This window comes from Coloeus monedula (assembly GCF_965178545.1).
Source record: "Coloeus monedula genome assembly, chromosome: 4".
In the NCBI taxonomy this organism is placed as follows: domain Eukaryota; kingdom Metazoa; phylum Chordata; class Aves; order Passeriformes; family Corvidae; genus Coloeus; species Coloeus monedula.
Genome location: NC_138784.1, coordinates 38899753 through 38971841, shown reverse-complemented (window position 1 = coordinate 38971841; position 72089 = coordinate 38899753). Strand labels below are relative to the sequence as shown.

The 72089-nt window shown below is 42.6% G+C and overlaps 2 protein-coding genes across 3 annotated transcripts; both read right to left on the bottom strand.

Annotated features, from left to right (window-relative positions):
* Nucleotides 1-35118: 35118 nt before the first annotated feature.
* PHLDA1 (pleckstrin homology like domain family A member 1) lies at nucleotides 35119-35538 on the bottom strand (the record flags this gene model as incomplete). Its single annotated transcript, XM_082280354.1, has 1 exon — nucleotides 35119-35538. The coding sequence occupies one exon, from the start codon at nucleotides 35536-35538 to the stop codon at nucleotides 35119-35121; it is 420 nt and encodes a 139-aa protein (XP_082136480.1).
* A 5764-nt stretch (nucleotides 35539-41302) lies between these two features.
* NAP1L1 (nucleosome assembly protein 1 like 1) lies at nucleotides 41303-70498 on the bottom strand. 2 transcript variants are annotated; one of them, XM_082280577.1, is made up of 15 exons: nucleotides 70415-70498; nucleotides 56264-56298; nucleotides 55472-55560; nucleotides 54271-54373; nucleotides 53093-53234; nucleotides 52549-52629; nucleotides 52176-52304; nucleotides 51606-51677; nucleotides 50847-50986; nucleotides 48970-49115; nucleotides 48865-48884; nucleotides 47586-47708; nucleotides 46308-46340; nucleotides 45828-45878; nucleotides 41303-44091 (listed from the first exon to the last, which is right to left on the bottom strand). In XM_082280577.1, exons 2-15 carry the CDS (start codon nucleotides 56278-56280, stop codon nucleotides 44056-44058), a joined length of 1182 nt encoding a protein of 393 aa, XP_082136703.1. In that variant the 5' UTR covers nucleotides 56281-56298; nucleotides 70415-70498; the 3' UTR covers nucleotides 41303-44055. The 2 variants fall into 2 exon arrangements, with proteins under 2 accessions (XP_082136703.1, XP_082136704.1); XM_082280578.1 differs by having other exon boundaries at nucleotides 52176-52301.
* Nucleotides 70499-72089: the final 1591 nt, after the last annotated feature.

The window sequence follows — 72089 nt, the reverse complement described above, 5'->3', positions numbered from 1 at the left end:
AGGTATCCGGTGCCTGAGGGAATTGGCTGTGCTGGAGATAATTTTCTCAGAAGATGAGAGATTTCCGAAGAGCCCAGATGGTGTCCAGTGCACATCACAGATGTGGTTGAGGTTCGCACGCCTTGGACCAGAGATATACTCCCGTTACCTGGCAACGCTGCAATGGAGGGAAGGTGAGGACAGGGTGGGTGTCTTGGTGAACAAACTGAGGATTTACGAGGACACCGTCACAGCCCCATTTCGCACTCATGTCTCATCTGTGGAAACAAGGCTGGCTGAGCAAGTCCGGAGCTTGATCGAAGAAGGCCATCAGAAACTGAAAAAGGAACTTAAGGAAGAGATTTACCCGATCTCGCCAGAACCAACAAGAGTCTCTGCCATTAGGAGCCGGCGTCCCCCAACCAGGGAGAGAGGATACACCCCACGAGGTAACCTCTGGTTTTTCCTTCAGGAACATGGAGAAGACATGAGTAAGTGGGATGGAAAACCCACCTCCTCCTTAGCAGCTCGGGTACGTGAACTAAAAAGAGGGACAACTACCACAAGAAGCGCATCTAGAGTCAATATTGCTCCGGTCTCTCGCACACAGAACTCCAGACGGTACCGGAATGATAATATGACCGATCCTCTTGAAGGGACCTCAGGAACGTATTCACCGGAAGGGAGCAACATGCAACATGACCAGGAATAGAGGGGCCCTGCCTCTAGCCAGGTAGAGGAAAGGGAGAATCGGGTCTTTTGGACTGTGTGGGTCCGATGGCCTGGCACATCTGACCCACAAAAATACACGGCTTTGGTTGACACCGGTGCTCAATGTACTCTGATGCCATCAAGGTATGTGGGAGCAGAACCCATTTCTATTTCCGGAGTGACAGGAGGATCCCAGCAGCTGACTGTACTGGAAGCTGAAGTGAGTTTAACTGGGAACGAGTGGCAGAAACACCCCATCGTGACTGGCCCGGAGGCCCCGTGCATTCTTGGCATAGACTATCTCAGAAATGGGTATTTCAAGGACCCAAAAGGACATCGTTGGGCTTTTGGGATAGCCGCTGTGGAGACAGAAGATATCAGACAACTGAGTACACTGCCTGGCCTCTCAGATGACCCCTCTGCTGTGGGACTGCTGAGAGTTGAAGAACAACAGGTGCCAATCGCCACAGCAACAGTGCACCGTCGGCAATACCGCACCGACAGAGACTCTGTGGTTCCCATCCATGAGATGATTCGCAAACTGGAGAGCCAAGGGGTGGTCAGCAAGGCCCATTCACCTTTCAACAGCCCTATATGGCCAGTGCGTAAGTCCAGTGGAGAATGGAGGCTGACGGTGGACTACCGTGGCCTGAATGAGGTCACGCCACCATTGAGCGCCGCTGTGCCGGACATGTTGGAACTTCAGTACGAGCTGGAGTCCAAAGCAGCGAAGTGGTACTCTACTATTGACATTGCCAATGCCTTCTTCTCCATTCCTTTGGCAGCAGAATGCAGGCCCCAGTTTGCTTTTACCTGGAAGGGTGTGCAATACACCTGGAATCGACTGCCCCAGGGGTGGAAGCACAGTCCCACCATTTGCCACGGACTGATCCAGACTGCATTGGAAAAGGGTGAGGCTCCAGAACATCTGCAATACATCGATGACATCATTGTGTGGGGAAACACAGCAAAGGAAGTGTTTGAGAAAGGAGAGAAAATCATCCAGATTCTCCTGGAAGCTGGCTTTGCCATCAAAAGGAGCAAAGTCAAGGGACCTGCTCAAGAGATCCAGTTCCTGGGAGTAAAGTGGCAAGATGGACGGCGTCAGATTCCCACTGAGGTCATCAATAAGATCACAGCAATGTCTCCACCGACCAACAAGAAGGAAACACAAGCTTTCCTAGGCGCCATAGGTTTCTGGAGGATGCACATTCCCGAGTACAGCCAGATCGTGAGTCCTCTCTACCTGGTTACCCGCAAGAAGAACGATTTCCACTGGGGCCCTGAACAGCAGCAAGCCTTCGCCCAGATCAAGCAGGAAATCGCTCATGCGGTAGCCCTTGGCCCAGTCAGAACAGGACCAGAGGTGAAGAACGTGCTCTACTCTGCAGCCGGGAACAATGGTCTGTCCTGGAGCCTCTGGCAGAAGGTGCCTGGTGAGACTCGTGGCCGACCACTGGGATTCTGGAGCCGAAGCTACAGAGGGTCTGAAGCCAACTACACTCCCACAGAGAAGGAAATCTTGGCAGCCTATGAAGGAGTCCAAGCTGCCTCTGAGGTAATTGGCACTGAAGCACAGTTGCTTCTGGCACCCCGACTACCGGTGCTGGGTTGGATGTTCAAGGGAAAGGTTCCTTCCACGCATCACGCCACCGACACCACATGGAGCAAATGGATCGCCCTCATCACACAGCGTGCCCGTATTGGAAACCCGAATCGCCCTGGGATTCTAGAAATTATAACAAACTGGCCTGAAGGTGAGACTTTTGGATTATCTTCTGAAGAAGAGGAAGAGCAAGTGACTCGTGCTGAGGAAGCCCCACCATATAATGAGCTACCGGAGACTGAAAGACGTTATGCCCTCTTCACTGATGGTTCCTGCCGAATTGTAGGCGCTAACCGAAAGTGGAAAGCTGCAGTATGGAGCCCCACACGACGAGTTGCACAAGCTACCGAGGGACAAGGTGGATCGAGTCAGGTTGCAGAGCTTAAAGCCGTCCAGCTGGCTTTGGATATTGCTGAACGAGAGAAGTGGCCGAGGCTCTATCTCTACACCGACTCGTGGATGGTAGCTAATGCTCTGTGGGGATGGCTGGATCGCTGGAGAAAGGCCAACTGGCAGCGCAGAGGGAAACCCATCTGGGCCGCTGAGATTTGGCAGGACATCGCCACCCGAGTAGAGAAGCTGACCGTGAAGGTTCGACACGTGGATGCGCACGTACCCAAGAGTCGGGCTAATGAAGAGCATCGCAACAACGAGCAGGTGGACCGAGCTGCTAAGGTGAAAGTATCTCAGGTGGATCTGGACTGGCAGCACAAGGGAGAATTATTCCTAGCTCGTTGGGCCCATGATGCCTCTGGTCATCAGGGGAGAGATGCAACATACCGATGGGCCCGTGACCGAGGGGTGGACCTTTCCATGGACAGCATCTCACAGGTCATCCACAGTTGTGAGACCTGTGCTGCAATCAAACAGGCCAAGCGGGTGAAGCCTCTGTGGTACGGTGGACGATGGTCAAAGTACAGGTATGGGGAAGCCTGGCAGGTTGATTACATCACCCTTCCCCAAACCCGCCAAGGCAAGCGCTACGTGTTGACCATGGTTGAAGCGACAACTGGATGGTTGGAGACCTACCCTGTGCCTCATGCTACAGCCCGGAACACCATCCTGGGCCTGGAAAAGCAAGTCCTGTGGAGACATGGCACCCCTGACAGGATCGAGTCGGACAACGGGACTCATTTTAAGAACAGCCTCATCAACACCTGGGCCAGAGAACACGGTATTGAATGGATATATCATATTCCTTATCATGCACCAGCTGCCGGAAAAGTTGAACGCTGCAATGGACTACTTAAAACCACCCTAAAGGCACTTGGTGGGGGGACCTTCAAAAATTGGGAAGTGAACTTAGCAAAGGCCACCTGGATGGTCAATACCCGAGGGTCCATCAATCGAGCTGGTCCCGCCGAGTCTGAACCCTTGCACACAGTGGATGGAGATAGAGTCCCTGCGGTACACCTGAGGGGTATTTTAGGAAAGACTGTTTGGATCAATCCCACCTCAGGCAAAGGCAAACCCATCCGTGGGATTGTCTTTGCTCAAGGACCTGGTTGCACTTGGTGGGTAATGCAAAAAGATGGGGAAACCCATTGTGTACCGCAAGGAGACCTAATCTTAGGTGAGAACGGTGCGTAGGGTTTCATTGTGTGTGTATATATATATATATATATATATATATATATACATATGTATGTGTAGAGTTTAAAGAAGGTATTGATTTGGGATGATGTAGATGGTAATAGAATAAGGGGTGGATAATGTCCTGGGTTGCAGTGTATTCTATTACCATCCCCATCAGCCGTTGAAATCAGGTGGGGCAGTGTTTCCTTGCCTCCTCCCCCCAGACTATCTTGCTGTTAATGGCCCATCATTGTCCTGCCGCATGACTCAGAGATAACTCCCTCTGGACTATCATCTGTTAATGAGCCCAATCAACACCTGGCCTTATGACTCATTACCCCATTGTGAGATGCTCCACCCAGAGGGAGGAACCAAGCATCCCAGCATGGATATAAGCTGAGGTTGAAAACCAGAGAGGAGACCTTTCCACTGGATTTCCAGAGGACAGGAGCTACACAGTCACCATTGGACCTTCTGAGGAGGAGCAGACCCTTCCTTTTCCTACAGGATTGCCACTTCGGGAGGACTGCAGCCACCATTCTACCAGACCACCACCACCACCCTGACTAACAGGGTGCCAGGTTGTATCTTAACTCTGTCAGTTTAACCCAGTGTTATCCGCTTCTATTGGGTTTTTTTGTTTTTCTTTCCCCCTCCTTTTATTTCCCTATTAAATTGTTATTCTGACTTGGTGTCTCCCACTAGTTTGTTTTCAAACTAGTACAAATGGCTAACTAATTAATCAAACTGGCTCATTTCCAACAGCTTTCATTTGGTCAGTTGTACTGCAGATCTACTCTTATAGAAACAGTCAACCAAAGAGAAAAAGCTACTTCAATGGAAAGTGCTTTAAGAAAGTGCTTTAAGAAATCACAACAGAGAGTGCATTTTTTCCATTGCTCTAACTAATATGATTCAGAAATTTAAAAAAATAAAGTGTAAATATCTTATTTCCAGGTATCAAGGAAAGATGATGGATGAAGGGCACTGACACAGCACACCCTATAATGAATATACACAGCAGCTGTCCTATTTGCCAAGTATCATCCTCCATAGATAAAGAGACAGCATGAAATACTCTAAATCTTAAGACTTAGGAAGCTGCATTGTATTAAGCACTTGTGGCACTGAGTTTGTAGAAGATACCTGAAGAACAGCTATTGCTAGGTGAGTAAGGACTTAAAGCTATGGAAAAATGTTGTGGGATTTTCCTAGCAGTTTCACTTAGTAAGATTCCTGCCAGAGTCTCAAAGACATTATTGGTGTAGTCCTGTGCCTAGCAAGCAAGTGACCAGCTCTGTGGGGGACTTCACAGACTAAGGTTAAGAGTAACTGCTCACACGTAACCTAGGAGAAGAGTTTCACATCTCAAAACGGCATCCTGAGCACACACCATGTAGCTACCTGAGAAGATGCTAAAAGGCAAGGGATGGCTCCTGCAGCTTTCTCAGACATAGCACCTCCTGAGGCACTGAGCCACAGCAACACTTCCCTTCTGAAGATGAGCATGTTGTCCCCTGGGACATGGAGGGCCACTTCTTCATTTTCTCTGTACCCAGACAGCACCATAAGCAGTCTTGTTGAACCCAGGTTGATTTAAAGAATGCTAGAAACACAAAGAGGATGATAATGTAATAAAATCAGCAGTTTTTCAACAAGGTTCCTAACACAGTTTATACAGTATATTTTGTCTGTTAACAAAGGCATGGCTAAGGAAATTAAATGTAGGATCAAACAGCTAACAAAAAACCCCTGCTGCCTCAGAGAGCAATGTCAAAAGATGTGGTAACCCCTAGCTTTTGGCCTTGGATATAGGATACTCATAGAGAGACCCTATGGGGAAAACACTCCTTCCCATCCCTTCCTGTGAGGCCAGAGCTCTGGGCAGATGGGTCTGGGAAGGTGATGAGGCAAGGCAGAAACTAAGCTAGAAAATAACTTGGCTCTGTAAAGTGAGAACCACTGTATGTAGAACATAAAGAAGACAGTCCTTGCAAACAGAGTCATAGATACGCAAGTCCTTTCATGAACATAAGATTTTTCTCCTACTGAATCCAAGAAGATTCAGACAGTTAGCCTACCAAGGTGCTTTGGAAACTCACTGAATAGCATATGTGCATATTGACTTGTCTACCAGCTTGAGAAATTGGACCCTGACTGTTCACAGCATGACAGCCTGGGTTGCAAGAAGGTGACACTCTCTTCTGCGTACAGAATCAGTTAATCCCCATCTGCTAGTGTGCCTACAATTCTAGTCATCTCCTGAAAAGAGACCAAAAGCCAGGCAGATAATTGAAACACAAGATGTTTTAAAATGCAAAATTTTTCACTTAGGCAAGCAGCTGAAATATATTTTTCCGTTATGTCTCCTTTTGTCTCCTCTTCCCCAAACATTTGGTGAATTTGTTTTCTGACAGGGATATTCACTAGTCATTCATATTCTATGAAACTCTCACAGAATATCTATAAAAAGCAGGTCTCGATTATGCCACCACCGATGTTGGCATATGCAGCCTACACCTTGCCAGTCAGGAGTCACTGTGTGTCACACATACTCACCGATGAAGTGGAACACAGCTGAGATGCCCAGGGATAAAGAGTAACATCACCAATTTGAATGGGTACAAAAAGCTTTCCAGGAAGACCGATACATTCCATAACTTGAACATGTCCATTTGGCCAGGTGACATCATAAGCCTAATCAGCGAGCAGGATCTTCAATGAATATTTAGTTGGAGAAATGCCTAGGATGAGAAAAGCCAGCACAGGCCAGACTCTCCAGCAAGACCCTGGCCCAGCAATGGATAGCCCTTCTCCCCAGCTGCTCCAGGGAGCAGCACCAGCTGCTGTTACACAAGGACACCAGAAGCCTCAGTGGCTCCAGCGCAGGATCATGCTGGTATAGCTGGGTGAGCCAAGGGTCAGAGCTGGCTTGGGTCCAGCTGCCAGGGACATGTCACTATTGGCACACGTCCAAGCAGGTACTCTACTGAGGGTCTTGATTTTAGTCACATTTAAGACCACTTAGCCTTTTAGCAAGGGGTTTGCAAAATTGCATTTTTCAGCTGATGTTCCTACAGTGGTACTGGGATGGTTCCTGTTCATTTATCTGCCTATGGCCTAATTATTTGGGAAAATGTTCCTTGCAACATTACAAAGAGCGAACTTCATTCTTTGAGCACTTAACACATGGCTAAATTTGACTAAAGCCCCTTCCAAACTCCATAGTCCTTAAAGGCCTTGGAATTTGAACCATCATAGCAACTAATTACTTAATATCTGTGGCCCAATTTGAAGTAATTAATGTAGTTTCACCTTCATTTATTCAAATTAGCGTTCATCCTGAGTACAGGCTACGTAAAACATGAGAGACTTACAAAGATGAACTGGGTTACAAATGATCCCTGGACAATTAATTTTTGTTCAAATGCTTACTGAATTACACATGTATGCCACATAATAAATTCAATAATGTCAGAAATTTCATCTCCGTGGTAAAAGTGTCCTGACATAAGGATTGTTCATGTTCCCCAAATGCATCCATTTGCTCACAAAAGAAATCTCCAGTTACAGCTTCCCTTAAAAGCCCTTATCCAGGACAAGAGAATTAAAATCTTTTCATTTCCTAGTGAGAAGGTTTCATGACAAGGAAATCAGGGGAAAAAAGGAAAAGCTCTTCTATATTGTTGATTTTTTTTGCTTTCAAAATCTAATAGTTACTACATAGTAACTACCATATGAGCATTTGGAAATGGAAATACTGTTCTTTTGTTCCTCTTTTTTACAAGGCTGCTTTCCCACATGAGATTGATGTACGCAGACAACCATTCACAGCGTCCACAGGAGACCTGGTCCATGACTGAGGACATCAGGGTGAATGGGACAAGTCACCTGTGATCACTAGAGTCCTGCTCTAAGTAAAACATCCCAAAATATGAACCCAGGCTTGACTCCTGTTGCGTCAAGGGCAAAGTTCCTTTACCTCTCTCTGCCTCTGCATTCCTGCCACACTGGGTCTCACAACATGATGATCAAATTGATTATTTGATTTGTTGATCAAAGGGTTGAACACCTCCCTTATGAGGACAGGCTGAGAGAGCTGGGGCTGTTCAGCCTGGAGAAAAGAAGGTTTTGAGGAGATCTTATTGCACCTTCCAGAACCTGAAGGGTGCTACAGAGAGTTGAAGAGGGACTTTTTGCAAGGGCCTGTAATGAGAGAGGACAAGGGGGATGGCCTTAAATTGAAAGTGGGCAGATTAGATTAGATAGATTAGATATAAGGAAGAAATTTTTTTTATATGAGAGTGGTGAGACACCAGAACAGGTTGCCCAGAGTAGGTGTGGATGCCCCATCTCTGGAAGTGTTCAAGGCCAGGTTGGATGGGTCTCTGAGCAACCTGGTCCAGTAGAAAGTGTCCTTGCACTTTATGGCAGAGGGGCTGGAACTTAAGGTCTTTAAGGTCCCTTCCAACCCAAACCATTCTATGATGATTCAATGGATATCATTAAGGTCCACCCTTTTCCTAGTGGAATTATCAGGACTCCCCTCGTGAGAGCAGGACAAAGTCCTTTGTTAATATAATCTTTTGACATCTAAGTGATGAGCTTTCTGAAGTAAGTGGCTTGGAGGGGTATTCTCCAAATCTGTGGGAACTTGATTCAGAGGAATCTTCATCACTTAATGGTCCCTTACATCTCTTCCTCACACCCATTCATGGGGATCTGATTTCCAGTGGGCACTGTCCTCTGTGGAGAGATTCAAAATGGAGATTGAGGCAGGCAAGGAAAGCAGTGCTCACAAGCTCCTGGCAATATTGCTACGATCTGCAGGAAACTCGGTAGACCTGTGAAAGGAGAGTGGGAATCAGAAAGCTCCTTGCCTGCAAGACAGGCAACCCAGAGGTCCTGTGAGGGTGAGGATAATATGCAGGAGGGAACACGGTGAGAGAATACAGATGGGTGTTGTGAAACTGTGCTCTGCTATTTAACAAACACTGCTAAACAATACGTGTTTAAAATGTCCTGAAACTGGAAACTGTCTACCAAATGTAGCCTGAGGGCAGCTCTCCAGTTTGCCTTGTAACACTAATCTGCTATCAAGACAAGGAAAACAAATAAACCAGATCTTACAATTAAGCAGGTAACAGCTCCCCCAGCCTCCTGTTCAAATGGGAAAACTAGGTAAGAGACATATTGGTGGGCCCAGGCAGATGCTCCAGGCTGGACCAGGTTTCCCTCTCAGTGCTGTGGGGTAGGACATGTGCCCAACAGCAACTCTGACACAGGAGAGGGGCACATCCTGGCCTCCTGACCCACGAGGGGGTAAGCCTCCAGGGCAGCCAGGTTTCAGCATTCAGACATGTGAGGAGGAGCACAAAGAAGCCCTTTATGCTGCTGCAATTGCAACATTAGATTTCAGTTTTATTCCCAAACATGAGCTGAGCTCTCAGTCATAGACGGGCTTTTTAATCAGCTCTGGCAGAGATGAAAAGCCCGAGAAAGAGAGGCAGTGTCTGTGCAAGAACAGCTCATTTACATTAAAAAATTATCCTGAAGGAGAGAAACAGCAAGGGAGTTAATTTTTTTTAATTATAAAGAAATAATTGCAGTCTGGAGGAGGATACAGAGTCCTAGCTTTCCCTGAAAGTTACCTATTTGCAGTAAAACCCAAACAGTAGGTTTGAGAGATAAGAAATACATGTTTATTATTATTTTGAAAACAGAGTATTGTATGAGAAGAAAGACGGGGAATTACTTCTGCATTCCCAAAAGGCTGATGCTTTTATAATGTCTCCTCTTCACAGCGGGATAGAAAATCAGTATCACAAACATAAATGCTAAAAATACAAGAGCTGACACAGAAACACATTCTGTAATCTGTTAGGAATGACTCTGTCGATGAATGTCTGTGTGTGTGTGTGTATGAGAGAGCAGTACGGCGTTCTCGTACAGGGGTATCTGCCTGCGGCACAAACTGCTTGTGCAACCTGCTACGTGCTTCCTCTTCTTTGATATTGCTTATTTAGTAACAAAGAGAAGGGATTCAACTCCAATATTTCCCCATAAAAATTACTTTTGTGCTGAGATGAATAATAATAATACCAAGTTCCCAAATTAGGAAATTTTTTTTAATTGCCAGGAATTTATGATAGGGGCTGCAGTCTCTTCTGTGCATTTTGTATCACTTCCCTGGATGGAGCTGAAGTCCTGAGCCTCCTGGAACATAGCACAAGAGCACAGTTTTTTGGAACGTGAGCATTCCACTGCAGGCTCTATTGCTTCCACCGAGGAAAGTGCCAAAACCTGTGAGATCCTGCCTGTTCCTCCTGCAGAATCAGGGCAGTGCTCAGCAATTCACTACTGCTCCTCAGCACAGGGCAGTGAGCACATTTTAGCTTTACACGGGGTAGCTCATGGGCGGGCTGGGAGATGACCAGCAGTACATTCAGTAACAACATGAAGACAGGTAGCAGGAGAGAGGGAGCTCCTGTGCTCCCTGCTGACCTGAGCAGTGGCTCTACAGTGCATCCCTGGCCATGCCATGTGCCTCAGTGCCACCAGTGCAAACTACAGGCACAGCAACCTGCAGCACCTCAGGGTGCCCTGCCCTCCTGAGCCTCGCTCCTCCCTGGGCTGTAAAAGTTACAGGTGTGCCATATTTCTGCTTTGAAGGGGTCTACCTCCTGCTTTCATCCACGGCATCCTACAGTGCTTTCTCATCCTTGGTTAAAGACTTGCTTGATAAATGCACCTCCAGCAATGGGGACAGCTTAAAATTTGAAAAATATTATTTCACTTCGAAAAGAGAGAGAAGTGCAGTCATAGGGGAATCCAGCAGAAGAGAGAGGCTGGAGAGAAAAGGCATGGCAATGGTCACTGGTGGGATAGGGCAAGGAAGGACTCCCACAGCCAGGAAGATGGGAAAAGAAACAAGGCTGGACTTCCCCCTGAGAGCACATGACAGTTGCTGCTTTGGAACTCAGCTTTGCCCTGTCACCAAGACCAAGTGATGGCGTGGTTTATCAATTCACATAGCCTGACCTAATTTTTACACTGCTAAAAAATCTGAAATATTGGTTTCTATCTGTAAGCAAAAGCAGGCTGTGAGCTGACAGTTAGATACCATCTTCCTGTGATGATCAAAATGGTTGCTGCTGAGATCACAGCAAATGTAATTAATACAGGGCTTTCATGTTTCATAGGAGAGCAGAAAAATATGTAGAAAAATAACAATTCATGAAATTATGGAATAAAATTAACCACATTAATTCCTTCATATGTCAATTCTAAAATTTTCCTGTTGTCTTAAATTCCCAGTAAATCTCCTTTTCAGGCCCTGCAAGCTATTGTGTTAGAAAATTTAAAGGCTTACAATAGGAGATACACAAATCAGACCGTAGTGTTCATCTATACAAATGTCACTGGGACGTGACCATCAGGAGCACTGATTTACATTTACAGCTCTAGAAAAAGGATTAGGTGTCATGGACTGTGTCAAGTACCCAAGACAGCATAGCAAAAGTTAATGTGCATAATACATTAAGCTAATGGGATTCAGTCAAGGGTGAATATGTCTCTTTGGGCTGAGAAAACATCAAGTCTGCTCACGTCTTCTGAATGCTCTGCAGCCTGCTGAGTGCTTCTGCTATGGGCATAAATGTGAAACCAGAGGAAGAGAGGAAAAGAAGCAGGGTGTATCTGAGAGAACAGGGATGAAAAGATGTCAAGAAACACTAAAAAAGACCGATTCTCTAGAGAGAAAGAAAGAAAGAAAGAAAACCCATAAGTTTCCTTTATATACCTACTTTGAACCAAACCCAGCCTTGAAAGGTTGACCACACTGCCTTGAAAGAACATGGTCAGAATGGCCTTGTTTAAGGTGAAGAGAATTTAAAACAGCAAACTTATTTTTGATAAACATGGGTGAAAAAATACTTCCCTCTACTCCTTCAGACAGATAACTTCCTCCCACCTCTACTGTGCCATGAAAATTAATAGGGAAGTAAATTCAAAGAAAAGACTGAAAATTTAATCTGAAAAGTAAAGACCATTGATTTAAAGGATTCTATTTTAACCTCAATTCATACTATTTCCACAGACTAATAGAAACAGCACTACCAGCACCACCACCTCCACAACCCTTAGCCAAGGCTTCAAACAGGCTCTTCCTTGGCTTTGTCCTCTTCCTATAAGGAAGCAAGGAAGGAGGAACTTACTTACAGGCAGCAGATGAGACAGGTTCCTGAACACACAGAACAGCCCAGAGCACAGCCAAGAGTTTCTCCTGCAAACTCTCTGCTAGCAAGGATTGAGTCAGCACTTGTCTTCAAACATCTACACATCATTTTTTAGGTCAGCTCTTAACACTAGAGCTTCTCAGCTGTTTTATATGTCAATATAGAATTATGTTTCCTCTATGGCTTGGCTCAAACCTTCTTTTACAGCAATGCATTTTATTTCAAGACTTTCTATCAAGAATTTTCTATCATTCTTAAAGAAATCAAATTTGAAAAGCTGAGGAAATTCTTCTTCATAAGGTGTGAGGTAAAACATGGGTAAAACGTCCAGCAGAGTGTGTTCATATAGGTGTTAGTAGGCCTCTCTATACATCTGTGTTTGTGTGCAGGTGTCTTGTTTAGTGGGCTGATAGTGTTTTCCTGAGTGCAAAAAGGCCAGAATAAATTAAAATATTATCATAACTCTAAACTAAGCACTAACTGGTCATTGGTCTGCAATGCAGTTGTATATATATATGCTTAAATATTGGTGTAAAATAGTTGTCAGAAAACTAGTTTTCTGTGGAAGATGTGACACGCAACCAGTGACCTCTTCAAGAACTCAGGAAAAGCTTAAAAGATGATAGATCTAGCTTTGTAATCTAGCAGCCAAATTCCAGTCACATTTTAAGGGAAGATAGAGATATCAGACCTGAGACAAGCTATGAAATATTCAAAATACTTGGAGGATTTAAGCAGTAAAGCTTCCTTGTCAGCAGAAGATATTAAATCATAAAGGTCCAGATTATGCTGCACAAAGTCTTGCCCTGGAAGAAGATCCACAGAAATAAATTAAAGTAACAGGACTATTCAAAGGCTTCACTATTTTTCACCAGAAGGATGTCCAAATCTGGTCTCTAATAAAGCTGATTTCATTCCTTCCCCTTATTCCTGAGATTATTTGCAAACCTTTTATCAATCACACAGTACTTAATTAAAACCCCAGTACTGAGCTAATATGAATATTGGTCATGACCTGAATGGCATCAAAATCTGAAACAAGAGAATAAATGAACTGTGGTGAATTAGACCATCCTCTGAATGAAATGTGGGCAGAAATGGTAACCCCCACTGAAAGCTGGGTGCAGGAGAGAGCACCCAGGCAGGCTGGCAGGACAAGCTAAGTTCTTGGCACCGGACTTGGTTAAGCAGCTCTGCGTTCAGAGGCTGGCTACCCATCGGCTTCGTTCAATCCCTGCTGAATCCCTGAACCAAATTCAATCCCTACTATGGGTGGTTGTGCACAAATAAAGCCCAGCTGAAAGACAGCAAGTAGCAGAAGATCATTCCTGGAAACAAATAACACACTATTTTAGTGGGCCATTGTTGAGACTAATGCCTGATGTACAAGGAAATGAGCATGAGATAACATTTTCAAAATAGACCGTGACACTTTTGCCGCATCGGGTCCATGGTATTCTGATGAGTAATGTCCGTCCTTATCAAGGCGCCGTGTGATTCATGCCCAGGAGCCACGCAGGGCCCAAATGCCAGCCAGCGGAGCCGTGCCCGCCCCATTACATGGAGCAGCACTGGCAGCCCTTCATGGCCCCCCCAGCACCAGAGCTGTGTCCCCCCTCCAGAGGGCTGTATCCTCACAGCACAGCTATTGCTGGTACCAGCACTGAACCCAGGAGGGCATTCTTGTGCTAATTTAAAATCCTCTTCCTCTGGAGACATACCAGCTCTTCCACATTTCCAGGCTGGCCAAGCACATAGTACGAATTGCTGCAGAGAGAGAAGTCACAGACCAGAGGCCCGTGGAGAAGAGGAGCGCTGCTGGAAGGGTGGAAGCCATATGCAGCAGGATTTTGTTGCCCTTGCACTGATAAACTGCCTGAAAGGTCTGGCACCAAATCCAGCTGGCCTCACATGAAATGTGTCTTCATGGAAGGCAGAGTGATGCTCAAATACTCATAGTAACCCACATCCCATGCCACGAGTGGAAAGAAAATAATTCAAGATATGAGAAAAATCATGGCATCTTCTGATTAGAAAGACAGTTCCACAGTATACATGTTCTTATTGTCAAAGTTTACAGTACCAATAGTAAAATTTTTGGCACAAAAAAAAAAATTAATAGTTTACATCAAAATAGTTATTTATTTTCTTATTAATTTCTCTGGATTGATAATACACATCAGGCAAAACATCAACACCTTTTTTCTAAAAACACCAATTTTTTCCTCACCCAATCCTAGCCTTTTCTTCTCCCATTTCCCTCTCATTCCCCTGCCCTCATAATAAAAAAAAAAGTGGAAAGTAAGGAAAATCAGATAACACATCTAAATAGATGGAGAACTGCTCAGACTCATTCACAGCCCAGTCAGGATTTTGGAGTAGGGTGGAAGAGGATGGAAGTAGCTCAGCCCAGGTTACTTGTGTCACATTATGCTCAGGAATTATTATTTCCTACTTGAAAACAGTTACTAGGTAAAAGGAATTTCAGGGTATACCCACAGCCTTTACAACCATATACTGTTCTTCATGAATCATTTCCTCTGAGGTTAAGGAAATGAGGTACACAATCGTATCATTGCACACGCTTGTATAAAAGGTACAAAAGGCCTTTTCTTTTAAAGTTAATGGCAGGAGAATGAAATAATCTCTTCTTTTTTTACAAGAGAATAGTTTCATTGTTCTGCCCACATACTTTATTTGTTGATCTGACATCTGTAATAGTGAAGTGGAAGAGGAAAGGGAAGCGGATGAGAGAAATAAGTGAATTAAAATATTTGGGATAAGCTTTTGGAGAACACTATACGACTATGCTTGAGTCAACTTGACGTGATCTAAGTAATAGCACAAATAATCAAACACTGAAGGAAAAAGTCCACTCTGATCTGGTTGCAAGCATTGACCTCTCTCATACCATCACCCTTCCTACAGTGTTATTCTAATTTGCTTCTAAGGCTGTTCCCTGAAGACCTAATTCTCCTTTGTGCGTAGACAAAATTTCCACTGCTGCCTCTGAGAGTTGGTTTTTACTATAATGTGTTTATTTCTGACAGCAGCTCCTTGTGCTGAGTTAACTCTTTCAACTTAGATTTGGTTCCTTGGTTTTAGATGCCCCATGGGGTTCACACCATACTGCTGTGGACGCTGCTGAAAATATCAACTCCTTAGCAGGGCTGGGGAGTCTTGTCCTTATCTCCAACCCAGAGTCCAGGTGAGGAGCAGCCCCATGGCTTCGCAAGGTATGAACCAAAATGTGGGTGGAGAGAGCCTTTACCTCTCACTTCTGCCAGAGAACACCAGCTCTGGCATCTCCAGGCCACCACTGCCGGGGCTTGAGCAACCTCCTCAGGGGAATAACTCACACAGAACGGGGCTGCCTGGAGGGCTAGCAGCCACCTGACTTTGTGGCCCTACTGCTGTCACCAGGCAGTGGTGGAGAGGAGGAGGAGACTGAACTGCAATGAAAAAAACATACCCCAAGATTTGCAAAGTTCTGCTGATGAAGGCAACAGTCCTTGTATTCCTTCCTTGTGCTTGTTGCTGAACCAACAAGACTTAGGACCTTGAATAAAAAGTTAGAAGAATTTGGCACTGTGCAAGGAAGCCCCTCAAATTTTGCCAGTATTCCTCAGCAATGTCTCTGCTTGTTAAATATTTTCTGGGTGTAATGAGAGGGATAGGTTAATTAGCACAAACATTTTTATGTGGACCAGCTGTCTACTCTGTCTGCTGTCAGACATGAAAAGTCCTCTGGGAATCCCTATGAGAAAACACACTTTGTATTCTAGGAATAGAATGGCTTTCTTTTAATATCCCCTTCAACTGTAACTCATTTAGCTTATAAATCTTGACAACAGATTCTGGCCACTCATGTACTGTTTTCTTATCCTAAGCCTTTTTTTTCTCTCCTTCCTCCTTGGATACCTTATACTCTGTTTTTAATGTGAGACACAGCTGTCTCTGCCAGCAGGAGTTCACATTCTAAAAATCACCAAGATTTATGCAACAGGTGTTCTACCAACCCACTGTGATAACATTTTCTCCATGCAATGAAACAATATACTGAGGTGGGATAAAAAAATAAATCAAAATAAAAGAAGAAAAGATTTGCTGATTGGAAACTAGACTTGGCGCAACTTCAGCCTAAGAGCTGGACTTTTATTTTTGTCTTACAGGAAAACTAAATAGCTTCCATATAAGTGGATGGGTGAAATTAAGCAGGTAGAATATAAGTAAAGGCTTGACAACCCTGGGACAAGGCTTAGTAGCAGGAGGATAACTGGGAAGAATCTTGTTTTAAATATATACATATCTGTTGCCCCAATGCCATTTCACTGAACAGTCCAGGTACACTTACCAAGCAACAGAAACAAGACCACAGACCACTGCATTTCCACCTCTTGCAACTTTCAGTCCCATTGAGATTTTTCCGGTCCATGATATGTAGAGCCCTGGGTAGAAGTTTTGAAGTCTAGTGGCTTTTGCTTTTTTCTTGTAGTCCCATTTTGAAGATCCTTCAGTTACCCACAGACCACGAGTTTAAGATCATTGCTTGAATCAAACAAGCCTCATGGCTGATAGAAACTCCTCACATCCCCAAAATGATGAAAACATCTACTAATAGTTTAAAATATATGCTGTGTGTATACAGTATATGTATATATATGGAGTCTATATATAACAAAGAATGTCATTATATTTAGATATGTGATACATAATATTATAGCAAAAATGCCCTTGCTGCCAGGCGGTTGCAGAGACAGGAACATTTCAAGTGTTTTATTCAGTGCTGTAAAAAAGCCTTCAAAATTTCATTCAGTATGTATGTAAGAGGCAGAATGACACTTGGTACTCAAGCTTTCGAATGGATCAGATTAACTGTCTCTCAGGAGACAGAGTTATGAGCTCAGGAAATGCTTGAGCACTTATCTGCATGCTTTCTTCTGACAATGTGTTGGGAGGCAGAAAGTGGGGACAGCAAGAAAAGCAACCATTCCACAGGGGAAATACACAGTACGGAAAATGGTAGCCGAGTTCTGGGAGTGGGATCCTCCTCTTCACATCTAAAAGAAAGATTTGATAGCTCAAAACTCTTTGCAAAGAGGACTTTCAGTCTGGGCACATCTACCCATCTCCTGCCTCTCCCCCAAGGTCAGTGCCAAGCGCTTGAATGGCCTTAATTCACACTCAGGAGTAAGACCACACACCCCTGAGAGCTGTGTGGTTTTAAAGACAGGTGGAGCATGTCATCCTGCCTCCTCTAAATAGGTTTATGACAAGAGAATTCAAGCAAAGAAAGAAGATAAGCCAAAAAGGAAAGCTGAAAAAAAACCCTGTCACTGGCTTACACACAGTTGATCCAGAACAGTGATGATACAGAATAGACACAACAGCGCTGATCATGACCATAAACGTGTCTCCTCAATGTTAGTAACATATTTGAAGTACAAAGTCTTGAGTATTTTGTTTAAATCAGAGGATTCACTATTGAGGCATGTAAAGAAAAATGAGCCAAATAGTTGTGACTAGAGAAAAAATGAAGGAAGGATTTTTGAAGTACAGGCGCTTCATGTTACTGTCTTGTGGATACCCAGGGGAAGACTGTAGTGCCAAGAAACTGAGCACAGTCCAACCTGGAAAAGCACTGTGCAACTTTAAAATTATCTCATATCCCTTTCTCGATTACTGCTGGTCACTCAGCAAGACAAACCCATTGCCTTTCAGTAGGCACAAAGGAAGCAAAAACCTCCAAGGGTTACTGTGCACCTGAACAACAGTATCAGTAAACTCCTGAGGGAAATAAAAAGAGCTAGCCAAATGTTGACTATGAGGATTTAAAACTCTGCTGAAACATGTGTTTCACATTCAGGCTTTTCCTGTGAATTAGCTAGCTGTTCTGAGGGTACTGAAGATATATGAGAAAGACTTCAAGTCCTAAACTGAATGGAGCGATTATATTTGTTAATACTGTTCCACAGTGCTCTGAATCCCTGAGGATGAACAATACCTCCATGCATATGTGACAATCACTGCTGCGATTTGGGGTGCCTCTTCGCTAATCACAGTGCAGCCATCCATCAGCACTAAAAGCATTCAGCACTGGATGTTGCAATATTAAGACAACCTTTGTGTTTCTGTGGTGATCAGAGGTGGCTATGGATTGCTTTCAGAGGAAATGATCGGGCCTTTCAGGTGTGTGGAATGCTGAGACTTCATGCTGCCAGTGTCAGTCACAACCAGCATGGTGGCAGCAAGACCAGCTCAGCTGCCCAAGCCACAGTGTCATTGCTTGCAGGAGGTCACAGGTGGGTACTTCATTTTGTGCTTTCTGTTCTTAAATAAAGCCTGCTTTCCTACTACGTGGTCATACTCTCTGGAGGCTGCCACAGGCAGGGTTTCAGTGCCAACAGCCCATCACCCAGCCAAGACTGCCAGCAGCCACGCTCCTCCTGTGGCCATGCTGGGTCAGTGGGCACTGTCCTGCCCAGGGATGTGCTGCAGAAGATGCCCAGCCAAACCCTGCTGCAGTGGGAAGGCTGTAATGCATAAGCACAAGTCTTTCCCGGCAGCCTCCAGCACTGCTGGCTGACAAGGCAGGTGGGATGCCCAGGCACGCTCAGCTCATGGCATCCCATTGGTAGCAGTACAGACCCTCAGCTGCCAGGGTTGTCCCCCTGCCTGAGAGCCCTCAAGGTCACTGTAAATGGAAGCTCTTTGGCCAAAGATAAGTTATTCCTGCAAGGAATGTATTCCTGCACAGTGCAAGGGCAGCTAGAGGTGCCAGAGGTTTCCCTTAGTGCAGCAAGCACTTGAAGCATCTTGGTCTGAGCTTCCCAACCCTTCCATGCCTCACAGTGAGCCCTCCCCTTCCCTGCCTTCCCTGCCTATGGAGAGGGAGCACACCATATGTTATCCCCTTGTAGCTCATCTCCCTTTTAATTAGCTTTCCTGTTTTCAGCTAACAATTAGTGCTGTAGGGCCATGGCCTTATGGTGGCAGTGTGAAAGCCCCATGTGGCTCCAGGATGATGTTCAGGTGGATGCCCTGTCAGAGAAACAGCTGGGAATATTATTTGGAAGTGGCTCACCCAAGAACCACCACCAGCTGACATGCTCCCCTTCTACTTTTAGCCCCTCAAACCTCTGCCCTCTGACTGGACAAACAGGGAGATATTGACTCCAGCTTCTGCAGGAGCACTCCCACACCAGGGTGGGGATGGGATGGGAAAGCTTCCCTCTCAGACGTCCGACAGCCAAGAGGGACCATCTGCAGCAGGGCCAGTTCTAGGACTGGTCAGGCTCTGTTCCACCAAATGTGTCTGGATGCTGCCAAACACTGGAGAAAACTCAGCCCTGCTCTCTCCACCTGTCCTGGCACTGCCAGGCTAACACGTGACAAGACAAAAGGCTGGAAAACTCTAAATGATCCGGTGAAGAAGGAGCCTGACTCACCACTGCAGCTCCTTATGGTCCTAATGGCAGCAATAGAGAGCATGGGGGAAAGAGGGCAGCGAAAATAAATAGCTCTACTCTGGAGGAAGTTCTGAACATTTTAGAGCTTGCAGCTGGGCAGCTCTTCTGGAAAACATTTTAATACAGGGAACTAAATGTTTCCCCTGGAAGTCTGCACTAAAACTGGATCTCTTGAGTGAGAGGATGCATCCTTTGGGCAGATGCTTTTTTTTGCTTGATTATGGAAATTTTTTTTTTTAATTTTCTGATGCTACTTCAAAAGTGTTGAGGTGGATCATATACAACTTCTCTCAGCATCTCAGTCATTTTAGTTTTTATGCTCTGCATTGTGGAGATGGGCTTGTTCCAAGTTTTTGCAGCTCATAACACAGCAGTACTACACTGGCTTCTCAGTGTTAATACAAAGACAAAACCCTGCAGCAGAATCACTTCTGTACTAACATGGAAACTTCATTCCAAGGGGTAATCAATCCAGCCTCAACTACTCTGTTTTATCAGGTCACTTCCCTTTGGGAAACCTCTCCTCCTCCATAACAAATAGGTATTTCAAACACAAGTCCATCTTCATAACAGAGGAAGGCATGATAGGTTTCCCTCCGTCCTTTTGCCATGTGATAATTGATTTGCCATCGGGCAGTCGTATATTTGAGTCCTTGCAATACTTCTAGAAGAAGCAAGATTTCTCACAGACATGTATATGATACCTACAGAGCCTACAATTTTAAGTAACTGAAGACATTTGTGACTGGGGATGTGAAATGATGATGGTAACTTGGCTGCAATGTCCAAGGGTCACTAAGGACCTGAAGGTCTTTTGCTCGGACATCGTTGCCTCTCCAGGCTGCTCTTCCATGACTCACTCCGCAAATCAACCTCATTGCCACAGCCAGGAGGAAATGATTCATAAATACTGACCTTTCCCCTTGCCACCCCTGCAAAATGAGGTCTGTGTATAAGCACTCACAGAGCTGGAGCCATGGGAATTACAACTAGATAAACCATCCACTGACGGCAACATCACGCAACCACTTCCTTGCCTGTGCTAATGGTGGAGATGTTTGCTGTGAGCCAGGCACACTCATAGGAGAACATAACTGGGGCAAAACCGATGAATTAGGCAAGGAGGGGGTGACTCAGGGGAGGTTGAAAGGGAAGGGTCAGAGTTGGATGAAATCCCTTGGTCTCCTCTTTGCAGATACGTTAAGTCAATGTCTCATAAAAAAATAGACAGAGTTAATAAAACCAATATCCTCCATGCCACACACAGTCTGTGGGATTCACAGTGTCAGGTCAGCAGTCATTAAAGAATAATATTGCTTTGGTATCATTTGCAACTTCCTCAGGACATAGGATGCCCAGCCTTAGGTTTGCAGCCTGTCATCAACATGCTGCACAGGTAAGAGGTGATGAGGGGTTGGGACCCAAAGCTCTGTCTCAGGAGTGGGTACAGCAGATGGTAGGCAAATGCAAGAGGGAAGGATGGATTCCTCTTTGTCTCCCTTGTGAACCATCCTCATGACCTAGGAGGTCCTCCCCACTTCTAGGCAGATCTCTCATTGAAACTTCCCAGTTTAAGCATCCCAGAATTTGTTTCAGTCCAAATACAAAGACAACCAAAAGGACCAACGCTTTTCATTTCTTTATCACACAATTTTGGGCTTCAACTTTGTTCAGCAGAGCAGTATTCCCAAGTCTTGCAGCATGCCTCATACAGCTATCACCAGAAATGCCTAAACTAGCAGGAATGTCACCAGGACCTGGCAAAAGAGACTTGCTCCTTAGTTTTAACTCCATACTTCTGTGAGGAGTTGCCACAGAGGAAGACAGAATGGCAAACGGTTCACTCTCCTTTAGTGAGAGTTGCCTCTAGGTACAAGTTGCTCTTCATGTACCAGATATAGCAGAACCTCCACCTTTGGACACAGTGAACATGGATGGAGGGTACAACAGCCAACGTGTACTCGCAGGGAAAGCATAAGTCTTTAGAGGTGGGAATTTTCCTCAAGTTGAAACATAGGGGTGGCCCCAGCTGCAGCACATAGCTGTGGCCAGCCTGCAGTGGGTTGGGCAGGCAGTCCCCAGTGTGGCAGGCTGCCATGGGCACTGCTGTGCTGGAGTTTGGGGCGGCAGCCCCTCAGAATTGCCCTGGCTTGCGCCCAGGCAGATGGCTGCCTGACCAACCAGTCCTACAGATGACAGCATGAGGACATGGACTTGCAGCCAGGGTAGGGCATGTAGGACCATGCAAAGGCAGATTAAGCACCTGCTCCTGCTCCCAGTGCCCTGTGATGAATTTGGACTTCCACTTTTTTCCTCCCAGCAGTGACAGTGTTTCTGCGAAGGAGGCAGCAGCTGTGAATCCAAATGTGGGGTGCACAGGGTTCCAGCTGCCCAGGAGAAGGCAGCTGTCTGGCAGAGCATCCTCGGGGCAGCCATGCAGGTGGGACACTGCCACCTCCTCCTTGGCCCTCCTCCGTGGGAAGCACCCACCACCCTGCACAGCTCTCCTTGCAGGCTGCATGGTACAGCGTGTCAGGGCTTGCAGGCAGGCTCAGCGACAGCATAAATACAACTGTGGTTGCAAGGGCTGGCTCAGAGGCAGGGTGAGCAACAGAGGACAGGACAGCTCAGTAATTATTTATGCTGCACAGAGAAAAGAATTATTAGGCAGCTGTTGGCAAGCAGGCAGAGGTACCAAGATGAGCCAGGCTTCGTGGTTTAAGAGTTCTGGGGAACCAGTGACCAAGAGCAGCATTTCAGGTGCTTGGTGCCATATAGACCCATCCCTGCCAGTATGACAGAGGTTTACCTTCCTCTCTGTTGTCCTCAAAGCACGTTCCCAACTGCAGCATCGTGCAGAGAAATGTAAGTAAAGAGAAAGATAGCAAAATTCCATCATTAATGAACAATACCTATTTTGTTACCACTGACAAATTTTGAATTCCCAGAGACAATTCGGAAAGTGGAACTGTGTTGAAATGGCTGCTACAGACTTGGACCCATGTCAGTTGTCCCTTCAAAGGTGCACAACTGGGCACCATGTGCCAATGAAGCTCTTTCTTTATCATCTAAGCAATCACTGGAGCTTCTCCTGGGACCAACAGGAGTAGTTTCTCAGAAATCACCCTATCAGAGGGTGAATACCTGAATATCTGGTACTTTTTCCTTTTGGTGCCTATCTCTCCTCCCAATAACTGGGTAGCTAAAGCAAATTATGACAAATGCAACTGATTTTGTTTCTTAATGTCTTTTTCATATTGAATATAAATTGAATATGAATCCCAATATGGATATGGATCCCAAGCTTCCCATTTTGATCACAGACTTCCTAAAGCGGCAAGCCCTTCACTGAAGTCAGTGAAATTCTGTCACAGATTTCAGCAGTGCCATAATTACACCTCTAGAGCTTTATTCTTTATTTTCCTGAATGCCCCATTCACTTTAGCTGTTCTAAATTTCTGGAAAGGTTTAATCAGTGCTGTTAGCATGGCAAAGGTGGCTGCACCAGAAACATGTTCACCTGGGGGTCGAAGGGGTCTTCATGGGTGGTGCCTGTCTGAGGAAAGCCAGGTCTGGTCTTCGCTAAAGCTTCCACCAGCATGTTCTGAAGTCTCTTAGAAAGACTCCCTCACATATGGGCACTATCTGATTACAAGGCCAGGGAGGGGCAGGGAGAGGCCTTGGTGTTCCATATCCTCAAGACCTTTCATGGAGCTGCTCGTTTTGAGGTCACTGTTTCTTAGGCCATTTCACCAATGTGTTGCTCCCACCAAGGGACCAAGGCTCTCCCTGGACCCTCCACTGGGTAACGCTTAGGCCGAAGGGCGAATGTTAAAGTATGGTGTGTCCTTTCCTCTGGGCCGGCCTCAGATCAAATTGCCAAGGAGACCAAGCTGTAAGTCAGAGGGAGGGGGGTGAGTTATGCAGCCCCCTCCACCATCCACTTTCCATCAACATGCCAGCAGCAAATCCAAGGCAGAATAGCCTTGCAGAGTGCCATAGACCAGAGAGGAGCAATCTAGATGTCTCTACCTGGGACTCACCTCCATTGTGGGCACCTGGGCTCTGGCTCCTGCCACGGAGCCCTCTGTGCTCCATCACTCCAATGAGCAACCCTGGGGATGTGTGCAATTCTGCTCCTGTGTATGCCTCCACGCACACTGAAGTACAGGCATTAATTTCTTCAGCAGAGTAGACCCAAGAGTTTTGAAATCATTCAGTATGAAAAATTCAAACACTCCCTATGTCCTGAGTTGCAAGATGGAGGAATATGACAGCTTGTCAAGGATGGGCAGCTACTGAACATCTCTGGCTGCTGAATATACTAATTTTTCCTCATTCCTAGCACCTCACTTGCACGTGTTCTGTGAACATGAAGGAACTGAACACCCTGAGTAGGTGGTGTGCAAACCTGGGGGCTGGAGATCTCTTTGAAACTGCTGACAAACTTAAGAGCAAGGTTTCTTGGAGAAGAGAGGTGAAGTATACAAAAAACTGAGCTTTCCTCTTCAAAAAGCCAGAAGAGGATGTAAAGGGCTGGGGAAAAGGAGACAGAGTTTATAAAAGCTGAGGATTTTTATGGGTTGAGAGAGGGCAGCAATTAATATAGTTCACTGTGGTTCTGAGCTTCTTAGCCCACTGACGCTGTAGCATCTATAGCAACACTGCTAAATAGACCAGCAATAGTAAATTTCAGATACAGCTTTCTAGTGTCATGTAGTCAACATCTGGGAGCTGAAAACAGCTGTATCCTGGTATGCCTTTGTGCACAGGAACAGGGGTGGCGCTCATGAGTGGCCCTAAATGTGGGCTAACCCAGAGAATGTTTTGCTATTAGGAGTTAGGTACCTCTATAAGAATCATACTGAACGAGACCTGGCTTGCACTGCATCACAAACCGGGAAGTCTTTGTTATAAAAGCATTTTTCTTTTCCAAGTGGTATATACAAACCTTGCCACCCTGACCTCTCCCAGGCTACAGGTCAGTGAGATGCTGGATTTTACAGCAGTTCTGTGAAATCTAGGCTGAAGAAAGGCCACACACACAGTATTGGAAGACCTGTTAAAGAGTACCACATAAATTCCCTGAGCTTTTAGACCATTCTTGCCTTTCAGTGCACCTTAACTCTTGCCTTGAGCAGAAAGACAGCAATGATGGCTGCAAAGGCAAACCAGATTTCACCTTAATCAATCACATGTGGAAAGTAATGTTAGCAGCTGTGAGAAGGGGAGCACCATCCCATCTTGATTTCTGTGAATGCTTTTCAGTGACTGCAAGAAAGGTGTGGCAATAAAAAAGACCCTCCTGAAGGACACTGGTGCAGCACTGCTATTGTAGGGCTTTGCCTACCAAGTACCCCTGGGCCAGTTCAGTGCAGACTGTGACAGCTGAATTAAGAGCAAGCTCCAGATGTGCTGGAATTTCATTTTACAAGGGCAAATCTAATAGAGGATGGCTGCATACAGACTGAGCAGAGGACGTAGCTGTGGCTGCTCCAGGGCTACCATACCTTTAGGAGACACTAACCTCATCAGTAAGGCACACAGAGTGGGTGGTGGAGCAGCTGCTGTCATCATGGGTCCCACTAAACGCTGCATGCTCAACTCAGAGATGAGAAAAAGGAAAAAAGAGGGCTGAAGAAAGACTACGCATATCCAGAGCTCAGCAAAAGTAAATTACTTCTCTCAAACTCAGCTTGATTTAAGGTTTCAACTTTGAGTGAAAAAAACTGTTAAGTGAATACTCTGGAAATTAACCATTAAATCTGCTCAGATTCAGTTAAATTAAACATTAGGAAATCAAAGGCAGCCAAATGATCTTTGTAGCCATAACAGATTTGCAAATATATATAATCTTTACTTTTTTGCAAGCTTTGCATTGTATTAGATCTCTACCATTGCCCAGGCCAAAAATGAAATACTACATTAAGATTACCTGCATAAGCACTCACGCTTTTGCACTGTGTTTCAGCAGCAAAAGAGATTGCTGAGGATTTTCTACCGCCAGGAAAATTGACGAAATTATTTAGAATTACCTTTGAGAAGAAAATACCCTTTGGTGGGTAGCTCTATAGCTGAAACCAGCAGAATTAGGGAAAAACTAGAAAGAAAGACCCCAATCCTGCAAGTGCAGGTGCCACCAAGCAAGGATGCTCCAGTCCCACTCCTGGGATGACCAGCACCAAGCCCACCGGGCAAGGGGACCTCTGTCTTCCAGGTATGTTTACCTCATGCCTTCAGCTCAGAGCACCAATTTCCACCTAGGCCATTTCAAGACAGGTCACTGGAGCTGTTTCTGAGCTAATTAGCAGCAGAACTGCAGGGTTGAAGGTGTTCTGCAGAGCCCTGTAAACCCATTCAGCTGCTCATTGCAGTGTTGGAGCTCACAGAACCCTGGTGAGGAACAGCAGTGCTGGTGAAGCTGCCAGCAAGGCAGCGGCATGACACAGCCCTGGGGGGCTACTGAGTGCCTTCAATGTCATTTACGACAAAGCTTGTCCCTCTTTCATGGTATAGAAGCCGTTGGAGTGAGTGGCCCAGGAAGAGTTCTCTGATCAGGTGTACCTAGCAGAAGGACAGAGGTGAGTGCAGAGCCCACCCATCTGGCTGCCCCGAGTCGCTCTGGGAGGCAGCTCCTGTCTGGGGAGCCCCTCCTCAGCCTCCCTCCCAGATGACTAAGGATGACGGTGAAGCTGGCAGGCAGCTGATTGCCCCATGGCTGCAGTTTCACAACTCTAGCCATCTGTGGGCCAGGACTGCAAGCTTCTCAAGCCCTCAGGAAAACACATAGGAACGCTTTCCAAATTGTTTGGGAGTGATTGTAGCAGCTTCCCTGCGGCAGCAGAAGCTAAGTGCTCCTTTGCAGCTGCTGCTCTCAACTCTCTGGGCTAAATCTTCAGCACAGGAACAGGCCCACCTGTCATCCTCCCCTTTTATGCAAGCTACTCTTTTCTCTTAATGAGGAGGAGGGGGGAGAAGGGGGAAATGGCTAGTTGTTCGTATTTATCATCATGTTATGATGTCTTACTGCCATCTCAGCCTTCAGATACCCCTCTCTCTTCTCACTCAACAACTCAGCTTGTGCCTGCAGAATCGGAGCATTCACTCTGGGCTCTGCAGATGCATAACTCTGACTCTGCCTCTGATCAGAAAGAGGTCATCCGACCACCCCTCTCCATCTTCCTCAGCTCTGGAAGGACAGCCAGTTTATTTTAGGGGCCCAACCCCCACCCCCCAAAACAGCAGCCTTTTCCCAGGCCAGCTGGGTGCCCCGGTGAGGAATGCTGACAATCTGCCGTCCTGGAGCAGAGCTGTCAGCGTTACTTCCCTACTGCTGAGCCCTCAGTCATCACTCACACAAAGGATAAGTATGCAGCCTGCTGCCTTGTGACAAGAGCTGTGACTTTGTTTAGGAGCCAAGCACTAGGAAAGAGTACCAGGGAAACGTGGCTTAGTGGAACAGGAAATATCAACAATCTGTGATAAAAATGAAAAAAGCAGCCAGTACACATCTAACTCAGCTGGAGGCACAGCTCCATGACTGGCTGCGAGTAGCAACAGCCTCCAAAAAAAACCGATAAAGAAATAGCTTTTCCAGTTCAAGGCTAACTTTCAAAAGAACAGTAATTTTTCATGTGTTCATCTGTGTACAAGAAAAGCCCCTAAGCAAAGTCATCTGTATATTGCAGCACAGGAAAGGACATGGAGCTTTCAGCTGCACAGATGGTTGAAGGAGCTGTTGTGAAAGCCCACAAAGATAGACAGCCCCATCACCCTCCAGCCGCAAGTTAGGATAAGCGGGGTTGGCTACTACAGCTTTGTGCACCAGCCAGTTTTTGGTTTTTTCTGCTAGAAAAACAAGATTGGGATAAGTGTCTTTGCCTAAAAGGATTTCTCTCAAAGCACCTTGTTTCTGAGTGAAATGGTTAAATGATAGCAGAATAGTAAAGAAAATTATTCCCCCCCTTTTATTTCTTTGTGTGTTTTAGTCAAAGTAGGTATCAGGCTGGAAAAGCTTCATTAACACTGGATTCATATCTACAGAGTCCTTTCAAGTTGTTATGGGGCTGATAACCTCTCTTCGTCCTTGTAATCCACAGTAAATAGAGGAGCTTAATCACTCAGGAAATAAGGAACAACTCGCAGATCCCTTCATTCCTAGTATACTGTTTGCACAATGCCTAGTGCTGGGAATAACTAGAAGCTGATCTAATAATCTGAAGTCCTCCAAGACTCTGCTAAATCCCAAGTGAAGCTGAGCTGTTTGTGCCTTGCTCTTGTCTGCAAGGATGAGTTTTTAAGGCTGGAAGTTAAATGGCAAGGCAGTCACTCCATCCAAGTGTCTCCATCCAAGGACCCGTGGCACGTGCAGGTGGTTGTAAGGAAGGTCTCCACAAAGCACAGAAAATGAAGCAGCCTCTGCTGTGAGAGGCAGCACTTCTCACACAGGGACAGGGACCCTGGCCATGGATGGAACGCTGCCCTCTGGCTCCCAAGGCGTGACCTTGGGCAGGCAGCAGGGGCTCTCTGGTCCCGAGTTTCCTCTTCTCCAAAAGAGAGATATGATAATCAAGTGGGCTGAGAGCCTTGCAGAGAGGTGCTATCGCTGGTACAGGGAATTATCATCCCCAGGCCCAGGTCCAAAGCACACAGCAACATGGAGAGCCATTCCCTCAAAGGACCCTGGCTCTGGCACCCAAGCCAAGAACAGGCTGTATGTGTTCTCTGAGCTGCAGGTTCACTGCTATACTTTTACATTTGTAAACGGCACTAGGTGCAAGAGATCCTAAAGGCTGAGCCTCAAAACCCAACAAAAATTACCAATAATGAAATAATCTCCTCCTAGATGGTATATAACCCAGTTCTTGAGCCTCCTGTGAGTTACAATCAAAGCCATATGTACAGTCATAAATATCAGAAATATTTACAAAACACAGACAAGATCTTAAAAACAAAAGCAGTGATTTCTTCATCTCACTGGAAGCCTTACAAAACATGGGGTAAATTGTCTCAATTGAAATATTCTGCTGACCACAGAGGGCTGTATGCTTCATTGTAATAGTTAGTCATTCTATACATATTTACTGGTTCAGTTAATCTACTACGGCTGCTCACAAACTATTGCAAGGCAAAGATTAGGAAGCAGGGTCATTAGAAATTTTGTTTATGCAAAATCCACTGTGGTCATAGCACAATACAAAACAAAAGGTAAATCAAACCCCCATTCAAACAATAATTTCCCCTGCACTGGTGGTTGGCATAGTCAGAGACATCTATGAGAAGACCAGGAAAGGCTGTAGAAGTGGCTAATTTAAAGCTCCCGTGTTGAGTCTGTGCTGGGATACATATCTCTGCTTTGATATTTTTCTAAAAGCCTAAGCAAAACCAAAAAACATCCCAAGCACTTAAGCACAGAAACCTCCCCTCTGCTTTTTCTACAAGTCTCCTAAGGAAAACTTGTAGGTGCTGCAATCCAACCAGGCTGTTGAGGCACAGCATGAGCTTCATGCAGATGCCAGCTGGCAGTACAGCCTCACTTCCCAGTGCTTCACCCAGGAGCTGATGTCCCTTTCTGCGTAAATTCAGTGTGTACCATTAGGCCAAGACTCTACAAGTAATCGTGCCCCATGCTGAGGTCCCAAGCAGCTCCCAGGTCCTTTGGGTGTCAGGACACCTTGAGGATGGTTCAGCTCTTAGCAGGCTCAAAGGCACCTTTGCTCTGCTCATCTTCAGCACAGAAGGCACAAAGCAGTGCTCTGAGAAGTGTGTACCAGGGTCCTTACCTTACACATCAAAACTCCCACACTGGAAAGACAGAAAAAAAATCTTTTCCCAAACACCCATAGTACTATTTATAACTTTTTTTTTTTTTTTAAGCTTATTTCAAATTTATAAAAGACTGAAAGTTGATGGTTGATTTTACAAAAAAAAAATATGGATAGGTGTGGAAAATAATTTGGCACTTTCTAAAAAGGACTGAGATGTTCCTGCTAGAAACAAGCAGTCAAAGGAGTAAAGGCTTTCATTTTGTTCTGGTTTGGGTTCAATTACAAAGAAAATTGTTCCGTTTCAGCTGTGTTGTGAATTCAGTGAAATTGCATTCTGGTCTACATTTCATTTGGGGAAAGGAGAACACACACATTTAGATTGGTCTTCTTTTGTATTTTGTTTTGCTCAAAAAGCATAGGCATTATTTCATCTTCCTCTTCCTCTCTCCCTCATTTAATTGGAAAATATGAAAGGCCAGAATGTCAATGTTACCCTAATCACACATCATCAATATTGGCATAGATCACAGGCAAAGGTCTTGCTTCTGGGGTTTCATTCCTGGGTTTTCTGCATCAAAAGAGAAGCAGCCATCGTTTGTGAAAAAGGTCAACATCTGTCCCAGTCGGGAAAAATTCTGGTTGATTTCAATGAACTTTGAATCAGATCCAGATTTTCTCTCTGTATCCCACATTGTACTGCAGATGAGAGAAAACTTAAGAGAAAACCCTAGTAAGACAATATTCTCCATTAGGAAAATAATGGCCCTGTTTCTAGGACCATTTCATATGTACCATAAATATACAAGCAGTCTTATTTTACATCCTCTTAATCCAAAGTTAAAGCAGAGAAGCATGTATTTGATGCACTTTTGTAAATATATCAGCATTGATGCTGGGGCAGAAACAACCATGAATTATAAAACTTTTGTTCTACTATATTTATGTCCTTTCAGAGACACCACTGTTATTAAAAGCTCATAAGAGATACCTCTAACAGCTGTAAGCAACAGTGGGTCCTTGAATAGACAATAAATTTAGAGATGCTTAATTGACTTTTCAAAGCTGCTGAGCACCAGCGCTTGTGAGAGATCAGATCTTTAAGCCATCATTTGCATATCAATATTAAGTTCAAATGCCTACATTTTGTGTGTTTACTATTGAAAAGAGAACTTGTTACAGCAAAAACCTTCTTATGGATGAGGTTACTGACATCTCCCCAGTGAAGGCAAACAGCACCAACAAGTCTAGGTCAATGCACACTGTGTCACTGAAAGTAATACGCCTTCAGGAGATGCTTGAAAATGAGGACCTGCTGCAATACAAATACATGTCAGGGGAGTTCAAGACATCTGAGCAGCTGCAGCTCTATGGAGACTCCAAAGCAGCACATTTTTCTTGTCATACCCCATTTCTTTTCCCATGAAGCTAGAAAAGAACAGGTTGGAGTTAATGCCAAATGGTGGAAGCGTTTTTTCTGGATCAATTTCAGGTTATTTGAAATTCAATCATAGTGTTTAAGATACTTGAAAAAGAGAAACAAGGCACATTTAATGCTTCAGTTTAGATTCCTAATGTCACACAGAGCAAGGCATTTACAGGTAAAGGTGATGAGCCTGAATTCTGTGTCCCAAAGACCTGCTGTACATGAACTGTGACACTGAGTATTACAGAAATCAGCTACACTTGGTGTGGGTGCTCACACATCACAAACTGCAAGAAGCAAAACTGAGGACTCCGAGTCTCATAATTGTGCTATATATATAAAGATTAATTGGAGCATCTGAGTGGGTCTTTTCTTCTACACAGGCTCAAAGTGTTCCTCTTAGGCACTTAGATCGAGCCTAAAACATTGGAAAAGTTTAGACCAGGCTTTAATCATCACGAATAGCCCACCAAACAACCATTCTTCCAACATATTGAGAGCTCTTTCAATAGATACCTCTTTATTTGAAATGGAATGTATCTTGAAAAATATGAAAAATAAATCACATCTCTCAGAAATCATTTATGAGTCATATTTACACACAAATTTTTTTGACAACACTGGTATTTCTGCTCACAAGAGGATATGCTAGAAAACATTTGGTACATCACTGCAGCTATAATTCAGAAGCTGGTATTTGCATATCATGAACCTTAAAAAAGAAGAATTACTTCAGGATGTCACAGAAACAACATCCACTTGATCTTCCTTTTCCCCCCAGTTCCTAAATTGTCTTGGTCACCACAGCTTAGATTTTCTTGCTGAATCTGCCCCTTGATTACTTTTTTTTTTTTATTACAAGTAATTTTGACCTCTTTATGAACGGACTGTCCCCACTTTTGCTATCTATACCAAGCATTTGCCTGTGTTTTACTGGCATTTTTGTTTATTCCCTAATGAATTTACTTCAGCAATATGCTGTCAAATTTCTTTTCTTTTTTTTTTCTTTTTGTTTTTCTGGAAGAGGAAGGACAACTTGACTTATTTACTTGCAAAGCTCCAATAAGATGGAGCATGATGTGCTGAACCTATTTTCATAGCCATTGCTTACAAGGCAGTAACAGACAGTATTAAATCCAGAAGTTCAAATGAAGACTATGCAGTAATAGAGGGGCAAGATAAAAAAAAACCCAGAAGTACTTTTTACAACATCAAACAACTTCTTGGTCTAAAATAGGCGAAAAAAAAACCCCCAACAAACAAAAAAAATCCAAAAAAATCCCCAAAACCAAAAATAGGCCAAAAACCAAAAAAAAAACCCCACACGCCGTGGAATTCAGAGCGTGAGAAAGTTGTCAGACTGTCCCCATCAGACAATTTAGCCTTATTTATACTGACAGGGCATGAGCCACACAGTCCAGTTGTCCCCAGGGGACCCCAGCCAATTTGTTCCCACTCGGTTTCCAGGAGACAGTTTGGAGACACAAGGGAAAGGTTTCATCCTTACACCCATCCAACCAACTCGGGCTGGAGGTATCAAGGTAGATTTTGTGATGTGACCGCCTCTCACACTAGGAGGCTGGCTGACACCACGGGTTTCAAACAGGTAACACAGCAGGCAATGACAACCAGCAAAAATTTGTTGAACTACATCAGTCCAAGAGGTTTTCAGATCATCCTTCAGAACAACTTAAAACAAGAAACATAAGATAAAAGTGGGGTATTGACCATGAACCAGTGAAAAAGAACAGCAAATTCAAAACAAAAGCTGTTTCCTCATACCTTCATGTCAATTTTCTCACTAAAATCGTAACCTTTAGCTTTCAAAGTACAAGTACTGCCAGAAGAACAGTAACATTTCAGCTTTAGACTACATCCATAGACTTTTGTGGCATTCAGAGGCTTGCATCCACTGAGGACAAGAATAACTGCCTCTCTCAGAGAAATACATGTGTCTCTGATCAAACAGGAATTAATTCTCATCAGTTACATTTATCCTTCAGTAGGCTAAAATGTATTTTAGTAGGTGAGATCAGCAATACATCTGTATACCTGAAAAGGTGGATTAGTTACTCAGTAAACTGTAATTAATCACTCTAAAGAGAGGAGCCAAATTACAAATTACAGTCTATTTTGTGAGTCTTTGACTAGTACATTAAAGAATCCCCTTGCAGCTCTAACATCCAAGCGTTAGCAGAATGATAATGGCAGATGTACAGAGACGTGGAAATTGAGTATTATGATTGCCAAGCCAGCGAACCTAATCCTGGAAGATGCAGGGCACCTTCGATTTCAATTAATTGCAAAATAATGACTTTGTTAGGACAGCTGTAATCTACCACCCCGAGCTCATCACGCAGTGTTGTCAAGGGCCAGGTGGGAGACAAGCACTCAGGAGTAACTACAGAGGATCGTCAGGGCTTTGATTCTGCACCATGACATGCTCTGCTTGTCTAGGTATGTGACCCTGACACCTGCGGGAAGGAACAAAAGAGGAGGGCTAACACAGACCTCAACTTACTCCTTACAGGACTGAGCTTAATCTTAGAGTGCAGAGGAAGGTGCCGACATACACAGTAGCGAATTCTAAAATCTTCCTTTGAGTATCACTTCAGCCTTTTGCTTTAAACACTTACAGAAATGAGCTTGCACTGAGAATATGAGGCTCTTGCTGTAAAATTACACCTCATTTACACAAAAAGAAAAGCCTTGGATATGTAGTCTTAAAAGATTTTGTTTATATTAATGTAAATTGCAAAGGGGCCAAAAGCCATTTTCCTCATCACACTAGTCAAAATAAGTATCTCCATGGCTTTGACATTTTACCTTGGACCAGAGATAATGGACCACATTACTCTGTCCCACTTGCAGCCTCCCCACTTCATTTAAACCAGAGAACCAGGGTGGTAGCAGTGCCCAACATGAAGCCACCCATCGTCAGAAGGGCCCTGTCCTAGAAAACTCACCAGCCCGTGCCCGACTCCCTCCTCTGCACTGGGCAAAGAGCTCCGACCTGCTCCCGCCAGCATCGGCAGCCAAACTCCCACTGACTTTTAAGAGGCAGAGAAACACACACCAGCTGTGCAATTAGCCCTTTGTTTTCCAACTTTATGGCTTCATCAACGTTTTTAGAGGCAAGATAGCACGCCTCTCTCAACATCTGACAGTGCTAAACACCAAAATTAATCTAGTTCATCTCAGCTAGAGAGCAACTTTCAGCTTATGAAAACTGTGACCAAAATAATCCATTTGTACACTAAGACATACATAAAATGGATTTTAAACTATGAACTGCTTTAATGCAAGGCATTTAAAAACTGCCATGAAAACGCAACACAGGTTGAGAGTCCAGATCACTTAAAAACTGGGCATGCAGAGGGAGCCCTGAACTTGGACAATAAGAAACGTTCATGAACACTTCCCAGCTCTGGCCCAGCAGCCTAGGAGCAAGCACATCACACAGAGAGCAGGAATCCAACTCAGATTCCTGTATCGCAAAAGAAGTTAGTCGGATTCCTTCCACTCATACACTAAACAGATTGGTTTTAATCTCAGAATGACAAGCCACATTGCTTTTTTGAACAGCTGAGCATGAATAACTTATCATCTTCCACCATGCTTAATATTAAAAAAAAAAAAAAAAAATTAAATCCCAGACTCTAATTGTTGTTCTCATTAGAGAAAACAGATTTCATATGCAGTATAGGTTTCAGCCAAATTTTGAAACACACATCACATTTTCCATGCTGGTGGAATATAGTGTATTTTGGGTAAAAAACGAGTAACTTTTTTGTCAAATTGCACACAGTTGAAGTACCCAGAACTTTTTAGTTCTTTTTGGGAGCTAACATGCATATCGTTTTTTCCTTTCCTTTTTTGATACGGCCTACATTCAGAAATTTCTTGCAAATAAGCCTTAAAAAAAAAAGGAAAACAAAAGAAAACAACCCTAATAAATAAAATAAAATACATTAAAATAAAGTTACAGTACATCATGTCTCCTAGAAGTCCCATCGCACCAAAGGATCTTTTCCAAGGTTCATAAATAATGGATTTGAAATGCTTCTCGGCACCGAGGGTGGCAAAGCAGCAGCAGCAGCTGGCCGAGGTTCAGGCTATTGAGCCGCTTCTCTCCGGTCTACCTGCACCTCCGGCGCTTGCCCATTTTCTGAGCCCCTGAAGCAGGTCCGCCACGAACGCGCTCTGTCCCTCTTCCCCGAAGCGCTCCGTGAGCGTAACCTGCAGTGAGACAGAGAGCACAGAGGGCGGCCCGTCAGGCGCAAGGCGGCGGCCGGGGCCGGCAGCCCCGCAGGTGCGGTGCGGCGGGCGCGGTGCCGGGTCCGTACCTGCGCTAGGCGGAGTTGGAGGCGCCGCGGAGGCGCGGGCCGTGGGGCGCCGCCAGGTGCTGCTGCTTCTGCCGGGTGGAGCGCACGGCCAGGATGGCCTGGCGGTTCTTGTACTGCACCATCTGCAGCGTGATCGCCGCGTTCCAGCCCTGCTCCTGCGCGCACCGAAAGTCGATCTCCTTCCCCTCGGCCATCACCACCGTGAAGTACACATACTTGCCCTTCCGCTCCACGCAGTCCACCGTCTTCATGTTGGAGAAGTGAAGCTCCTTGATCTTGGCGGCCGGCTCGGCCGGCGGCGCCGGCTGCTGCTGCTGTGGCGGCGGGGGGTGCTTGGGGGGAATGAGGAGCAGCCCCTCCTCGGTGAGGATACAGCGCTTCTTCTTCCAGAGCTGCAGCAGCCCGTCGCTCCTCTTCTCCAGCATGCCCTCCTTCACCGCCTTACAGCCGCTCTCCAGCATCCTTCTGGCAGGGTTAGACGGCCTCCGCCCGCAGGGGCTGGGCTCGGGGGGCAGCCGGCACCAGCCGAGCACTCTCCGCCGGGCGCCGGCTCCGAGGCGGAGGGCCGGGAGTGCCCCAGCCCGCAGGAAGCGGAGCGGCTGCCGCCCGTGCCGCGGCGTGGCGAGCGGCGGGCGCTGCCAGAGCGGGCGGCCGGGGTTGTCGGCGGGTTTTCCCTCCCCTCCGCTTTTGAACGCGCCTCTCCCACCCCAGAGTGACACCCAGCGGAAACGGCGGCTCCTCCCGCCCGCCGGCCGCGGGGAAGCCCAGCGCGGTGAGGGAGCGGAGCCGGGAGGCGCGGCGGGGCCGCCCGGCAGGCGGGGCGGGGGCTGCGCTCCCCGGCGGCAGCGGGCCCGGCCCGGCTCCCCGCCCCTCGCCCAAGGCTAGGGCAGAGCACGGCGGGGCTGCGCAAGGAAGGGCTTCCGCGCCGTAGTTAACCAGGCTAATACACCGCTCGTTTGCTTTCCTCGGGGTGTTCCCGCACTATTTAGTTGAAACACATTTCCTCAGCCTGCCTCCTTGAGCAAGAGCAGCAAAGAGCCCGCTTCTGCGTGTTTTTGATTCAAGCCCACTAAACCCGGTGCCAGTTATCAGCGACACCCTGATATTTAAGCGATCGTCGCTTCATTAAAGAAAGGAAAAGAGCCTGAAAGAACCTGGTACAAGAGCTTGATCCCTACGCTGGGCTGGGGAGAAGCAGCTTCAACTGTATATATAAAATAAATATTTACTTTCTGCAGCAGTTTGAGTAATGTCTAAAGAAAGCATGGATCTGTACCACTTCCTTAAGGAAACAGCAGAACCTCAGTACATGGAAATTGCAAAAGCAGACTAGGGGAAAAAACAAACAAACAAACAAACAAACCAACCCCAACTGGCAAACAGCTAGGAGGGTTTTTATTATTCTGCTTTGTTGCCACACATTTGCTTATTGTTTGGTTACCCCGAGGTTAGCTTTTGAATAAATTTGAGTAGAAAAGTACAGTGACCTAAGGTTAACATGAAACTATTTAATTTTTAATCCTTTGATGTATTAGATGTAAATCAAAATCCCACATAGCTGAATTTGGCTGACAAAGCCAAAGTAAACTGAATGCTGTAAGTTCCATGCTGTATCTGAGAGCACTGTTTTAAAACATGCATTTATCATGGCCATAAAAAAAACCTCCTCACATCAATCTTGGCAGCTAGGAAGCAGATCATGCTGCAGCATGTACTGTGTTCCAACAGATTCGAGAAAAAAAAAATCAACATTAATGATAGCTTCAATGGAGTTTATCTCTGATAACATTTTTTAAAGGATTTCCTCTCACAATCTTTTCCTCTTGAAGTTCAAAGTTAATTTTGATTAATTGTTGAGGGGTAAACAATTAATGCAATAAAAGCAAATAAAAATGTAGCCGGTTTACCCTTCCTGCGGTAACTGGAAAACACTCAGCAACAAAAGCAACTTGACTAGCCATAAATTAAAACAAAAAAGGAAATTAATATCCTAAAACATCCATTTATATAAAGACTAGTCCCTTCTCCCTAAGGCTGAATAGATACGCTGTAAGATGTAAGTCATTCTCACAACCATCTTACACCTATTTTAACAGAGGCACATGCTAATTTTCAAAAGATCTGAACACCATTCACAATTGCCTCAAACAGCAGTTGACTGCCATTTGAACCTAAATTTCCCAGCACAAGTATCTGCATCTCCAGCTGCTGGTGCATACACAAGGTATCTCAAAAATGGCTTGAGCAACATAAGAGAACTCCTGCCTTTTCACCTGATGTGTTTTGCACCTATTTCTTTGCTCCTTATTAAGTCTCTGTGCATGTGACATATGATTTTGAAACTCTTCTACTAAAGCAAACTGGTTAAAATACACTCTCCTATACAGAGCAGCTTAATTAAAATACTGAGTTTATGTAAGGCATAGGACACTAGACTAAACCTACAGAAGACCAGTTTCTAGCAATTCACCTGTTCAGTTTTGGTTGCTGCTCTACTGCTGTAAGCGAACAGTCATTTGATTCCAGGTAAATGCACTAACCAGTAGTGTGGAAACTTGCATTAGATTTGAGAGTGCCACATGTTACACTGCAACAGCATTCAAAAAACTCTCCCCTTCACCCCGCAACGCTGCACTGTAGCACTTAAGGACATTAACACACAACCTGTATCTGTATAATTTAATGTGAGCTTTTTTACTTGTTCTCAGTACTGACAGTAAACTGCAATTAATCAAATGAAAAAAGGGAGACTAGTGTGGAAGGCCAAATATTTCCATCAAACGTACCGGAGAAAGAGACTAAATTCATTCCACTTTGCCCTTCCGTGACAAAGCATTGAATGTGAGATTTTTAACGCAATTCCAAACACTGATGGACATACTCTGCTAATATACAGACTCACAGCACTGTTTATTCCTGGTGAAATTCACCTAAGCATGTGGTCAGAAGCAAACATGCAGAACATTTGTATTCTATAAGCCAACAAATATTAACAGCCATTTAAAATACACTGTTTGACCAAAACCACCAGATCAGTCAAAAGCTACAAGACTAGTGTAAGATGAAATCCTGACAGTTCCGTGATGAAAGAACAAAATATTGTGCAGAATTTGCCAGTAAATGATAACTTCCTTTTTCCTAGATGCAAGTCAAAACTGAACTTCTGTAATGTTTCTTACATTACTATTTTGAAAAACCACATTCAACACAGTCAGACACACTACAATATCCCACTGAGAGGTTACTTTTCTTGAAATATACATTTAAACCACTGCATTAATATTAAATGCTTCACATCAGCTACCTTTATCAAAGTTTCACTAAGTACTAGGCAGGTTCTGCAGCCATTCCTCCAGAAATAGCTGGTGTGAAGATGCCTCCTACTGTCAATCCTGAAATACTACAGTCTGAAAAAAACACTGATCCATGGACGTCTCTACTTCTCAGATACGAGTATTTCTTATTTCTTCTTTTATTGACTTTTTCCTTTTCTATGTTAGAAGTTGATACTTGCAGAAACGTCTGCTTGTTAAGTACTCTGGTCTCCTGTATCATAAACTCCATAACTTAAGATTCAAGTGGTTGAAATTTTGTATGTGCAACTTTAATTAAAGGGTAATTATAGCAAGAGTATTTAAAGTGTTCTTTTTAAGCCCTGAGGCAAGTTAAACATTATTTTGGGAAGCCATTGTGAAAAACTAAAAAGCCCATGATTTTACTAGCTCTCCCAGGTAATGAATTTACAGCCAGCAGCTTGACAATCAACTTTTAGTGTCAAAGGGATGCTAAGCCCATCCCAACTGACAACTCCTCAGCATCATTTCTTCTATTACTGAGAAGTGGCTAAAACAGAAAAAGGTTTAAGAGGGAAACTTAAATTAATTATGAGCTGGTCATTGCTAGACAGAAGGAAAATGAGGAAAAAAAATCACAGGAAATTTCATGAGAAATACATGACAAATAGATGTGTTGCAACATGTGATTAAAGCAAGTGGACAGTAAGTGGCTAAACCTTAAAGAATTTTCTTGACCATTACTATCTCCCAGTAATTTCACTGGAACTTTCTGCTGAAAGTACACTGGAGCACTGAAAATGTGACCTGGGAGCAGACTTTTCCTTTCAGGAACTCCATCTCACAGATACCTGTGTATACCCCTCAGTAAGCCAAGCATAAATAGACAAAAAATTTACCATAACCAACAACCACACTGCCCCAGGCCTTAGCATTCCTTAAAACCCATGGCAGTACCAAATAAAGAAACTGTGGGCAATCCACCAACTATTGGCACAGCAGCTTCTCCAGCCTGGCTTTTTCAAAGTCCTCTGCATTTCCATGGTAGTTTTTTTCCAAAAATATTCCAACTTAAGCACACACATTGGAGAGAAAAGCTGGGCTGTAAAGGGGCTTTTAAGCTTCTCAGATTTGACCACTGCAATAAAACATGCTATGAGTTCAGAAGTTTCTCCACTGCAGGGCAAATGTAAATCTGAACATTTCTGGCCAACACTTGAGCACACAGAAGCAAAGCTCCTAACAGCAAGCTCAGGACTTAAGCCCCTCCTGCAGCTGCAGAGCAAACTTGTGTTGTCAATCAACTCACAAGCTTTAGTTAGACACTTGTGAACACAAGAGCCCTTCTGCCATAGCCTCTTGTGCCTTGTGTGCCCATCCCTGATATACAAAAAGCAGAGGCAAATATGGAATAACTTATCTGCTTGGTGTACCCTGTCTTGTCTGCTTTACTCACTCTGATTTTCCTACAAAACCTGAGACACAGGCCACATGTGGAAGACTACCTAGCCTGAGCAAAGGTCTGACAAGAGGATTTAAAGAGCAATGAGACAAATGGCATGTGGACAAACTTCTACCTCCTCTCGCTGGTGTATAGAAGTAAGACTTAGTATTTTCAGCAAATAATTTATGTTCACTTTAGGCAAGCACTAGCAGTTAAAAGTCATCATTTCAACAGTCTTGAAAACTTGTGGGGAACCTCAAACAGGTTACTGAGCAGCTATTAAGAAATGAAAATGAAGAGATGCGGTTGCAACTTCTTTAACCTGTAAAAGAAAGTCTTGGATTGGAGAAGACCACAACTGCACAGAACAAAGGAGAAAGCGCTGTAGAGCTGAGTCTATCTACTCCAACATCCATGTAGCTCTAGCCCCAACCTAACAGACCATCAAGGCTGTTCATGCTTTCATTATCAGGCTGCCCTGTTTGTACTGAGTGGTGTAGCATTGTGCTTCCTTAAGATGCTCAGTGTCACAGCACAATCCTCTGCCCAACAGAAGGCATTTGATAAACAACTGCTGCAGAGACACCTTTGGAAATAGGAAACCTTTAGCAGAAAGGTTAATCATTCACCTCTATGTAAGTTTCCTATCAATTTCCGAATCAGGTTGGCAACAATGGGCCCCGAAACACAGGGAAAGTTTGAGTATCAGCTTGAAAACAAAGATGAACACATTCATTTTCTGCATTTTTCTATATTCTGCTGGCTTTTTCACTTAAAAAGCAAAAGAAGTCAAAATTACAGTATCTGCTATTAGTTTCAGAAACATCAATTTTAAGAACACAGAACACAATCTAACCTTATGAAGCTATGAGACGCTGGTAAGCAGTGTTGCTATGCCCAGTGTCCAAATAATCCAAGGTAACACTTCTAACTGCACCTGACATCACTCCTCTCCAAAAAGTAAACTTCAGAATGCTAAACTTAAATCTGGGCTCCTTTACTTCACGATGCTGTTAATTTTCTTTTTTTTAACATGAACAAAGTTGTGTAAGACAGGCAAGCTCTTCAGTGCTAATTTAATCTAACCTAGATTGCTAAAAGCAACTATGAAAGGATTGCAAAGGAGCCTCTCTCTCTATCAAGCATAAGCCCCAAGCACCCCTCCCTGTCATCCAAAGTCTCACTTAATTCTCTTTCCTCACCAACCTACCACTTTTCCCCAAAAAATAATTCTCCCTTCAATACAGCAACCAAAACTGGACAGAAGACACCATTTAGAGATGTTAAATTATGGTGCATTCCTGCAACTGCTGCCAAGGACATTTTATTTCAGTGACACATTTTCCTAGCCTGAACCTGTTAACAAGGTAACTTACCCTCCTCAAACACTAAATGGGATTCTCTACACCTGGTACAAATGAAAAGTGAAAAGAATGAGTCACAACACTCCAATCAATGTTGAAAGTTTAATGTTCCTGCTACATACTGCCTTTCAGAACTGCTAAACAAGAGTGTCATTGGTAACAAAACTACAGTAAGCACCAGAACAGTTTTAATTTAACCAATGCCATAAGAACTGGCACCTCATTTATATTCTTCTTCTTTTTGCTGCAGTCTGGAGAGCACAAGAACTGCTGATTTAGAACTAGCATGTCAATCTGGAGAGAAGCTTACCAAAATCCGTCAATAGGATATATTCACAACCCTGAATCTTGCAGGCTGCAGGCGTGCTTTGACATCTAACAATTCCCCTTTTCAAATATTGTATCCCACTGTATGTTATGAAGGTGTTAAATGAGAAAGTAATCAAAGAGCAAGCCAAATTTGTTAAGCAGTGAATTTTGAAACTTACAACTTTAAAAGTTCATCTTCTTTTTAAAATACAGTTACCAGATGCTCTTAGCAAAAATGGGCTAGATCTAAGTAAGGACTTCAGAGCCTTCCCGTGTCCAGAAGTATGAACTCCAAAGCCCCATCTTAATGACTTCTCAAGCTCAGAACATACCATCAGAGTTTGGTCTCTACATGTCCTGAAGTTTAAACTTAACCCTGGGAGATGTTTAGAGAAGAGACCATGTGAAACCCAAACACCTGGCAGGGTCAGTGCCTCAAAGGATAAGCATATTCTGATACCACAAAACCAACCACATCTCCTTTAACACATAGCTACTGAGAGTGGTTGTTAAACTTTTATAACTGCTTTTTCTATGCTATGATCTGTGTTACCTAAAAACCACCCAAGATCACAGCTTCAATGGTCCTGCTTTATATACAGCTACAGATAACAAGCTCCTTCTCCCAAATCCATGGATATCTGGAGAGGAGAGAGATGAAGCCTGCTGACAGGGATTCTGAAAAGAAGCACTGTGATATTTAAGCCTTCAAGGAATTAAAAAGAAAAATCAGTAACAAAACTAAAACAGTTTACTCAGAGGACACTAGACCCATCCTTCTTTTCTTGGGGGGGGGCGGCTGAGGATTCAGAAGGGCACTTGGGATAAGCTTCATTCTGTATTACTTACCCTCCAGGCAAGAGACATGCTAGAGAAACTCTTCCACCAGCCCCATCCTAATGTGGTTGTTACCTCCTGCTTGCCCTGCTCTTTTCAAATCTTTATGGCTAAGTGTATAAGCATCACAAAAAAAAAGTAGCTACTGCAGAAATAGATCCATGGCTAGCTGGATATTTCTTTTTAACACTACAAGGACCCTTCCATCCCTGAAAAAGCTACCTACTTGCTTAGAAGATCAGAACTTATACTGTTGTGTGAAAGACAAGACAGCACAGAGTACAGTAGCATGCTACTGACTGGAAAAACTCAGAATACATCAGTTCATAGTCTCTTTCAGCTGAATATGTTTAAATCCACATCTCATCAAGCACCTCCACTGCTAGGCTAGGGGCAAGGTCAGAAAGCGAAAGATCTTCTAGCCCATGTGTTTCAACTGACAAAAATATCCAATATGGACAAAGTATGAACCAGAATGCGCAAACACAAGCACAGTGAACAGACATTAGGTGAAGAAGGTGGAATTTCTTTGGGTTTGTTTCCTCATAATGCTTGATACAGTGAGGACAAACTAGAATACAGCCAAGTGTTCCAGCACTCCCTTTGGCTGCAGGGCATGTTTTGTTCAGGACCACCTAGCTTCATCTACACAGACTGAAAATCCAAGGCACTTTGCTCCAGATCTCATACTAACAGGCAATGCCTTAGAGTCAGGCACAGCAATACAGAAGTCCTTTATCAGATCTAGCCCCACTTCTAAGAACTTGTCTTCTCTAAAATGGCAGTGTGGACCAATCACTGAAACATCAAGCTCAGATTCACAAGTATCACACTGCAAGTGGAAAGTATGCATTGAACTTTCCAAACTATTGTGTTTGTTCTTCAAATGCTATATAATTTACTTTTCCGTAATTATCAGCTTTTGTTTCTAGTAAAACTGCAGCATGTAAGATATGCATTACCAGTTTATACATGCAGATACACACGTAATAAAACAAGACTAGCTTCTGAAAATACTAGGTTTTATTCACACCCCTGTGGTAAACAATAACCTTAATATGATGACTAGGTTTTTTTTGTAGATCACTATGTCACATAAAATACAAAACCCATAGCATAAACAAGCTGACAGTTATGAATGTTTAATGTGGTCTCATTGGGAAATTAAACAAGTTATACTAGTCTTCTCAAGTAGTCAAATTCAAAATGCATCATCATCTCCTAGTTAGTACAGGTCACTGCCATTTCTATAACAAAGTAATAAAGGCACAGCTAGTGCAAGCAGACTTAAACCCGTTCAGACTACTGGGCTGAAAAAATACTTTGGTTGGTTCTTTAGGAGAGAGTTTTCTCTAAACAAATATTGGTCTCAGTTAACAGTTCTGATCATCTTCACAGCTGCAGTCTAATAGCTACATGACAAAGACTTCACAAGAACCAAACTATGTAGCAATGAATTAACATTCATGCTTTAGGGGATTTACTGCATTCTACATATTGGCAGAAAATTATACTGTTAAAATGCTAGGTAGATTGAACCTACATTTTAAACTGGTTCTTAAGTGTTTGATTTCTTTTTTTAACAAATTGGTTACTTAATTCTACCAAGATACAAAACATAAGGCTGTAAGTAACTAATAGTTGTGTTTAGGCTATTACAGTGCAGGTAATCCTCAAGGCCACAGACACACTGCTTCACTGCTGCTTGCATTCTGCTGGGTTTTGATCCTTCTGTTGAGAAAAAAGGAAATACCAGTTTACAGAAATCAGTATTTTAAAAGAACTATCAATATTGCTAAGCATGCTTTCTCAAGCTGCAATATTCAAGTTCTTCCATCTTTTCCTTGCACTAATTGTCTAGCATTAGCAACACTGCTGTCTTTAGATGCAGCAACATCCACATTGCATTCATTTTGGCTTTGTCAGCCCATCAGGATACAATCCAGAACAAAAATCTGTTCAGAACTAAGTGTGGTGAAATACTCTAAAAGACACTGTAACTGGAGAAAGGAGAAGAGTGATGTGCAGTAGCAAACAACCCAGCTCAGAAAAAGCATGCAGACCCTCTTCACAGTTTGAGACAAAAGAAACTTCCTATGGGCAGTAACAAGAGCATGGCCTTATGCCAAAAGACACTGTAGAGCAAAGCAATGAAATGTCAAAACACAGTTCCTAATGCTCTGGAAACATCTTTTGCAATAAATTCCAGTTATTAAAAAATTCTAACACAGAAAATGTCTTCTGTTCTTGAAACAGACAGCCAGTAATCTGTCACAGAAATAGGGGAATTTAAGTGTTTTGGGGGGCAGAGTTCAGTTGCAGGTTTTACTCCACTACCTTCCTTGGTCTGGACAGCTATTCTAGGACCACAGTGCTTTAATACATTTAGCTGGCTTACAGCCTGAAATCAGCTTACAACACTATACTACCACTACTATCTCCAGCCCTTGAGCAGCTCATAGTCTTGCCCTTTCTCAGTTCTGTTTCACTGAGAAAAGTGAAACAGAAAAGCAATCTGAAATGGTGGGAATAAGTCCAACTTGCAGCTGTTTCATTTTGATTCCAAAGCTTTCTTGACTAGGAAGCAATTTGAATACACTATAGCAGATGAAACATCACCGAGAGGGCTGTACATTTTGATTACAAGTTTGTACCCTGTCTTTCTATGTACAATGCTAAGATTATGTAATTTTTTCAACAGTACTTTAATAGTAGCTCAAACCATTCCTACTGAAAAGCACTCATTTGAAATGACAAGCCCTTTTAACAGCAGGCATTTTGGAGCAGACCTCATGACTGCAACTTTCACCTACCACCATCAGATGCTTTCAGGTGGCCAGATGTACCTATCCCTCAGCTATTAAAAAGCTATGAATTGAGCAGCTCACGTTTGTTTTTCCAGCCTGATTAGTGATCTGCCCTTCCCATGGAGTAAGAAAGCTCCCAGTTGCTCTTGGCTGTTCACATTTTAGCACTTGGCTGTAGATGTGTTCCTGAACCTTGACTTTTGCTACCTCAAACAATAAAAAACTTGCCACTTATCTAACCTGAAAGGGCCTGTTTTGTATTTTGCTATGAAAACCTGTGCCAGAGCCAGCTTGTAGTAAGTTCCCAAAAACTGAACCTGGATTACACAGTTCTCTCCATGTCCTGACAACCATTTTGCAATTTTCATCATTAGGCAGCTGCTTGCTGCAAGACGAGTTCATAGAAAACCAAGCCTGAGTAACCTCAGTGCTCAAAGCCAAAGTTACTTTTACAAAATGACTCCTGGAGAAAGAACTTTGTAGAAGTTTCTCTACCAATACTAGTCTGTCAGAACTAGGCCTGAAACAGCCTCAAAACAAAACATGCTCACCATAGGAACTATTGATTTAATACTTAAATTAAAATCAAGATTCAACATACATAAAATTTTAAATGTCTGTTGCATACACAAACTTCAAACATTCATTTTAATTCCTTACTTTTGGGTCATAATCAGGATCATTTTCTTCATCTGCTTCTTCTTCTCCCTCCTGAAAGAAAACTTGTTAATATTTCTCTAGCTTATCCACATCCAGGTTTCTGAGCCATTTTAATGAAAATTAACATTAAATTGTACTCAGAAATACAATATTACCACTTTATGTTATACATATTGTATTAGTTTATCCTCCATAAAGTGCATCTTTCGACATGAGTTGTAGCTTAATTTTTAGGATACCTTAAGCATTGTCTTAGTTTGGTTTGGGTTGGTTTTTTTTGTTGTTGTTGTCGTCTTGCTGGTTTTTTGGATTTTTTTTTTAATTATTCACCTGAGATCCACAAAACAATGTGTTCTATCTTACTTCAGAAGTAATTCTTAAACTTAGTGTCCAGAGCACTCAAAAACTAAAGGAACTCTTATTCCAGAAAATAAACTACAACAGGTAAGCTATTTGAGTCAAAGGAATCTGTTATCTTACCTCATCATCTGCCTCTTCACCTTCTTCATCATACTAGAAAAGAAAATAAATAGTTTTGATAGCACCATAAATGCAGTCATTTATAGCTCAAGTAGATGTCGGAGAGCACTCTGTATTGTGCTCTTAAGAGACTCATAGACTGGTTTGGGTTGGAAGGGCCCTTGAGGGTCATCTAGCTCCAAGCACCCTGCCACAGGCAGGGAAACCTTCCACTAGATCAGACTGCTTGGAGTCCCATCCAACCTGGCCTTGAACATCTGCAGGGATGGGACATCCACAGTTTATCTGGTCAACCTGTTCCAGTGTCTCACAACCCTCGCAGTAAAGACTTTTTTCCTAATATCTAATCTAAACCTACGCTCTTTCAATTTGAGCCCAGAAGCTCCTGTGTCTGTCAGATTTAAAAACGCTTTTTTCATCAGCACAAGCGAGGTTCAACTTCCCCTGCCAAGCTCTGGCAGAGCAGACTGTTCCACCCTTCCATGCAGCCCGAGAGGAGCTGATTACACTGCGGTACCACTTGGGGACGGCAGGGGACAGCAGAGCCCAAGGCAACCAGACCTGTCAGTACCCTCCCTCCTCCTAAGCCGCAGGCAGCCAAGCCTTCGCAACAAGGGCCAACAGTTTGGATTCTAAGAACTCATTTTAAGACAGGACTTATCTAAGCCATTTTAACTATCAAACTGTCCTTGTTTGAGCGGAGGCAGGGGACAGAAAAATGTTTTACACCTGTATAAATTTGAGGCTTCATGGTTTGTCAATTTCAAGTTTAGTTCGGCTCTTTTAAAATACTTAAGCTTTTGCAGAACTTGCTGTGATTATCTTGGCATGCTTTGAAATGTGCTTATCTAGCTTTTTTTTAATAAGAGAGTACTTTTGAATGGAAGAGGCTTGAATCTCATGAAATTTCATAGCCCAATATCACTGCAAGCACAAAGAACAGGCTGAGCAGCTAGATACAGTTCTCATTTGTTCTCTGGCAGCTCATTACAGTTCTACAAAGTATTGGGTACACCTCTCTAGGAATGCCTTACACACAAAATGCTACTATGACATCCTCTAGATGTTCAGCTTCTACCACTGCTTTTGCCACAAAACTCTGAAGTCACTACTTCAAAGATGAATTATTTTCATGCTTTCTCGAACAATCGAGGAAGCTCTGCTGCAACTAACGTTGGTACATCCCATTCTAAAGATACCAATGTAAGAAATTACCCAAGGTCTTTAAGCAGCACTGTTTCAAGGTTTATAGTGTTCTGAATGAACTATTACACTTACGTCATCGTCATCATCTTCAATAGCTTCTCCAGTGAAGTACAATACTGACCGGGGGACTATGCGTTCACGCAAGAAATGACCTATTTCAAAGTCTGCAGCAAGGATTGCCTCGGAATCATCATCCTGTATAAAACAACATTATTTCCTGAACTATAAGATGGTAACTACTTTACACATACACACAAGTTACATGGATTTTGATGTGGCCAGATTTACACAAATCCCATTACTGATTTTTTTTGCTCCAAGACCCGCTTTACCAAACTGAAACTGAGGAGCCAAGTTTGACACTTTCAACAGCCCATCTACATTATAAAGTCAGGAGCTGCTGCTTCAGTAAGCCTAATTATATACAATTCTGGAGTTCTTTTTGTTCCAAGTAGAAAGATTATTTAGTATCTCTCATAGACTTTCAGTTCATATGCACAATGTCCTTTAAGAACTGAACAATAGCCAGGTGAGCTTATCACATTAAAGATTTTACAACCTACTTCTGATTCCTACAGCACATCTCCTTCTTGATTCCCATTAGACAGGCAACTATTGAAGCACCTGAACACCTAAAAATATTCCCTTGATCCAATCCCAAGTATTCTGCTGTCTCCCATCTGAGCAATTATTTTCAATTCAAAAGACTTCTTTTTGGGTTGGGGTTTTTTTTTTTTCTAAACATGAACGTACAGCTTTTGGTGTCCATGCCAACTAGAGTTCTAACAGCATGCTTCTGGAAGCTTTTATTTCGTATTTCTCACTCATACTGTGTAACATATTCCCTACTGTTAAGTATTTTTGGTAGTTTTTCTCCTTACAAAAACATGGCTTATTGCCATAGTGAGCACACAGAAAAGCGGGCTCTTGCAGTTTTCCATTCTTGTTTTATTACTTTCTTCACGATGTAACAGCTTGAGAAATTTTTAACAAAATAAAATACAAACTGGATACATTCAGCCATTAGATAAAATCAGCCAAAGAATGCCTGAAAGGAGAGACTTACACCACCCATTAAATCGAAGACTGACAAATGAGGATCACTACATTTCTACAACTGTTAACAATTCACAAGGTAGCTTTCAGGAGGCATAAGCTGTTAAAGTTGACTAAATGAAAGTCTACCATCCAACTCAACAAACACTCCTTCTAACGAAGAAAACTCAAATACATACTAGTCTTCATAGGTATTCTCAGTTAAAGACAGAATTTGTCTTTAAGTTGAGGCTGTTTAACAAATTCTAAAATTCCATAAACACTCCACCATCATTTTTTAAATAAGTCAACTTACCAGGTCTCCACTTTCAGGAACTGTAGAAAAAAGAACAGAAGAAACAAGTGAGTGAGGTATATTCTACATTTAAAGTTAATGCACATAAACTAGTATTCAGCTTACCTTCCGGAGGACTGAAGAAGTTGAAGAAAGAGTCATTGGAAACAGTTTTTGTCACCGTCCTAACTGTTCCACGGCCCTTATGTTTCTGCTTCTTCTTAATGGTTTTCAGAGTAACGTTCTTTCCTTTTTTCCAGTCTATTTGGCAACTAAAGAGTAAATAAAAAACAAATGACACAAAAACCCCCACAACCAGCTGCAGCTTCATACCATTCGCCTTGTTACAAGTATCTACTGAGGCTATCACAACTGCAAGAGACACAGGGAAGAGAAAATTTTAAGGTTGTATTTATTCAGTGCTATCTTTTCATTAGTTTATATGTTGAGAACAAAAGTAACGGGTTCATTTTAGGATTATTTCCATCCAGAAGTTTTTCCTTCTCCACTCAATCTCTGAAATGCTAATTTTCATTAGCTACCAAGTACTGCCTAGCTTCTTATCAACCACTAGTACTGCACCATTTTTAGAGCCACCCATCCACTATAAAGTAATGTCATATTTGGGCCTGTTAGTAATATGCCAAAGTTCACTGCATCTATCATTATAACCAGGAAGTCCTTAAAGTAATGCATCAAGCAGGCATGTATTTTTTGGCTGATTTTGAGTTGTTTGTGAGGGTTTTGTCTTCTTGTGTTTTATTCGTTTGTTTGGGTTTTATTGTTTTGGGGTTTTTTAACTCCATCCCGCTTACAGAGCAAAATCATGCCTACAGGCTTCTCTAACAGCCAAAGCATTCTGGCACCACATAAATGAAAAAGTTACATCAGTGAAACTAACTGCATTTGCAAAAGTACCTGATTAGATTCTTTTAAAGGCTCAAAAAAATGGAGTGAGTTGCTTTGGGACAAGAAGGGGCTATCTTAGCTAAAAGACACAACAAGGACTAGGAGTCAATCATTTTTACAGAAGCAGTGGCATCTCACACCAAACTCTGCCAGGATTCATGCTTTTCAAAAACAGTCCAAACTGGGGAAGACAAAACAGTTTATCAAAGCTACCCAAGCATTTAAAACTTACAGGACTTTGCAAAATATGTGAAGTGACTGGGAAATAAAGTGGTAAATAAGTCAGTATGAGCAACTGGAGATTAATGTAAGAATAAAACCAAAACTGACTATGCAGTGATAGGCCGTATCACTACATCACTACTCAGAAGAGCAGTCAGAACATTGGCGACGTGAACACCAAAGCTACTGAACAGGCCCAAGTATACTCATAAGGTAATTACGTACAACAGTTTTCTCTCATCCCTCTGTTCACAAAAAAGGGGCATGTAGAGAAAAAATTACTTAGCTAATTTAAAACAGAAGATTTCACTAAGAAAGGAGTGTGACAGCTTTTTAAAAACGAGTAACCTGGAATTAACTGATGACTATTCTCCATTTCACAAATGGATAGATATTCAGAGGCAAACAGTCAACACTCAAAAAACAAAATGGGTAATTGCAACATTAAAAGTAAATCTGTAATAAATTCCCCAAAATGCTGTGTGTCAGAAATACAAAAAGATTAAAAGAAGCAATCAAATTCTAGCAAAAGCTTTCCAGGCCTACTAAAAGATACCACCATCCACCTTTCAATTCACCTTTTGTGCTTGCAGAACAGTATTAAGAAGAAAATACAATACTGACTAAATTTTTAATTTATATGCTTATATAATATATATGATTATAACCTATGCAATATAAATCATGTGGTTTTTCTATATTGCACTGATGTTATGGATAACAACTAAAACACTCAAGTCAAACCTAGCTGTTCACAAGTTATTAGGGGAATTATCTTTTCCAGCACCTCCCCAAGATGCTGTAAAAGTCTAGTTGGATAATGCTAAGGAAGAAACTGTTATATTGCCTTAAAGCTATCTATTAGCACTTACCCTGTACAACCCATGATTTCTGGTCCATCAAAGGAGAAGGGATCAGAATCATCTGGCTCTGACCTCATTCTGTACGTCTTTGTCAACACTTCGTTTGTGAAGTAGTCATTTGGTTCGAAATGAAATTCTAATGTGAAACTCTTGAAAAAAATTGCAGAGCAGTAACTTTAGTTATTTACGAACACCTTTAACACCTAAAAGCCAAACCCAAAAAATACCCATGCAACAGAATACACCTTCTCTCCAATACATCCACAGTTTATTCTATTTGCTACCCAAGTCCTACATAAATCTTCAAATCCTTTCATTTACTTGATCTTGCACTTACTAGTTGTTATACTGCTTGCAGGAATGACAGACCTCCCAGCACACAGCTTTCCTGCTGCTGATGTATAGGGAGAACTTCTAAATTTAAAAATATTAGAACTTAGAAAACTGTCTGATTTCTGCCAGGGAAATCTAAGAAATTACATCAGTTACACAAAAAGTACCCAAAAGTATCAAAATGAGATGGTGAAACTTAAGTCACCAGATATTAAGGCCAATCTCGTCAGAAGCTGAAGGTTAAATCTAGTACATGTTTATTCACAGGGTGGTGCAAGACTACCACTAGTCCTTGTATTTCTTTCTCAGAAGCAGCAGCTGTATATTTTCTCATGACTTCCACAAGACAATTGGCAATCACAGATCATGTTGCTAAAATACAAAATAATTCTTAAGATAACACAAAAGTAATCTTGTTTAATAAGTTAAACTAACCATAGGCTGTCCAACTTCTGAAAATTTCACTTTTATATCTTTTAAATATTTCAGGATAGGTTCATCATGCTCCTGTAGAGAAAACACAGTGTATTTAATTTTCATAACATTAAATTATACACAGATTTAAGGCCTTGCAGAGATAAAAAGCCATGTTTAGAACAAGTTTTCCTCAGAACAAAAACCTTGTTAACACTGAAATACTTCCATGAACATGACCAGCAGATGGCAACAATGGCTGTGTACAGAGTCTCCAACACAGCACACAATCAAAACCCATGCAACCACCAAGTATAGTTTCTGGTAACATCTAACACATGTTTCACACACACTTTATAAGCACCAAAAATGTATTAGGATCATAGAATAGGTTCAAAAAATAAAACAGTAGGGAAGTATTTCAGTGCTTTATACTCTCACTTGGAAAGTTACCAGAGATGACATCCAACTAATGGCTCCATTATTGCTCTCCAACAGACATATCAAGCATCATAGTGTATCCACTGCTTTCTTAAAGACACAAGGATTAATTACCAATGCAACTTTAAACAAGCCTAGACCACCACCTACCTGAACCATATCACTGAGCAAGTCCACATTCTTGAATACTGTCAGCCAAAACTCAGGGATTCCTTTAGGGTCTTCTTTTTCTTCATCTTTTTTTTCTTCTTCAAGCTTAGCTTTCTCTTTCATTTCCTCCTTGAGAAAATAAAAATATTATGTTTCCTTAATTTTAAGAGTGTCCAAAAGGTTCATCAGTTCTTTGTTGATAGCAGTATGGATTAGGTTTCATGTGGATGCTTTAAGCAACCATTAAGAATTAATATTGTTATTAACAGCAAGTAATCATTACAGACCTGATTTTGTAAAAAAATTTCAGGTTATTGAATCTTGTTTCATGCTAAAGCTTGAGATATTGATGAGAACCAATTAAGATACTCACTGAAATTTCTTCATCAGCATCTGCTTTCCATTCACATTCTTCTTCTGTAGGTTCATAAATGGCATTGATGATTTCACTTCGCTGGAAGATTAAACCAAGAATATTTTCAAATTTCCTAGTCATTGCAATCAGCAATGCCCTAACCAATAAATTCCTAATCCTAAATTACACAATTAGTAATATATTAACTACTTATCAAAACTTTTTCTTTTGGCTCTAGAGGATAGATTCAGCAGTTAGGAGGTTTCCAACACACTAAAATAAACACCAAAGTCCCAGAAAAGATACAGTATCATCTGACATCTGCCCAACTAAAATGAAGGCTGATATATTGAAGTCATTTTGGTAACCATGAAACAGACTTAACCTTTTGCTCTCTTAATCTTAGTTGATATTCCCTTGAATAGCAAAATTGTATCAATTGAATTGAAGGGGCACATATGAGACCAAAGTAATTAGGAACATGAATATGTTTTCTGGTTTTTATATTCCTTTGTATTTTAGATGAAGCTTTACAGTACAAATCAGAGTAGCATTAAAATACCTTGTCAAATAAGGGCTGATAGAGAGCAGCATACTTTCTTTCCAGCTCATGAACTTCCTCATAGAACTTTGCTTCTATCTGTGCGCACTGAACTTGAAGGTTCTTGAGAGCATTCACACGTCTTTTAACAACTTTAGGCAAGCTGAAAAATTCAGTGGCAGAACTGTTACTAACACTGCATTTTAAACACATTGATCCCTCCTTAACCAGACCCCTTGCAAGTTAACCAACTCGTACAACACATTTTACACTCTGTCTCAAGATTTAGAAAGCTTAAATCAAAACTACAACCAAATTTCACCACCGAGTTTGAAATCCTTAGCACAAGCTCTTAAACTGAGGCTCAACCACAGTTACAACCAGAGTATTACAAACACCTGGGTAAATCATGAGAGAAACTTGTGCAATAAATCTTCATTCTAAAACAAGTTCTACATTATCAATGAATAACAAAGTAAATTCATAGTATTGAGTACAACTAAGAAGGAACTCACCATTACTTTGCTTGGTTTTATGAAAAAGTTCAAGACAGTTGAGTTCTTCTTTGTTAAGAAATTTAATCTTCAAAATTTGCTGCTTTGTTTCACTGAGCAAAGCACATGGTAGCACTGTCTTGAAACACACTGTACCAAAGTGAGCCAGAACTGGTTTGCTAAATGAGCCACTATTACAAATGTGTAAAAGGAAAGCAATTATTGCATTCCTCATAAATGCAGATCAACTATGGAAAATTTTGTCAAGAATTTATAGGAAGTTTTGATACATGAGAAAACCACATGAAGTGGTTTCCTCTATCAGCTAGTGGTTACACTCTAAGCGTAAAATGACTATATTAGAGACACTAGGCCTCCAAGTATCTCTCTACAGTTTAAATAACTGATGTTTCATGACTAAGGCAAAGTTAAAAAAGAGATTCCAAGGAGCAGGAAAGTGTTTTAAGTGTGCCATATTGTAACTGCAGGGGAAAAGATCAGCCACTGTAAATATTAGCATTCCTTTCCTCATAAAAACTCAACTAAAAACTCTTCAATTCTGAGATGCACTACAGACAGACTATATTAGTTTTTCTACTATCTGAGCAGCACAGTGGTTTATGACCACTAATGCCATAGACAATACTGTTCAGAAAGCAAAAGAACTACTTAAAACACTCTGCTCATGCTAAACAAATGCTGTACCTTTCTACATATCCTGCAGATGTTCCTACGAGACCATCAAGTCTTTCCTGAAGGGCTGCAAGAATCTGAGGATTTTGCATCATCTGCACAGTCAACTGCCGAGCTAATTAAAAAAGAAAATTATGTAAGCAAAAAGTGCATTTTTTGGACTAATCTTGAAAGAAAGAATTGTGTATATAAAAAAAGAAAATTAGATAAGCAAGAATTACAGATGCAGAAGAACTGCTGAAAACTGTGTCAAGTTTCCCTACTACCAAAACATGTTTCTGATTTATAAAATCCAATTTCCCTCCAGAATTCCTACAGTATAATTTCCCCTCTGATTCTCACCTATAATAGCTAGGAAATCACTGAAAATACACATTATTCATCTCTAGGTTGCTGTGGGACACTTACCATTTAATTACTGTACGCCATTTAATTACTTCAGCTAGTGAATGTGTTCCTCAAAATTTTGCAATCCAGTTTTGAAAACACTTCTTTGAATAGGTTAGCAAAGCATAACATCTTGAGCAAAATGTTCTACCTTCATGTTATTATTCTTTTCAAGCAATCACATAACATGGCACTATTAGCAGTCCAAGTAATTTTGTTGCAGTTTATTAGTTATTTCTCTTCTGGCTAATTGCTCTTTAGATTCTATCTGTGCCCCCAGACCTTAAATACAAAGCATGAGTAAGACTGTTCAGCACTGACAAAACAAGCATTATGATATGCATTCATGTTTTTTCTTGAGGGGGAAAAAAACCGATTTATTTATTTTAAGAGTGGTAACATTAAACATAATTTGTTCTGTTCACAGTCAACTCAGCAGCAAAGTACTAATCAAAAAGTAAGATACACATACACATATATGTACATTAATTTTTTATACCCAAAGCTTCAGATTTGTGAAGTTTTTAACTGTTTACAGCTTTCAAATAATCCAGTCACATATCCACAACAATCCCGTCTTTCCCAATTATACAGATAGCCAGCACTGCCTGACCTGGTATTAACCATGACTAAAATGAGTAACTGCAGACAACAAATAAAAATCTCACAATTTAAAAAAATGAAGTCCTTGCTTCAGAACTCAAAGACAATTGTACTTCTGAAATTCTTTTACCATTTCCTATTATTTTTTGCAGTAAAATCCTTTTAACACTAACTAGAAAGCACATATGCTTAGATGTTTAGAAACTCTTTGTTTCAACATTACCTTTGCTGTTGGCATCTTCACCAGTTTCTTCTTCTTCTACTTCTTCAACATCTTCCATATCCTGTTGATCAAGTTCAGACTGTTCTTTGCTATTAGAAATATTCAAAAACAGCATCAATAGGTTAATTTTATAAAACACTATAATGAGTTTAAAGACATCAAACTAGAGATTACATGGGTAGAAGCAAACCGTTGCATCTTGTGTTCTATGACAAACAAGGCTTAATAGCCAAACAAAGCCAAATTTGTCTTCATAGAAGTTTCACATTTGACAAACCCAGAACAGATTAAAGCATTAGCAACTTTCCAGAATTACAAAAAGTTTCCTTTCTGCAGAAGTCCTTCATCTCATGTTCTCATCAACAAGTCAAAGCCTCCTTCTGCTCTACATATCTTCCTTAAGATGTGCACGCCTTGAGAACTGTGGGTAGGTTCACCTAATCTATACTTCAAATGCCACAAAATAAGAGCACTCAAAGTACAGAAAAACCCTACATAGAGTGAAACAATAGGAATGGGCAATACTATCTGGTTTTCCCCTCTGGAATTCCAACTAACATAGGAAGTTGACTCGTGCCTTCTTCCACTTTTATATTACTTATAATTAAGATCACAAACCCATTTATCATGAGCAACATAAGCTTTTCTCCCACATGCTATAATCCACAGGTCTTGCCACAGTGCTCAAGGGCAGTATCTAGACCCTGCCTATCCGGTATCTGGAGAGCCCAGCCATGTAAAGTACAGCACAGGACACACTCAGAGCCTCAGTAACCTACAGATTTTACTTACTTGTCTATGTCTGCCATTCTGCTAGATTTCAAACCCTAAGGAAAGAAAAAAATCAACACGTAAGAACAGCAGCACTAGATTTCAGTTATAAACTCTGTGGTCACTTGCCACTAAAAAACAAACCATGTCAGCTTTACGAAACATGAGTGATACATCTCCTATGCACATTTTGAGCTCTCAGTCTAAAACACACAGAAATACTGAAAAACTTTGTTCTGGTTTAGAACCTATAGATCTACTCACAAATTGAAGTACCAAGTATCAGCAAAATGCCATGTTGAGTTTTGGATCTTAGGACTGTATTATTATCACTGACTGAAAACCAGTCCTAAGTACAAAATTGGAATATAACCTGAGAAAAACTGAAGCAAAAAGCGTGCTGATAACTATTTACTCATTTCCAGCATGTAATTGCAGACAGGGGATACTTAACAGCTAAATCAATTTAAGAATGAAGATGCCTTTCTGTGGCTTTACTTTTAATCCCAACTTTATAAAACCAATCCAAGTAGTTCATCAGAATATTCACAATATTGCAACATTTTACCAAAAAAATTGGTGCCAGGCTATTGAACATGACTAATTCCCATGTCCTGAATGATCATTAATTTCTTAAAATATCTCAGTATTATCATAAACATATTCCATACATAGTAAGTAGAAACATTTAATATTGAGACTATTGCAAATCTTGCATACCATGAAGCACCTATGTTCCCAAACATATTATAAAATGAGTAACATTTTCTACCAGCAAAACAGTACTTGGGAGTCTAGTTTCCAAAAAGATGTTTCAGGTAACTTGAAGTCTAAGACAATACCAAGCACAAGAAAACACTGTCCCGTTACTGCCATCTTCCAGTAATTCAGGAGGCTCCAACTACCAGGAATAATTCACTGGCTCACAAAGCATGGAAACCAATGCTTTAGAGTCTCTATTTTACCTGCTGTCCTGCAAACTTAAAAAAACTAAAAAAATTCAAGTTTCCTTCAGGAATTTCAACTTATAATGCATTCCAATGGGAATTTTAGCAAAGTATTGGAGGGATGTGGTCCAGAAAAAGTGAAAACTGCACTTGATCTGTCCAAAGTGTAACACAAAAACACAATCCCAGTAAGATCAGGATATTAACAGTCAATATGAAGAATCATGTTAGAATCTAAGCTTCAGAATTAAACACCTACATGTATGTAAATATAATCTAAAGATATTTTTCCTGCCATCATAACTACTTTCCAACAATTAAATAGAAAGAACGTATCTGATGGCCTCATTTAGGACCAAAACTTTAAAGTGCAAATTAAAGATCTAGAATGTAATCCAAAAGATTCAATTCCCTAATATGCAGAGAAATGAAAGAATCAAGTACTTGTCCATCTGTATCAGAAAAATAATATAGTATTTGCTAATAAATAGAATGGCAGCACTGCTATAAACCAAAGTACATCTGACAGTTCAGTAACAGGAACTACAACAATGCTCTTGACTCATTTTATTCAGATCACATTTGCCTGTCTTGTGATTTTAGTTTTACACATGGATGCAGGCTGTCCATGTAACAATTTCAATGGCTCTCCTTCAAATACCATTCTCAAAGATAGCATGGATTGCAGACCTACAGAAACTGAAAGCATACTACAATTACAACTCTCATATACAGGTCCCTGTTTTTCTTGAGCAACATAATTAGCATCAGTTTTGATTTACAGAACATTGTATCCATGCAAAATAGTAAACTTTTTCCTTACACACTTCCTCTTAACTTGTTTTTAGTGCAGGACCATTTCACGGAGGCTGACAGTATTGCTGTGCAAAAGAACACAAGATGATGCACAGCTCACTTGCCCTTCCCCACATTTTTCTGCAAATGGAACACAGCAATGCTCCTTGCAGCGACCAGCATTTCCTCTCTCTGTTCTCCCTATCAAATAAAGCTTCAACATCCATTAAATGAAAGGCAGTTCTTTCAACAAACGTATGACCAGTGGCAGCACAAACCCTGTGGTCTCTCCTAGCCAGTGGGCTAGATGAAACAGCAGCTGAAACACCTTCGAGGTTTTCTGAAAGAGATCGACTTCTACAGTTAAATTTTTTTTTCCTAAATGAAAATAAGGCTGTCTATGAACAAATGATGTCTAAAAACTTTAAGAAACAGCCATCCTATCTCCAACAACAGCCATTGGCCAATGCCTTGGAAAAAAGCAATGACATGGTAAGAATTCCCCCAGAAACACTTCTACCTTTCAATCCCATTCAGAAAAAACACACTGGCTCAGAAGTGCAGGTATTCGACAATGTCATAAATTTTTATTTCAGAAGGGAGTCCTCATTTTCCCCCAAACCATGCAGGTAAGCTGATGATATCGCTCAAGTTTCTGAGTTGCAATATTCAGCTCAGAACTAAGATTTTTCTACACTACGCAACTGTGTAGCAGAGGAAGTTTCACCAGCAGTCTGGTGTTACTGAATTTCTCACTGGGCCCTTGTTTTCACCCTCTGAACAACTACTTGTCATCATAAACTTTCATCCATCCTTTCACTGTTCATCCTCTTTTCAAGATCACTTCTGACCCTGCTAAAAGCATTCATCTTGCTACAGCACCCTGTGGGACTCCAGCATCTGCCTCTCTCCTCATAGCAATGGGCAGTTATCACCCTCTGCTTTCTAGCTCTTAAACCATCCATGCAAGCACTATGTTTTCAAATTATGGCCCAGTTCACTCAAAGATTTTGAAAAACGTTCTTCAAAGATTTTTTTTGAAATTAAAATAGACTGTATCAAGCAGCTGTCAACTTCAGAGCCTCCCTCTAGTGTTTCTCATATCCAATTTTTCCTATTCTCCTTGCATCAGTTTTTTTTTCATGTTCCATCCTTTAATCTTCCCTCCACTTTTTACACAACTCAGTATCAGAATGCATACAGTTGGAAGAGATCTTCTGAAAACTGAGGAGATACTAGTGTCTGTCACGACCATTATGTGCCAGCTCTAGACAACTGTTCTTGAGTAAGGAGACTATAAGGCACTGCCAAGAAAACTATGCTGGCAGACATTTAGGCTAATCTGTGCAACCCACTAGCATGGAAGAGATGTAGTTGCATTCCATTTTGTTTACTGTCATTTACTTTAACAACCATAAGCTTCTCTGCAAACACAGCTCTACTGGCTAAAAAAAGCCAAAGAGAAACAAAAACACTGCAGAAATGCACTGAGAAAATGCATTCCTTAAGAGCAAACAAACTCCACTATCATTGTGCAGTACCCAGTACAAGGTCCTGATCTAGTCTTCAGAGTTTCAAATACACTACATACCACAATCAGTAACGTTAGAATACATCACTGCAGTATTTATTTTGCACTATCTCCCCAACACTAAATATTTAAATATAGAACTCTTATCACTCCACTTTCCATAAGACACAGCTGTCCGTCCTAGTTCATTCATAGGTGCATTTAGGTTTGTAGACAGCAGCTGTACCTTGGCATGTGAGCAACAAGAACCACTTCCATCACTCCCTGAAGTAGTTCCAGGGAGATATCAGTTCACCAGTTGTCAATGCAGGATTATAACAAACTTGGCTACTCCTGGTGTATTACTTCAAGCCTCAGTGTCTAGGTGATTGTTTTGGACTGAGATACTGCTTGGAATCTAAGCCTCCTCACTGCAAGAAAAGGCTTATGAGCACAAATAAAGGGTAGTCTCCATCCCTGTATAAAGCCAGCATGCAAAAAACCTTATTAGTAAAATATTTTATTTCCCTGTTACTTGAACAGCTACAGCCACCAGCTGTTTGAATGCAGTAGACTGCATTATGGTCAAATACAAAGGTGCCCACAGGCTTTGCTTACAATGTTTTGCTGCTCATTGTAAAAATACACAGAAGAAAAGAAACAGTTACATTATCTTTGCAGCGCTTTAAAGAGAATGCGTAGGAAGTTTGTGCTACAAAAAGAAAGCAAAAGTACAGAAAAGCAAGCTACTGTGTAAGTTTCCTAAAGGTTCAAATTTAAAACCTCTTTCATACAGGTATCTTAAGCCTACCTGCCATCACAAGAAAGCATGTTCTTTATCAAAATGGAAAGGTTAGAAGACTAGCACTAGCTTACCCACAGTTTTGAGCACATCCTGCAGAATTACTAAAAATTAGAAAAATCCCCCTAAAATTTAAAACTTATCAAAACCGTATGACAATTTGCTATTTTCATTAGGCATAAAGAACACTTGATCTTGTTAATCTGCCATGTTTTTCAAGAAATGGAGTTTGATACATGCAGAATGTTCATGTATTCATCCTCAAGTTAGTCGTAAGTGAGCTTTCAGTTTTCAAGGCTTATTGTTTCTTCACTAAGTGATTTTGCACAAGTGAAGATAGAAATACAAACTAAGTGTTCAGCACTTCCTAATCTTTCCTTTATCCACACAGAAACTAATCTGAATTTGCACAGAGGCACCAGCCATGTTACAGCTAGGACACAGGCTTTGGTAAGAAACCCTTTTTTTCCAGACCAGCTTTACATGTCCCAAGTAAGCAGGCCACTATTAGATTACCCGGACATCCGCTCTTCCTCAGGAAGACAGGTCACAGCAAGGTGAACGACAAGTCAGCTGAGGCAGCAAGACATTCCTGAGACACAGTTCCTCCAGCAAAACAACAGCATTTTTGCACAAGCCCTAAGGCTGGCAGGCTCACAACACATCTCAGCTGCTCAGCATCTCTGAGCATAACATGACACAAACAGTACCCATAACCCTCCTTTTCAGGAAACACCTCTTACCCTTCTCTAGACAAACTGCTCACACAATTACCTTGGAATAGCAATTAAAAGAAATTTTTCAAGTTGTTCAAGAGTCACAAATGGGCTTTTTGAGGCCATGAGATGCCAACTACAGCCAAGCCTTGTTAAGCCACACTTTTAAAAGAAATACTCATTTTGCATAAACTGATTTCCTCAGAAGTCACTAATTCAGAGCACTACAAATACAAGTCAGCTTGTCCACAGACTAGCATATCAGCCTCTTCCTGTCCCTGGCAAGCCTTGGGCAACTGAAAGCAATACATTAACAGAAAATACCTAGAACAAAGGAGCTCTATAGGGCATTCAGAAGCTGCAATGTAACATAACAAACTAAGCAGTGGACTAAGTCAGATGCCAGTGAAGAAATGGGAGGTCCAGCTGGAGGACAGCTAGTTGTATTAAAAAAATCATCAGGATTAAGTCTGGTAAACTATTTGCAATGTGTGCAGAAACCAAAGGTGCCAGACAAATGACATCATACCAGCCAAGTTCAACTCTCACTAAAGACTGGGAAACTCAAGAGCAATACATTCACTACAAGTTACTTCAAACTGATGTTCTTGCCTAGAATTCCAGGACAACTTGTAAGATTTCTCCTTACATACTCATCATTAAATACAGAAAACAAAAATTAAAACAGTGTAGAGATCCATTAGAAAGCACTCTTTGACTGGAAATGTTCAAAATAATTGTCTGGAGTAGTTTCCTCAAAACCTCTTAACAGAGGTTTGTAACTTTGAAGAGCTCAGATGCTCTGCATAGTGATCTTAAAGGTCTTTTCCAACCTAAACAATTCTGTGAGAACTGAATGAACTGTTTAAAAAGTGTACAGTACACGGTATAGAGCTTCACACTTCAAATGTCTTGGTACTACAACCTAAAAAATGCACCTATCATTCCAAAACTGTTAGTAGAAGCTATCCCACTTCTACTATATCACTGGGTAGGGAAATCGTTACGAGAGAAAAGAAGAAACCAGGAGAACATTTAGCTCTTCTTCAAAAAGAGCCAATCAAATAATACATCAGGCTGAAAATGCCATTTTAAAAAGGGAATAAAGTAGAAGACCGAGTGTTTCCTTTATACGTGTGAGATCAAATTCATGCATCTATTACCACCAGCATGAAAACTGGTCATGAAACAAGGGGAGAGTGTATCTATTATTATCCTGAGGGGAGATCTCATCACTCTCTACTACTACCAGAAAGGAGGCTGTAGCTGAGTGGGAAGTGGTCTCCTCTCCCAGGTTAACAAGTAACAGGATGAGAGGAAATGCCCTCAAGTTATGCCAGGGCATGTTTAGATTGTATATTAGGAAAACTTTCTTCACTGAAAAGGTTGTCAGGCATTGAAACAAGCAGCCTCGGGAAGTGCTGCAATCACCATCCCTGGAAGCATTCAAAAGATATGTAATGTGGCACTTGAGGATACAGTTAAGCAGTGAACACAGCAGTGCTGGGTTAACAGCTGGACTCAATCTTAGAGGAGAGGCCTTTTTCAACCTAAACAATTCTATGTTTCTATGATTTAACATGGCAGATAAACATGTTAAACAGATTATATCATTCATCCTGGGGAAAAAATATGCCTTCTCAGGAAAGCTGAAGGTCCAAAAAAAAAAAAAAAAATCAATGTCAATTAAATGAGCAGAGCAGTGCAGTGCTACAACATCAAGATACCATATCTATGTGATGAAAGACATTATCAGCCACCAAACTCCCCAGAGACAATTCCTTTATTAGTGCATCAAAATTATTATGTTAACAAAAGATTTCTAACTGTTAATGTAGGAGCAAATTTGACAAAATTTATTTAAATTTTCAAATCTAGAGTAGATAATTAAAACTGTCTGCCCAAATACAAGCACAGAAAACAGGAGTGTGATACAATAAAGACGAGAGTACTAATATAGAAGCTATTAAGTTCTGGATAAAGAGACTAAGGAGCTAATGGTCAGTGGAAGCATCAGGTGCCTCAATACAGTAACAAGAAGGTGACACCGGACCCTTGCAGTAATTCAAATCCCTTCATTTTGACACAACTTACTGTGCTAGCACCAACTCATCCACTATGTGCAAAAGACATGCACAGTTAACAACAGAAATGCTAACTGGCATGGCAATATATGGGAATCCTTAGCAGAAGCTGAAGTAAGGTCTCCTGACCAAGCAGAAAAGGGTAAGAAATTCAGAAGAGAAGCGGCATTTTACAAAACACACTCCGAACTTCTAGCTATGTGCATGTGCTTAAATATCCAAGATGGGAAGCACTCATACCACCAAGGGCTAGATACATTCCTTTCATAAAGGGAACACCCAGTTCCTCTTCTAAACGATCTTCCAGTCTGAATGACTGTAAAGTTAAAAAACGTTTTAAGCATTTCTTTGTACAGTGTTAGACCTTCAGTCGCACAAGTAACAGCAGGTCAAGAGACAGAGGCTGCCACAAGCACGTACCTTTCATAACAACTCATGAAAAGGGTTAAGCAACTTTGAAGTTACTGTGAAACCGTACTGCCACATCTCAGCTTACGGTAATATGGCAAAATTCAGAATCTGGCTGTAGAGAACAAAAAAAAAATCACTAAAATATGATAATGCTGAACCAAGTAACACAACACAATTAACTGAAACTGTCTGCTCTCTCCCCTTCAAGTGTTTTTTCTTTGCACTCTCTAATAACTCCTGAGGTAGAGGCATCAACTTCAGCCATTTGCCAATGCAACTATTTCACTAGTGCTTACAGGCCTCTGCACAATACATGTATACATGTTACAGCATGAAAACACATTCTCCACATTTCAACTTTAAAGTGCTCTACAGTTGCATGAGAATACCAGTTACTTGATGGGAAAAAGTCAAAATCTGCAAAACAAAACAGAGGGATAATACATATAAGTAACTGTTATCAGTAACTGCAGGATTTGTTTTCATTCATGTGGAAACCCATTCTAAGCTTTCCTCGAAACAATTTTTCAATCAGGAAATGAGGATTCAATCAACAAATACTGAACTCCTATCTTTGTAGCATTTTTACTGCATTGTATATAGTGCCTGTTTCTCACCAGAAAGAACCTCCACACACTGAGAAGTAGATGGACTACAAAATTACAATTTAAAAGCAGGACTAAATTATATCTGCATGCTTGTCTATGCTACTGACCTGAGCTCCCTGATCATGTTCTAAAAATAGGGTAATTAACACACAATGTTGCCTTTGTTCTGAATGCCAAGATTCTGTAGCAGAAAACCTAACAATTTTTATTTAGAACAATCTTTCATTATTAGAAATGTAACAAGTTTCAGATTTAAACCTGGAAAAAATTAACAAGACCTTTATTTATTTTCTTTTAAAACAAACTACTCAGTATAGCTTTCTACAGGTTTTACTTTCTCTCATGAATAATGGGAAGAACAGCAGCCATCCTAGAGGGTTGAAATCAAAGTCTTTATGTATAAAGAAATATTTGAAATTTCCAAAAGAGTACTTCTTGATATGGTCCATGTTGGTATAGGTATTCAGTTCATTAAAAAGTGGCAAAGTAATAAAAAAAAATTGTGTTTTAACAAAGTTCTTCACGTAGCAAAGTGCACTCTAACAGTTTAAAAATAAAAACAACTTGTTCATGCCACAACATCAAACAATGGGAAGGAGAGCATTAGTTGGCTACCTATATTGCCACATAATCAAACACAACCATATTGGCAATTACATTGCTATCTGCAAAACTCACATGCTGCAGCATTAAAGTTTTTATCCAATTTGACTTCAAAAACATCTAAGCATCCTTATGTGAAAGGAAAGTTAAAAACCACTGAAAAATATGTACAGGTTTCAGAAGTGTGCTTTTTGCTAGAATTTGTGATGAATGCAATTTTAAATTCATTCACTAACCAAGAAACTTTAAAGAACACTATAAAGCTGAAACGTGGAAAATGTGTGAAATTCCTAAAATGTATTTCGCAACTTCTTTGTTAGCTTCCATTCAGTGTTTTTTCCATGGAAGCCAAGCTTCTAACTAAACTATCAACTTTAAAATACCCAGTTTTCAACTAACAAATTAGTGTGCACCAAAAAAAGAACACAACCACAAGTTTAACACATTTTGGAGGCTGTTGGGATGAGATGCAACAACTGGTAGTTAAGACCCAACAGAAGAATGCCCACAGTTATGGTTCCAGCAAGTCACTTTCTAATGAATACAGGTGCAGTTTAAAAAGCAACTGTAAACATGTACTAGGGCTACAGAGAACTTGAACCATGGAACTTGAGCACTGTTTACAAAGTTATCTTCAGAATAATTCTCTTGTGAATTTCACTCCATAGTGCTTCTGGTGCCACTATAGAAGTACGTGATGCCTCCAAAACACTGAAGGTGGCAAAAGAATCAAGAGGCTGCGTCATGAAGATCTCACCTGTTCAAACATAGCAAGCACGTTTCTGACGGTGCCACCCTGCACATACAAGAAACAGCATAAAGCAGTATACCAGCTCACACTTAAACATTTGAAGATTAGTAATTTCCAAAACTGTGGTATCACAAATTAACAACGGCTTAAAAGGGTGACCCAAGTGAGGCAAAATAAATAGTATTAAAATCTAAAGTAACAAATAAAAAGATGCAATTCCTACTAATTTAGAATTCAAAAGGTCAGAAACCTGCTATGCAAAAACACACACGATGGCATGCAGCCCACTGAAGACTTCTACTCAACATGCGTAAGTGGGAAGGTCTGAAATGAATGCATGGTGACTGAAACACATAACACAAAATATGATCATCGTGCATTTCAGTCATGTACCCTGAATGAAAATACTGTATTCACTGCTCAACACTGAAGAGAGGAACCAGCTCAGTTAAGGGCCTAGCAACGTGAATACCTGAGCAACAGAAGAGGTTCACATTTTAAATTAACAGTATTTGAGAGGAGAGCAACAAGAAATGACACAAAAATACCTACGTTAACAAGAAGTTCAAAAGGAACTGATTCAAACTTGGTTTCAGTATGAACAATCTTTCTTTTATGTGCCCACCCTGTGTTCCTCAACTTGACCTTTCAATGCCTGTCAAGTTTTTAACTAGGGCCTGAACTAAACCAAAACTTTCCCTCATGGGCAAGAAATCTGAAAACTGCTTCTCCTTCCTTTGAAACACTGCATATTAAACAATACCTAAATAAAGTAGTGGACTGAACTAATCACAGTGCAAATGGTCAGAAAAGATAACAAGCATTTATGATTCTAACCTGGGTCTTAGAAGTATAGGGGTTTGTCCATTCCAGATTTCCAGGCACCCACTTTGTCAAATACCTTAAGAATTTTCAATACTTGGCTAATTCTAGTATCTCTGATGTTTTGGGCAAAGGTTTCTTCATTGTTTGTTTGTTATTTGGGGGCTGGTAGTGGTAGTTTTTTTAAGAATAAATGTAAAATCATCGATTGAATACTTCAAAGCTACAGGTATATCCAAACCCCACAGTTTTTATATCTGAAATTTGCTTTCACCTTTTGAAATAAAAATCTACTACAGATAAACTGGTAGTACTTTGTTCTAAAGGCCTCAAAGACCAGGTGAAACAGTTGATGTGCAAACTGTCTATTCATTATGGCAAGTTAAGATTTAAACTGAGACATCACCACTGCAAGTCATGTCTGTGCAGATGCACATTTAAGCACACAGCCCCCAAATGCATCTGTATTTTCCAGTACTAAAATCTAAACAGCTTTCCATCTAGGAAAGACCTGCAGTTTAACCTCTGACAAATAGTTAAGATGCAGATGATGTCTTCCTTTAAGCAGATTCTGCAAATTCATTTAAAATATTCATCTTTCAGGAAAATAAAAGTTACTTCATATCTTAAGTTATTTATAAGTAACCCTACAGTATCAAAGGTAAATTAGTGAACTCTTTTTTTTCTTCTTTTGAATGCAACTGAAGTTTTAATCTGTAGTATGTGAACTCTTCTTGAAAACTTAAGATCAAAAGTTACGACTAAATACACAAGGCCACATCAGTAATTAAGATTTTTTCTTTCTGCATTAACTTTGCTGATTCAGAAAATCATAGAATCATTTAGTGTAGGAAGCCCTCAAAGCCCTCATACAAAGCTTCTAAATAGCTTAATTTTTCAGAAGGTCATCAAATAAATCCCCAAGCAACTTCTGTGATGCCTTCTGGGCATGTCTGGTTTTCTAGACAAATACATTATGACACCAGACCTACTCTCCAAATTAACAATGTTGGGTGATGAGGAAATGCACTAACCTCTGAGCTGAGTGAGACTCAGATAGATTGAATTAGCTTTAATTATAAGCACTTTTGAACACTAAGAAATTTCCAAATGAAAACTGACATATAAGCATTAAACCTACCATCACAACCCTTCTTCAGATTAGACACAATTTGTACTATGAAGTTCCACTCTATTATTTACTAGCCGCTTCCCTAAGGAGAAGCTCGATGGAATGCAGTTTCCCAGACCAGTTGAGAAGACTCCTCAGCTGTACTAAAATAAAACCACCATTAAGAAGTCTCATTTCGGTCTGCAAAGTACTGTCTTCTGCGTAAATGGCTATCAGTACCTCACAAATACCAAAGCACTCCCAGTTCATGGAAAGTCACAGAGCTGAAGTTCCACTGAATGCATATACAAATGCAGAAAAACAAACAGGCATTGAAAGAACACCTGCATCTCCATTTTCTGTAACCTGTCCAATTCCTGCAGTTTCCTTTAGAATCAGATCCTTAGTTTGAGATATGCCATGTTTGCAGCTGTTTTACAAGAACCCTAAGATGAACTGGGTTATAACTACATTAGCAAAAAGGTGAAGATACCAGAGACATGTTCATTATACCCGTTGCTCTACCGGAATAAGCTGGCTTTCACCAAAGGATTGAACCAAAATTCAAAATACAAGATTCTTGTCCTCTTCCCCTCCCAAGACTTTTCACTATTGAAATAAATATCCTCAAGCTATTTTACTCCCTAAAGGAACACAATTTCTGCCACGATGAGTCAAGCTCTTCGTGTTACAGTTGCTTCAACTTTCAGGAGCCAAGTGAATAAACAATTTTTTATCAAGTGTACAGGGTAAGCCAAAGTTTTCTCGTAGATGTGGAGCTCTGTATTAGGGGACACAGCCTCAGCCTAGAAGATCCAGGTCTCACTCAGGGTTGTGAAAACTCTGTTAACAAAGGTTCATAACACCATGCCCACAGTGCCTTGGTTTCAGTTTTGCTTATGCACACGTGCTCAAAGCTAAGAAAAAACCACACCACCCATTTCCAGGGTGCTCAGTAAGCAGGTCACCATAACAAGACCCCCACCTGCTTCCAGGAATAGTTTCTGAGTGAGGCAGGGGCTAGACGATGCACAAGGATGGCAGGAGCATTACTGTGCTGTTCATAAACAGACAGCACTGCAGCAGATCTGGCACTTCTGGCAACACTGGGCTGGCAGCACAGATGCAGCACAGTACTTCTACGTGTTTCCAACACTCACTTCCTAGTCTTGTCAAAGTCAGAGAAACACTAGGAGCTCTGAAAAACACCAATCTACCACCTGTGCACACAACCAACATTCTACAACTCTGTCCTAAGAAACCAAGAGTCTGTGATATCCGAGACTTGTGACAAAACACAGAGAAAGTGGAGGGCAGTAAGACTGCTAACATGTATCACCCTCACAGGACTAAGTGGGACACACAAACACAAGCTTAGGTATCACAGCCTGTTCTAAGCACTTATATCAATGGTTCGGGTACCCAAAGCCTGAGAGGCCTCAACTTTTGTCTGGTACAGAAGCATCCAAGTCACATAAATTTCCATGTATGTAGATTTTAAATTCTATCTTCCACTAAGGATTAATATAATTTCTGGACTTACAAGAGACTGGAAGCCACTCAGCCTGCTTCAAAGTACAGTGCTTCTCTCATTCTTTAAAGAGTACATTGTAAAACGGGCACAGCAGGAAGGCTGCTAAAAAACTATTAACATTTTTGTCAAAAACTACCTTCAGCAGCTCACAGCCTTAGGCCTTACCTCTTCTCTCAAGTTTTATTTAATGACTGCAATTAAAATTATCAGGCACTATCTCCTGCCTGATTAATGTAGGACCTACCAGCAGATGTTAAAATCCCAAGAGGGGCTGAGCAGACGACAGTATTTGTCATACCTGGCAGACACCGTGCCCACTTCTCTTGCCCTCCACAAATGAGTTAGAACATGAAATGTTAAGTTCATCTCAACAGAGCTTCAAACACGTACATAACCACAGTGAGCTTGGAGATAAACTGTGGAAGGTGCTGATGAACAATTACTATACCAGTCACTTGAAAAAAGGCTTGTGTTTTTTCCTGCAAGCAAATGAGGTAGGTTTTTTAATTCAATACTGAAAGCCTCACAAGTATTGGCAGTGTAAGGCCCTAAACATCCAATACGGAGTAGACAGAGTATGTTTTATACGCAGATAGAGCTAGATAAATGCTGAACACAAGATAATACTTCCACCTGTAGTTACTAAATCTTCCAGGTAGTTTCTCAGCCTTCCTTGGGGACACGAATTGGGCTGATACCAGCTAACAGGTACTCGGAGAAGCGACATGTTGAACTCCCGGACACCACTCCATCCTGAGGCAGGACGCGGGAGCTGCCCGTCCCCTGGCTGAATCTCTGGGTCCCCCTGCCAGCAGCCCAGCACAGCACACCCGCGCCGCGGCGCCGCGCGGGAGCGGGAACGAGGCGCGGGAGGCGGCACAAGGCCACGGCGCGGTGCCATCCGCCGCTCCCCGCTTCGCCATGTGCGCACACCCCGCGCGGGCCCCGCGCCGGACCGGCACCGAGCGCCTCCCGCGCCCTCTCCGCGCCCGACCGGACGCTCACCCGGCTCCTCCCCGCGCCGCTTTCCGGCCCCGCCGCCCTCCCGCTCCCCGGCCGCGCCAGGCGCGGCCCCGCTCGGCGCCCACGTGTTGCGGGGCCGACCCGCCTCCCCCCAGCGCCGGCCGCGCCACGGGCCCCGGCCTAGCCCGGCCCGGGCGCTCCGCGGGGCGCGGCGGAGAGACGCACAGGAGGCGGCTAGCAGCGCTGCCCGCTGTGGGCCCGGGGGCGAGCAGCAGCGGCGCTGCGCCGCCGCCCCGCGGCCGGCGCGGGGGGCAGTGGGGGGGGGGGGGGGGGTACTCGGTGTGCCACGGGCACCGCCGGCCCCCCGCGCCCCGCCAGCCGCGGGGCCCCGCTAGGCCGGGCCGGCACCCACGGCCTCCCCGCGCGGGAGCAGGGGCCCAGCGCCCCCCGCCCGCCCCCCGTGCCCCCCACGCCCCCGGCCCGGGGCGGCGGCGGCGGCCGCGCTCCGGCGGTACCTGCGCGGCCCGCGGGCGGCGGTGACTCAGGAGCAGCGAGGCGGAGGCGCCGCGCGGCCGGCGGTGAAAGGACCCGCGCTCCCGCCGCTCGCGCTCATATAGAATTAACGTCAGCACGTAACCCCCCTCCCCCGCGCCCGCGTCTCTTGGCAACGCGTGCGCGCGCCCTCGCGCCGCCCGCCCGCCCCGGGAGCGCGCGCCGGCCTTGGCCGAGGGCCGTTGGGCCCGAGCGGCGGCGCGCGCGGAGCCGCCCCGGCTGTCACCCCGGGACGCGTGGCCCTGCCACCCCCGGGACGCGTGGCCCTGTCACCCCCGGGACGCGTGGCCATGTCACCCCGGGACGCGTGGCCCTGTCACCCCGGGACGCGTGGCCCTGTCACCCCGGGACGCGTGGCCCTGCCACCCCCGGGATGCGTGGCCCTGCCACCCCCGGGATGCGTGGCCCTGCCACCCCCGGGACGCGTGGCCCTGTCACCCCGGGACGCGTGGCCCTGCCACCCCCGGGATGCGTGCCACTGCCACCCCCGGGACGTGTGGCCCTGCCACCCCCGGGATGCGTGCCACTGCCACCCCCGGGACGTGTGGCCGCTCACGTACCGCCCGCCCGCGGGCCCACGGAGCGTGCCCCACACCGCGGGGAAGCCCGCCAGCCAACCCGCCAGGTGCCGCCCCGGCAGGAGCGGGGCCAGGGCGGACCCGCCCGCCAGTCAGGGTGTGATGCTGCTCCGACTGCTTCGGTGCTGCCTTGAGCCCCGTCTCGGCGGTTTCTGAAGGCACCTGAGTATCAGTAGAAGTTACTCGGGCAGGTAAACTCTACTCACACGGGCCACAGGTACCACAAAACCACAGTCAGCACTGCTTACCTTGAAAGAACAAGATGAGCACTGCGGTGGTTCGAAAGCTCTTTCATCAGGGTTTCGACCATTTCTGCCTTGGCTGGCGTGAACAGCCAGAGGCAGCAACAGCTTCAACCCTCCCGTTTTGACTTGGCTGTACTTGCCTGCCAGGGACTTGGTTTCCTGCAAATGCCTGTTATGCCTGACTTCGAAGTCCAAACTAAGCCTTTCCTAAAACTGTTTCCATTCTAAGGTTTCTGTCCCATGCTCATGGTCTTGAATAATAGCATGGAGCACACTTGGAGAAGACATCTGTGATCTACTCTGAACTTACAGAAGTGTAAGTGTCTTTGAGACTTCTAGCTCCCGTTGGCTGGAATGAGCCAATGATTCCAAATATAGTTAGGTGGGATGGCCAGACACATGGTGTGATGGCATAAGAGCTGTTTGCTGAGGATTATATTGCCAAATACTTAATGTGTACTCTTTGGAATTTACCAAAGTCTTCCATCTACTTGTCAAAGCACTCTATAGTGTAAATGTATCTATTTAAATAATGGAAATGACAACAGAAAGCAAAAGAAGAAGAAAAAGTGGTGGATCTGCCAAGTATCTGCAACACATTCTATATTAAGAACAAGGAAACTGTAAAGGATTCTATTCCATATGGTGCCACACCAGCTTTGTTCCAGTGTTTGGCAGTAAAATCTTGGCCCCCAAAAGCAGATGTCTTTGTGGTAAATAAATCCCATCTGCAAGACAGAAGTTTATGGAGAGAACTTAAGGATGCCCTCCTATTCCCCAGCACACTGAAATTTTGAAGGGCTTCTTTATATCAT

Coding starts and splice junctions, on each gene's coding strand:
- NAP1L1 (XM_082280577.1), bottom strand. Junction 50,987..51,605: donor CAGAAGTTGGACAGCCTATG/GTTAGTTTAACT, acceptor ATTTTTTTCAAG/AGTTTCACATTAGAATTTCA. Junction 48,885..48,969: donor CTTCTTCAGTCCTCCGGAAG/GTAAGCTGAATA, acceptor TTTTTTCTACAG/TTCCTGAAAGTGGAGACCTG.